At 41.2% G+C, this 61,177-nt stretch overlaps 3 protein-coding genes across 10 annotated transcripts; all 3 read left to right on the top strand.

The window, feature by feature from the left end:
• Positions 1-14,745: 14,745 nt before the first annotated feature.
• On the top strand, positions 14,746-15,255 carry LOC131323717 (uncharacterized). The gene has a single exon (XM_058355562.1). It carries the CDS (start codon positions 14,746-14,748, stop codon positions 15,253-15,255), a length of 510 nt encoding a protein of 169 aa, XP_058211545.1.
• A 16,390-nt stretch (positions 15,256-31,645) lies between these two features.
• LOC131322550 (uncharacterized) lies at positions 31,646-47,665 on the top strand. Of its 8 annotated transcripts, none has more exons than XR_009198883.1 (7): positions 31,647-32,090; positions 32,194-32,275; positions 32,430-32,497; positions 35,114-35,259; positions 37,614-37,760; positions 37,901-37,948; positions 39,193-39,720. XR_009198883.1 is itself a non-coding variant. In XM_058353909.1 (6 exons), the coding sequence occupies exons 2-6, from the start codon at positions 32,019-32,021 to the stop codon at positions 37,499-37,501; spliced, it is 519 nt and encodes a 172-aa protein (XP_058209892.1). In that variant the 5' UTR covers positions 31,652-31,796; positions 31,895-32,018; the 3' UTR covers positions 37,502-37,538. The 8 variants fall into 8 exon arrangements, 3 of the variants coding, with proteins under 3 accessions (XP_058209891.1, XP_058209894.1, XP_058209892.1); XR_009198882.1 differs by lacking the exon at positions 39,193-39,720 and adding an exon at positions 38,798-39,169; XR_009198884.1 differs by lacking the exon at positions 37,901-37,948.
• A 7,926-nt stretch (positions 47,666-55,591) lies between these two features.
• LOC131322693 (uncharacterized) lies at positions 55,592-56,219 on the top strand. The gene has a single exon (XM_058354108.1). The coding sequence runs from the start codon at positions 55,619-55,621 to the stop codon at positions 55,952-55,954; it is 336 nt and encodes a 111-aa protein (XP_058210091.1). The 5' UTR covers positions 55,592-55,618; the 3' UTR covers positions 55,955-56,219.
• The last annotated feature ends 4,958 nt before the right edge of the window (positions 56,220-61,177 follow it).

The following is a 61,177-nucleotide window of genomic DNA, read 5'->3' on the forward strand; positions in this document are numbered from 1 at the left end:
TAATGCCTTTCGGACTAAAGAACGCCGGATCCACCTATTAGCGAGCCACCACGACTTTGTTGCACGACATGATCCACAAGGAAGTGGAAGTCCACATTGATGACATGATCATTAAGGCCAAGGAACGAGAAGGGCACCTGCCGGCACTCAAGAAGTTCTTCGAAAGAATCAGGAAATACATAATGTGCCTTAATCCAGCTAAATGCACGTTCGGGGTGACAGCCAGAAAGATGCTTGGATTCATGATTACCACCTGTGGTATTGAAGTTGATCCCTCAAAAATCAAGGCTATTCTAGAAATGGAGCCACTGCAGTCCGAAAAGGATGTGAGGAGTTTTCTTGGCAAGGTGCAGTTTATTATTCGATTCATTGCCAAACTAACTTTGACCTATGAGCCAATCTTTCGCTTGCTCAAGAAAGGGGTGCCATTCAAATGGGACGACAAGTGCCAGAAGGCTTTTGAAGCAATTCGGGCTTATCTACAAAATCCACCGGTATTAACGCCTCCCATGTCAGGAAAACCTTTGATCGTATACCTATCAGTCACTCCATCCTCCATGGGATGTATGCTAGCACAGGAAGGAGACGATGGGGTTGAAAGAGCCATATACTACCTAAGCAAGAGGATGGTCGGATCTGAAGAACGTTATACTCTATTGGACAAGACATGCTGGGCACTCGTCTGGGCTTCCAAAAAATTGAGACATTACATGCTGAACTATCCAGTGAGGCTAATTTCTTGAATGGATCCCCTCAAGTATTTGCTCGAGAATCCATCTCTTATCGGAAGGATGGCACGATGATTATTGATGCTGTCAGAGTTTGAATTAAAGTATGTCACTAAGAAGTCTGTAAAAAGAAGAGTCGTTGCTGACTTCTTAGCCGATTGCCCAGTCAATGGGGGTAAAGATGCCGAATTTCAGTTTCCTGATGAAGACATAATGACTTTAACCGAGGATGTTTGGAAGCTATACTTTGATGGCGTAGTGAATCAAAAATGGTTTAGAATTGGCATGTTGTTAATAGCACCCGACGGGTCTCACATCTCGCTCGCCTTCAAGCTAAATTTTGAGGTCACCAACACTCAAGCGGAATATGAGGCTTGCATTGTGGGTATGGAAATAGCAATTGAGATCGGCATAGAGAAATTGGAAGTGGTGGGAGATTCCAATTTGGTAGTATCACAAGCCAATGGAGACTGGAAAGTCAAGGAGGAAAAACTAAAGCCATACCATTAGGATCTCGAAGACCTCATCTCCCATTTCAACAAGGTGACTTTCACTCGTGTACCGAGGATTGAAAATTGACTTGCAGATGCCTTGGCAACTTTGGCATCCATGGTCGAAATCCTTATAGGTGTGAAGTTGAGGCCGATTGTGATCGAACAAAGAGATACACCGGTATATCAACATATCATGACTGTTGACGAGCCCGATGATGGTCACCCTTGGTATTACGACATTTGGAGATTCGTGGAAAGAGAAGAATACCCCATTGAAGCAAGTAAGAAGGACAAAATCGCCCTCCAGAGGATGGCAGCTCAATACATCATCTGTGAAAGAAATTTGTATCGAAGGTCACACTATGGCATGCACAAATTATGCATCCATGGTGCAGAAGCAAGAAGGGTAATGGACGAAATTCACGAAGGTGTGTACGGCCCTCACATGAACGGCATGATGCTTGCCAAGAAGATCCTTACACAGGGGTATTTCTGGTCCACCATGGAGACAGAATGTGTGGAATACATGTGATGTTGCCATAAGTGCCAGATCCATGCCAACCTCACGCATGTCCCACCATCTGAACTACATCAAATGACCTCGCCATGGCCTTTCTCGGTATGGGGAATTGATGTCATTGGGAGAATTGTGCCAGCAGCATCCAATGGCCACAAATTCATCTTGGTGACCGTAGATTACTTCATGAAATGGGTAGAAGCTGCTTCTTACACCACATTGATCACAGTTCAAGTTGCACACTTTATCAAGCAAAATGTCATCTATCGGTATGGAGTTCCTCTGGCGTTTGTATTTGACAATGGGGTCCATTTCAAAGGACGAGCCGGGGAAGTCTTAGATGAGTTCCAGATTCAAGTACACAAGTCGACCACCTATCGGCCGCAGACCAACGGAGCCATGGAAGCTACCAATAAAACGATCAAGGCCATCCTGGAAAAAACCTTTCAATCCACAACAGATTGGCATGAGCAGTTACCGCTAGCTTTATGGGGATATCGCACATCCGTACATACACCAATAGGGGCAACTCCTTACTCTTTGGTCTATGGTATGGAGGCTGTACGTCCCATTGAGTTGGAAGTTCCATCTCTTCGGACTATGATCGAATGTGAGGTCCAGGAAGCAGAATGGTTAAGCAATTGATTTGAAGACCTCATGTTGTTTAACGAACGTCAATTAAGGGCTCTTTATCATATTCAAGGGTATCAGAGGAGAAGTGCTCACTCGTTCAACAAAAAGGTGAAGCCTAGGGACTTGTCAGAAGGGGATATGGTTTTGAAGGAAATCTGGGTGCCAGTCTACGATCCACGTGGAAAGTTTCGGCCCAAGTGGTCCGAGCCGTACATCATCAAGACCATCCTATCCGGAGGAGCTACGCAACTCATTGACTTGGATGGGAATGAATTTTCAACTTTGGTCAACCTGGATCAACTCAAGCACTATTATCCTTGAGAGAAGCTCGCTGGGCTGAAAACTGCAAGGGCAGGCAGACTCAGGCAAAAGTTAGAGCAAAAAGCCTGCTGGGATGAAAACCCTCGTGGGGCATCTTAGGCAAAGATTAAGGCATGTAATAAATGAGCTCGCCAGACCGAAAACCCAAAAGGGCGGTACTAGGCAAAATTCAAAGCGCAAAAGGAGAGTGTTAAAACCAGAGCGACCCTTAACCTGAACTATGTTATGACCTGATTCCTTTGCCACAAGGATACGTAGGCAACCTTATTCTGAGGCCCAATCATGCTCAGTCAAAAAGAAAATTCAAGTTGTGAGAATGCAAAGCACTGAATCAAAAGATGAAAACCCTCCACAACTCATTTTTATTACAATAATTGCTTCTGATACATAAGGCTGAGCATGATTTTCAAGAACAACATGATAAAGATTGGGTCCATAACTTATTCCAGGGTCAGGGTAGTAGGATTGAGTCAATTTCTTTGAGCTCCAACCCTAGCGACAATATCTCTCTTAAGCCACTTCCGGTAACTCCAGCGAACCATCACAGACGGATAGGGGTGTGCATCTGTCACTTCACAAGTCCTCTAGAGCTGCTGATAGTTACAAAGAACGGAATGGCGAAACAAAGGCAGAACGACATCGACCATAACCTCTGCAGGGGCCTCCTATCTAAGGTCGAGCCGACGCTAGATCCGGTATGGGATATAAAAAATAAAGGCCTCCAAACCAGCAAGGACGACCCATTGAGGGCCCATAAAGTGTACAGTCATAGGAGGAAGATCTAGCCACAAACGCCTCCACGAAACGGTCTTAGCTCGCAGACGCCTAAAGAAGTTGACCCACTCAGGAACTTGCCTATCCGTAAACTCAAAGCATCGGAGGGACAACAACCTAGCTTCATACGCCCAATTGCCAGGGGGGATGGTCAGCACATTCACCTTATCACAAAGCCAGATCTACAAAAGAGAGGAAAACAAGTAAGAAACCATAGAAAGCCAAACCAAGCGTTGAGGTAAAATGAGAACGCGGGAAAGGAGAGCTGAGTGAGAAGCCAACCTATAGGAGGAAAAGACTACCCCCGAAAGTCTCAGTCTCTCCTGAATAAACTTTATCCAGACCTATCAATGTCTTAGCCAAAACCATCGGAACTACATCCTTTCGAGCCTCGATTTGAATGGCAATACTAACCAGCGCTGAGCTAGCATGACTAGTGGAGGATACCAAAAGGAAAGCCGCGAGCAGGCACATGCAAAGGGCAGTCATGTGCTGAGTTTGATAAGCTATGACCACAAGATCACCCGGAGGAGAAAACATTTCGATAAGTCGCATCATGTTGAGATGACCGTCGCTAACCAAGTAACGGGCAGCACCACTACTCAATCCAAGGACTGTGGTTAGAACCTCATGGACGCTTTCACGAACAGGAGGGATAATGACTTCTCCCGAGCTGAAACCATCAAGATACGCGCGAAACTCCTCCACGGTGGGACAAAGTTCCTACTCGCCAAAACGGAACACGTGGACCTCAGAATCCCAAAAACTAGCAGCTGCCCTTAAAAGTTCAGGGCGAAGGCAAATGTTGCGAAGGTACCTCATGGAGTAGAGGCCATGAGCCCGAAAGTTGAGCCAATCGACACATTCCATTGAATATAGCCATGGGCGGAGCGAACCGGTGAGCGAAAGGGCCATTGGAAGGAAGAGTGAGCTTTAGAAGAATGAGAGTTGAATGGGATAGAAAGAATTTAATGGTCAGAATTTATAGGAAGGATGGAGGAGACAATTTCAACTTTCAAAGAGTCTCGGGTTTCAAAAAGTACAAATTTCCCATGGGTCTTGCATAGGAAAAGGCTTGATCATAGCATGGGAGCACAATGCAGACATGCACTGTAACAACTCCAATTTTTAGAAAATAAAAATCTCATTGTTTATTTTAAATTCCTTAATTTCTCTTGGATGGCTTTAGAATTTTCTTGTTAATCCGTCATAATTAGATTTGAGACTGCTAAATTATAGTTATTGGCTATAGATTTTACTTGGCACGTATAGTTAGATTCTAACTAATTAGTTGGAGAAATCTATCTACCAATCCATTTAATTACCTTTTAACCATTACCTATTGGACGATAAATGTTAGGGAAAATTTTATCCATTAGAAAATAGAAAACCTAGATTTTCTACCAAAAGTACGTACTAGATATTGTTAAAGTACCCATATATAGTTATATATAGTTATATATACACATGCCTAAAGGACATATGGTATTATTCTAGTATATATAGTACGTCACCCTTTTATCCATTGGTCAATAACCACTAGGGAAATTATTACCCATTGGATAATAGAGTTAGTCTTACCAACAAGTACTAGGGTTTATTAAATAAATCATTTCCTAGATTTTCCATGTGATGATATACTTATATATATATATATATATGTGTGTGTGTGTGTGTGTGTGTGTGTGTGTGTGTGTGTGTGCGTGTGTGTGTTTGTTTGTGTGTATGTACCTTATAGATTTAATACCCTAGATTTCCAAGGTACACTAGTACAATATTATAATAATAACATGTGCCAATTTGGACTATTTTAATAAGGAATTTTTTATTTGAAAATCTACCTAGATTGCATGGTACACACTTATATGTGTGTGTGTGTGTGTGTACTTCAACTTTCATATATATATATATATATATATACACACACACACACACACACTTATATTATTACAGAAGTACACATGTGATTATTAGAATAATTTAATAGAAAATCTTGGCTTTGAAATCCCATTAGATCACATAGTACCTTAAGTACATTTCTATATATATGTTTACTTGTACATAGAAGTATATATATATGTACTAGTGCTAGGAGAGGGAGAGAGAGAGAGAGAGAGAGAGAGAGAAAGAGAGAGAAGGAGAGTGGCCGAGAGAGAGGGAGGGAGAGAGAGAGTAGAGAAGAAGAGAGGGAGATTTGGTTGTACCTTGACTTGATCTCCCATGATCTTTTCCATATATAGTTGTATACTTTCCAAGCAAATCTATCTCCCATTGTCCTTATTTGTACATTTACCAATTTTAAACTTTGTACAACCCCTCCTTTCCTCCACCAATCTTTCCATAATCTAGCGTTGCATGCCTAAGAACTAGGTAGGAGTTGTACAAGCAACCATGACCTAACCTATCAAGCTTTCAATCAAGCTTGACAAAAGAAAAAAAAGTGAGATGTAGAGAGAGAGAGTTCGGATGAGAGAGAGGAAGGGAGGAGCCTTGGCCTATAAATAGCAAGCTTATTCAAAGCTCAAAATCACACATTCACTCTTTGCTCCAACTTCTCTCTAGAATTTCTAAGCTTTCCAAGTTCCAAAGTTCTAGTCTCTTGAGTTTTCTTGAAGTTCTTGAGAGCTACCACCAAACCACTCCAAAAACCATTCCTAGATCTTTAAAGTAGCCTAGTTTAGTTAGCAAAGTTGTTTCTAGAAAGAGAAAATCCATCTCTCTTCCTTTTGAAGCAAACCGGAGCCGTTACGCTGCCGATTCACAAAACCGACAACCAACTTTTAAAAACCGACCAACCGCCAAAAAGAAAGGTAGAGTCCCATATATGCTATCTCTAAGAAGGGTAGAATCCCTTGTCCCCTAACTCAATGTATAGCGTAGAACCGTATGTTGAAAAATAGGATGTCTTTACTCTTTAGTTCAAAGTATAACATGAAATATTTTTTAAGTAGATGAGGTTCTCTATCGCTTATAATGTTTAGAATGCATGATGGTTAACAAACTCGTTTTGCTAATGGTGGTATGAACGTGTTGAATAATGAACTTTTACTTCAATAAACATGTGTTGTTTTGAACTTTCTACATAAGAGGAAAGAATGGATTTTTGAAAGATAGAAACTTATCGCTTGTTTAGAAGTATTCGTATTTTCATCTTTAGGATGGTTATGAGCATGCATACATGAATTGCTTGTATTACTTGTGGTATAATATTGAGTTGGATGATCTTATTAGTTTAGTTTCAAGATTTCAATAAATGATTTATGATTTCATATGAAGTCATACCGCGGAGTCGATGCATGAAAACGAAACACGAAAATCGAGAAAGTAGAAACATGACACCTAGGGTATGGTTAATGAAAAGGCGTGTTTTGAAAAGGTGAAATGTTTTGGGAATCGCAATGTGGCCGGACGTGGTAGCCCATTGTGTGGTGTGTGTTTTTTGTGCCAATGGGAACCCGGGATGGCGGAACCATTGTGAGGATACTCGGGAGACCGGAACGGCGGAACTGAGGTTGGGTGTGTGGCTTGGTTATCCGCAGAAAAGAGCCAATGAAAAGTGTGCCAATAGGAACCCGGTGCGGCGGAACCATTGTGAGGATACTCGGGAGACCGGAACGGCGGAACCGAGGTTGAGTGTGTTAAAAACGATTTTGGAAATATTGATATGTTTATGAAAGGTGGAAAATAGTGACACGGTCTATGATGAGTCGCGTAGGAGAAACTCAGAAAATCATGGACACCAACATTAGTTTGGATAATGAATGTGGATGTGTCATTGTTAACTATTTTGTCAAATATGTTTGAACTATGTTGAAATCGTTGAATTTATGGTTTATTGTTTGTACGTTAAGGGTTAGAGGGTATGGGTTAATCTATTGAGCTTTTGTAGCTCACGGTGCTACCTTTGGTGACCCTGACATATTATGTTGGTGGCGACGTTGGTATAATATGTTAGATCTTATAGATGAACAGGGTGAACTCTACACCGTGGAAGCCTTAAGAGCCGAAGAGCTAGCCAGGATAGAGGAAGAAGCGGAGCAGTAGATAGGAACCCTAGTTCCCTCCCTTATTTGAATAAAAGTACTTTTGTAAGGTTTATGATATAGTATTGAGCCAGACTCTATTTAAATATTCAATAAAATTATTTATTTAACGTTCCCAAAATTAGGGGCGTTACAATTTGGTATCAAAGCTTTAGATTCAAAACCTCGGCCATGGGTAGAATGGGTAGACCATAAGATAGTTTGACCGTTGCACAAACGAAAATTGAGTTTAAGTTTACCGTCCCAAATTGGGTGGAATTCTGACAAAACAATCTTCGGATTGAAGCAAGGTGTAGGAAATTGGCAGTACTACCGAGCTGGGAATCTCCGATCAATTGGATGATGACTTAAATCAAGGATCGAATGGGGGACTTAGAAACTCGAAAGTTTCTTTAGAGTTAGTGAAACTCTGTTACTAATTGAGGTTTAAAACTCTTCCCTTGTAGATGAACCACTTGGATCACCTAGTCGACCTATTGGCGGGAGCTCGTCAACTCAAAATCGCCATAGAATCCATGACAACTCAACTAGTGGAGGACCCCGACTTCATTGCTGCTGTACTCGCAAAAAACGAGATCTCATGAGGGTGCAACAGAATACCCCTATTCCCGTGGAGGAGGACCCTTGGTTTTCTGAAATGTTTCCAATCCTGTATGCCTTCTATAGATTCTTTGGTGCCTTACCTCCGATGGAGAACTTTGAGGTTGGAGTTATGGAGGAAGAAGTCGAAGGTGATAAGGACGCCAATGAGGTGACCGAGGAGGAAAACCTGTTAGGTGAAGGGAACCTCGAAGAGGATGAGACCCCAAAAGCCGAGGACGCCAATTAGGCATACCTTTGGCCCACCTAGGAGCAATTGTAATCCTTCGGGATGTAGGATGTTAAAAAAAAAAAATTAGGATCACCGTTGTCTGTTTAAAAATTCCCTAAGTTGTACTCTCCCATTTGATAATAAAATGCTTCTTTCAGTTACTACTTATTTTTATGTCTCTTGATCACTATTCATGTATATGCTTATCCTTGTCCTTACTTGCCATTATAGTGGAACTCTATACTTATGATTGTATTTTTCTACTATTTATGAAAATCTTGCCTATTGAAAGAGTACTGTTGCATACTACTTGATAAACTACTTATACACCATTTGCAAAAAGAAAATTGTTTAAGTAGACTAAAACCCCCTTAAAATTCTACTCGTAGATGGTGAACCGACGCAACGGAGTAGGACACGATAACGGGGAACCCTCAAACGCAAACCCCGACCTAGCCCAAATCATGCAAGCGTTTATAACTGCCTTGAACGCCAACCGCCAAACCCAAAATCACAACGACGGACCCATGACCCGAACTCAAGCAATGAACGAGTTCTGCAAACACCGACCCCCTACCTTTCATGGAGACACCAATCCCGTCATGGCTGAAACATGGCTAAACGGAGTCAAAATGATCGTTAGAACCCTAAGGATAACCCAGGATGGAGACCGTGTGGCCTTGGCCACATACCAATTAAAAGGAGAAGCCTGCTATTGGTGGGTGCTTAACTCCAAACCTCACCTTCAAATAAGGTTGAAACACCCCAAGCGTAGGGCTAGGTCGTCGATAGCATAATAATCGAAAAGTCCGGGATCGTACCCACAGAGAATCGAAAATAGCTTAATCGGATTGTAGAAGTAAGGGTTTTCGGCGTTTAGACGGCCAACTTTTGGTTTTCCTTTGAAACGTGGAGAAACACTCTTATGGAAAAGACTAGAAATGAGTTTTAACTAAGAATTAAACGCGGCAAGACATAGAAGTTCATAACACCCGTAACTTAGGCCAATCAACTTTTCTCAAATGAAAACACGGTTGAATCGCACGGCATAAGTTATCAACCGGAAGATTTAGCTCTGAAAATGGTTAGACTTGAGTTTGAACAACAAGCTTAACACAAGGCGTGACATAGCTCCCGGAACCATGTGAGCGAGCACATGATCACCGGAGATTAACAACGCCAAGACTTACATTCAAACTAAATATCAAGGTCAAAAACAAGAAGCGTAGTTTGGAAAGCGAGCAAGTTCTTTGGTTCTTTTGACAAACACAAGGCGAGACATAGCTCACGGAACCATATGTGCAAGCATATGATCACCGGAGGTTAACATCAACAAGTTTTGTTACATAAAAGGCGAACCACGCACATTTACAAACCAAACCTCAAGTCTTAAGTTGAGAAGAGTAAAATTAACCCTAAGTCATGAGGCGTTAATCACCCCGATGCCAAGCCTAATCAACTACTCACACATAGCAAAAAGACTTGAAAAAGAGTTAAGCATAGAAAACATGATTCACCGATGAAAACGAAAATAAACTAGATTTAATAGAAGATCCAAGCCTTAGCTACAACATTAATACTTGAGAATTAAACATACAACCAATACCTTGAAAAGTTCTTGAAGGAAATGACAAGAAAAGCTTGGAACAAAGCTATGGAGAAACCTAGAGAAAAATTAGAAAACTTAGGCCTAAAAAACTAACTAATGGCCATCTCATAAATGGCATACAAGGCTATTTATAGGCCTTACAAATCAGCCATAAAATGGACCAAAAGGTCCCCAAAATATCCCAAAAACATACTAGAAGCAGAAACTTTTCATATATGGAAGGTTGAAATGTTCAGCACAAAAAGCTGGTCGAAGGGCATTGGTACCAATACCTAAAAAATGAGGTATTGGTACCAACTCAACTGTCTTCTAATTCGGCATGATGGTACCAATACCTAAAAAATGAGGTATTGGTACCAACTCAACTGTCTTCTAATTCGGCATGATGGTACCAATACCTAAAAAATGAGGTATTGGTACCAACTCAACTGTCTTCTAATTCGGCATGATGGTACCAATACCTAAAAAATGAGGTATTGGTACCTCTGTGTGAAAACTGTAGAACAGGGTCAGCTTGGGCCATCATGCCTTGTCGTGCCCCGACGGCCTTCCAATGCTTCATTACATGATCAACGGGACTTGGCAGAGGTATGCCTTATGGCCTTGTACTCTTGGATGCCCTCGAGGACTATCTTTGATGCATTAGGCTTGCTTGAACCACTTTGGCACATTCCTTGCCAACGTTGACCTCCGACCAATCTCCGAGGCTTCTTGTGGCACCGTTAGGCTTCGGTGACAATGAAATGAGTACCGGCGGGCATTTGGACACTTGGTTCATCCCGGAACATTGATTGGCATTCAAAACCGCCTTATTAGCAAGTTTTAACTAAAACACACACAAAAATACCTTACGTGCATTATGGGATAAAAACGACAACATATATGTACAAACACAACATGCTAGAGGACTTAAGCACCAAGAATATGCATTATTAGGTGCTTATCAGTGGGACCTGATGGAAGCAACTCATACCATTGCCACCATGACCTTTGTCGAGTTCGAAATCTTGTTTCTCGACAAGTACTTTCCCACGCCTCTTCGCCTAGCCAAGGAACAGGAGTTTGTAACGCCCCCAATTTTGGGTACATTAATAAGGCATTTTATTACATAAATAAAGAGAGTCTAGCTCATTATTACATCACAACCTCCATAAGAGTACTTTCATTACAAAAGGGAGGGAAATAACTACAGCTTTGCTTGCTCCTCCATCCTAGCCAGCTTCTTAGCAATAAAGGCCACCAAAGTGTACAACTCACCTTGATCATCTACAAAGTCTGACACATTATACCAGCATTGCCACCAGTATAATATGTCAGGGTCACCAAAAAGGTAACACCATGAGCTACGAGAGCTCAATAGAATAATCCATAACCATTAACCCTTAACTTACAAGCAGTAGATCGTAATACTAACGATTTCCACATAATACATGCATATTTAACAAAACAATTCACAATGACACATCCACATTCGCTAATCAACTATCGTTTGTGTCCATGATTTTCTGAGTTTCTCCTATGCGACTCATCGTGGACCGTGTCTCCATTTATTACTTACCAAATAAATATTTTCAAAATCATTTTTATCACACCCAACCTCGGTTCCACCGTTCTGGTCTCCCGAGTATCCTCACAATGGTTCCGCCGCACCGGGTTCCTATTGGCACACAAAACTTGTATTGGTTCCTCTCCGCGGATAGCCAAGCTACATTACCAATGAAGCTACCACGTCCGGCCCCATTGGCAATCTTCACAATGGGCTACCAAGTCCGGCCACATTATGGTTTTCACAATCCACGCAATGGGCTACCAAGTCCGGCCACATTGTGAGTTTTCATCCACACAATGGGCTACCAAGTCCGGCCACGTTGCGGTTTTCGCAATCCACACGATGGGCTATCAAGTCCAGCCACATCGCGGTTTCCACCCACACAATGGGCTACCAAGTCCGGCCACATTGCGGTTTCAAACATATTTGACCATTAACACACCCTAAGTGTCATGTTTTTACTTTCTTGATTTCTGTGTCTCGTTCTCATGCAACGTTTCCGCGGTAGGACTTTACACATATATAATCATAAATCATTCATTGAAATCTTGAGACTAAACTAACAAGATCATCCAACTCCAAATCATACCACAAGTAATACAAGCAATTCATGTAAGCAAACTCATAACCATCATAAAGATCAAAATACGAATACTTCTATCAATGATTAAGTTTCTATCTTTCGAAAACCGTACTTTCTTCTTTTGTGGAAAGTTCTAAACAACATATATTTATTGAAGTAAAAGTTCATTATTCAACACGTTCATACCACCATTAGCAAAAAGAGTTTGTTAATCATCATGCATTCTAAACATTATAAGCGATAGATAACCTTATCTACTTAAAAATGTTTCATGTTATACTTTGAACGTAAAAGTAAAGACATTCTACTTTCGAACATACAGTTCTATACGTAGAGTTAGGGGACAAGGGGTTCTACGTATACTTAGAGATAGCGTATATGGGATTCTACATATACTTAGGGATAGCGTATATGGGACTCTACCTTACTTCTTGGCGGTTGGTCGGTTTTGAGAATAGGTTGTCGGTTTTGCGAATCAGCGGCGTAACGGCTCCGGTTTGCTTCAAAAGGAAGAGAGATGGATTTTCTCTTCTGAGAAACAACTTTGTTAACTAAACTAGGCTACTTTAAAGATCTATGGGTGATTTTTGGAGGTGGTTTGGTGGTAGCTCTTAAGAACTTCAAGAAAACTTAAGAAACTTGAACTTTAGAACTTGGAAAGCTTAGAAATCCTAGAGAGAAGTTGGAGCAAAGAGTGAAGGTGTGAGTTTAAGCTTGGAATGGCTTGCTATTTATAGGCCAAGGCTCCTCCCTTTCTCTCTCCCACCTGAATCTCTCTCCCTCTCCATATCTCATTTTTATTGAACTTGTCATGCTTTCTTTGAAAGATCAAGACCTAGTTCTAGGCATGCATGGCTAGATTTAGTACTTTGGATTGGATTATGGAAAGATTGGTGGAGGAAAGGAGGATGGTACAAGGTTTTATATTGGTAGATGTACAAATAAGGACAATGTGAATGGATTTTGCTTGAACAAGTATATAACCCAAGATTGAAAGGATGTAAGAAGATCATAGAAGATCAAGTTACGGTACAACCAAATCTCCTTCTCTTTTTCTCTCCTTCTTTCTCTCTCCCTCCTCTCTCTCTCGGCCATCTCTCTTCGGCTCTCTCCCTCTCTCTTTCGGCTCTCTCTCTCTCTCTCTCTCTCTCTCTCTCTCTCTCTTGTACAATATATATATATATATATATATGAGTATGACCAAGTATATAAATAAAGGTACAAGGTACTAGGTGATCTTTAACTAGATTTCCAAATCAAAATTTCCTATTAAAATAACCTAATATGCACATGTGTACTTTGTAATATTTATATATATATATATATATATATATATGTATAAATAAGTACTATGCAATCTAGGTAGATTTCCAAATCTAATAAAAAATTATAAGATCAAAAGCCTTTATTAAAATAGTCCAAATTGACACATGTTCATATTATAAAATTAGATTATGTACTTAGGAAATCTAGGGTATTAAATCTACTAGGTACATACACACACACACACACACACATATATATATATATATAAGTATATCATCACATGGGAAATCTAGAAAATGATTTAATTAAATAACCTTAGTACTTGTTGGCAAGACTAATACTATTATCCAATGGGTAATAATTTCCCTAGCAGTTATTGACCAATGGATAAAAGGGTGAGGTACTATATACATTAGAATAATACCATAAGTCCTTTAGGTATGTGTATATATACCCATATATAACTATATATTTGTACTTAACAATCTAGCATAGATATCTTTTTAATGGAAAGTCTATTGTCCAATGGACAAAAGTTTCCCTAACTTTTATCGTCCAATGGGTAAAGATCCAAGATGACAAGTATGACTTGATTGACTAGTCATATATATATACATATATATATATATATATGTGTGTGTGTGTGTGTGTGTGTGTATGTATATGTATATAATAACCTAGATCCAAAAGGTTTCATTAGGGTTTGAAAGGTTCAAAAGGTTCAAGGAGGTACAAAAGGCTCATCTAGGGTTAGGAGAAGGTAACTAGATAAATTGGTAGTTAGGTTACTCTAACTAATTGGTTAGAATCTAACTATACTTGCCAAGTAGAATCTCTAGCTAAGAAATATAATTTTAAAAGACTAAAATCTAATTATGACGGATTATTTAGAATTAAAAGGGAATTTTTGGAAGCAAATCCAAGTATTAAAATAAAATTTTAAATTTTTAACAAAATTTTTACTTACTAAAAATCAGGGTTGTTACAAGTTCCTAAATCTGAAGCAGGGGACACTGACCGTCACCCAGTACGCAGCCAAATATGAGGAGCTGTCCCATTACGCTCTAAACTCCATACCTACCGAAGACAAGAAGGCAAGAAGATTCAAGTGGGGACTGATGACTGCTCGAAAGGCTGTGGTGGCTCAAGCTTTTACCACCTATGCCGAAGTTGTGAAGTGTGCACTCCGGCTAGAGAGTGAGGAGACTGACTTCAAAATCCGGTGGAGGAAGGCGAATAACAGCACTGGTGGACCAATTCGAACCAATCACCCAGCAACAACCGTGGACCTCACCCCACCAAACCCTTTAACATGCTTCAAAGCGACCAACTCTGGAAGACTACTACACCAGGACGTGGCGAACCACAGAGAAGTGGTGGGGACTTAACGACAGTTCGGTGCTATAACTGTTAGGCTATGGGCCACTACAGCCGCCAATGCCCGCAACCTCAGAAGGAGGGTAATGGGAGCTTCGGACAGACAGGTTTTGTGAAACAAAACTCTAGAGGCCCATCGCAGCAGCAGAATGGGCAAAATAAGGGAAAACAGCCCATGGGAACCCAGCAAGGCACTAGAGGGCGTATCTTCATGCTACAGACTGAGGAACAAGAGCAGGATCCCTCTGTGATCCAAGGTACGCTATTATTGTACAGTACCTGCGTACAAGCATTGTTTAACTCTAGAGCATCGCATTCGTTTATATCTTCTGCCTACGTAACTGCTCTAACACTACAAACAGAACCCCTAAGTACGAGTATGAAAGTCAAATCACCATTGGGGGGGAGTATAACTGTTAATCTAGTATGTAGAGGGTGCGAGATAAAAATAGCCAACCTGCGTCTGACATGCGACCTCAGGGTGATCGACATAGCAAATTTTGACGTAATCCTTGGAATGGACGGCTATCAGCTCACCGAGCGGTCATAGACTGCTATCAGAAGACGGTGACGGCTCATACCTCCGAAGGAACTCGTTTCTGATTTAAGAGGGATAGACAAACGGCAAGTTCAACGACGAAGAGATCCAGGTGGCAGAACCAACTGTTTGGATGGCTAGCTAGTCTCCAAATGGAAGAAACCGACCGGATGGAATTGGGATTACCGCACATCGTTTGCGAGTACGCCGATGTTTTCCATAAAGAACTTCTGGGTTTACCACCTCAAAGAGAGATAGACTTCCCTATAGAACTCCAACCGGGAACAGAACCAATCTCCATGGCACCGTACAGAATGGCCCCTGCAGAACTAAAGTAGCTTAAGACCCAATTGCAAGAGCTGTTAGACAAAGGATTCATCCGACCCAGTACATCACCATAGGGAGCACCGGCATTGTTCTTGAAGAAGAAAGAAGGAACACTTCGATTGTGTATTGACTATAGGAAGTTAAACCAAGTCACATTGAAGAACCGATATCCGTTCCCTAGGATCGATGACCTGTTTGATCAATTAAAAGGAGCAACTTGCTTTTCTAAAATCGATCTCCGATCAGGCTACCAGCAGTTAAGGATTCGGGACGAGGACATCGCCAAGACAGCCTTCTACACCCGATACAGACACTACGAGTTTGTAGTGATGCCGTTCGGACTGACCAACGCATTTGTAGTGGTGTTCATTGATGACATCTTGATATACTCCACCAATAAGGAGGAGCACTAGGAACACCTTCAGATAGTGCTACAAGTACTCTGAGATAGCCAACTTTATGCCAAGGCAAGTAAATGCGAGTTTTGGCTACAAGTGGTTAAGTTCTTGGGGCACGTAGTATCCAAGGAAGGAATAGCAGTGGACGAAAGTAAAGTTGAAGCAGTGCTAAATTGGAAACAGTCGACCTCGGTGTTGAAAATCAGAAGCTTCCTAGGATTGGCTAGATACTATCGAAGATTTATACCAGACTTCTCAATTCTTGCCAAACCTATGACAAGTTGACTCAGAAAGGAGTGAGGCTGGATTGGAATGAAGCCTGTGAGAAATCCTTTCAAGAGTTGAAGAAGAGACTGACTAGTGCATCGATACTCATCATTCCCGAGTGGGGTGTAGATTATACGGTTTACTCGACGCGTCAAGAGATGGCTTGGGATGCGTGGTGATGCAGAATGGAAAATTTGTAGCCTACGGATCACGACAACTCCGACCCCACGAGAGGAATTATCCCACGCATGACTTAGAATTGGCTGCAGTAGTATTCGCCCTCAAAACCTGGCGTTACTATCTGTGGGGAGAACAATTAGAAGTTTTCACCGACCACAAGAGCCTCAAATATCTGTTCACTCAGAAGGAGTTGAACCTGAGACAGTGCCGATGGATGGAATACTTGGAGGACTACAAATTTACGCTCCAATACCACCCCGGCAAAGCCAAAGCGGTAGCTGACACTCTAAGCCAAAAGGATAGGACACAAAAGGTCAAGACAACAATTAAGGAATTGGAGACGGTAGACACTCTCAACGAATTCAACCTACGATCATCATCAGAAAATGGGAACACACGACTATATGCCTTAGTTGCAGAGCCAGCACTTCATCGAGAAATCCTACTAGCTCAGACCTTTGAGCAAGATTGTGAGTTCATTCGGTACCGAATCCGAGAAGGAAAGGCATTACCAGGATGGACAATTGAGAAGGATAATAGCCTGATATTCAAGGGAAAGGTATTCGTACCTAATATTGGAACCCTTTGGGAAGCTGTACTCCGAGAAGCTCACCATTCGAACTTCGCAGTTCACCCTGGCAGTACAAAGATGTATCATGACCTGCGAAGAACGTACTGGTGGGAAGGAATGAAAAAGGACGTAGCCCAATTTATATCTACCTGCTTGGTGTGTCAACAAGTCAAAGCCGAACATCAGAAACCAGGAGGAGACCTTCAACCTTTACCAATTTTGACCTGGAAGTGGGAGCACATTTCGATGGACTTCGTAACTGGACTGCCAAGATCTGCCAAGTCCGACACAGCTATTTGGGTGATCGTGGATCAACTCACCAAATCTGCGCATTTTTTGCCTGTCAAGATGACAGAAAACGTGGAGCAACTGAGCCTGTTGTACATTCGAGAAATCGTATGACTACATGGAGTACCTGTCTCGATAGTATTTGACAGAGATCCACGTTTCATGTCACATTTTTGGAAAGGATTGCAGACGGCGTTAGGAATAGACGTGAGGCTTAGTACGGCGTTCCACCCGCAAACAGATGGACAAACAGAGAGGACTATTCAGACCTTGGAAGACATGCTAAGAGCCTGTGCCTTGGATTTTTTCGAAAATTGGGAGCAGCATCTACCGTTGGTAGAATTTGCCTACAACAACAGTTACCAAGCAAGTATCAAGATGGCACCATACGAAGCTCTATACGGTCGACCCTGTCGATCTCCAGTCTGCTGGACAGATGCTGGGGAGATGGGATTGATTGGGCCTGACATAGTATGAGAGACGGCAGAAAAGGTTAAGACCATCCGACAAAGGATCCAGACCGCCCAGAGCCGACAGAAGAGTTATGCGGATAAAAGAAGCCGACCATTAACCTTTGCAGTGGGAGACCATGTATTCCTGAAGATCAGACCGAAGAAGGGAGTTATCAGATTTGGGAAAAAGGGAAAGCTGTCCCCACACTACATCAGACCTTTCAACATCGTAGAGAAGATTGGGAAGGTTGCGTATCTTCTAGCCCTGCCGCCACAGCTAGATAGAGTGCATAACGTGTTTCACATTTCAATGCTCCGTAAATATCTCGCCTTACCCACCCATGTTCTCAATTGGGAAGACATCACCATCGAGGAAGATGCGACCAATGAGGAAGAACCCATAGAGATTCGGGACCGAAGTGAGAAGGTGATCCGAAACAAGACTATCAAATTGGTACGAGTTTTGTGGAAACACCGAGGAGCTGAAGAGACCACATGGGAAAGGGAGGAAACCATGAAGGCAAGTTATCCTCACCTGTTCGAATCCGAGCGTGCACCTAATTTCGAGGACGAAATTGTTTAAAGGGGATAGGTTGTAACAACTCTGATTTTTAGTAAATAAAAATCTCGTTTATTCTAAATTCCTTAATTTCTCTTGGATAGCTTTATAATTTTCTTGTTAATCTGTCATAATTAGATTTAAGACTGCTAAATTATAGTTATTGGCTATAAATTCTACTTGGCAAGTATAGTTCGATTCTAACCAATTAGTTGGAGAAACCTATCTACCAGTCCATTTAGTTACCTTTTAACCATTACCTATTGGACAATAAATGTTAGGAAAAACTTTATCCATTGGACAATAGAAAACCTAGATTTTCTACCAAAAGTACTTACTAGATATTGTTAAAGTACCCATATATAGTTATATATAGTTATATATAGTTATATATACACATTCCTAAAGGACATATGGTATTATTCTAGTATATATATAGTACCTCACCCTTTTATCCATTGGTCAATAACTACTAGGAAAATTATTACCCATTGGATAATAGAGTTAGTCTTACCAACAAGTACTAGGGTTTATTAAATAAATCATTTCCTAGATTTTCCATGTGATGATATACTTATATATTTATATGTGTGTGTGTGTACCTTATAGATTTAATACCCAAGATTTCCTAGGTACACTAGTACAATATTATAATAAGAACATGTGCCAATTTGGACTATCTTAATAAGGAATTTTGATTTGAAAATCTACCTAGATTGCATGGTACACACTTATATATATATATATATATATATATATATATATATATATATATATATATATATATATATATATTACAAAAGTACACATGTGATTATTAGAATAGTTTAATAGGAAATCTTGGCTTTGAAATCCCATTAGATCACATAGTACCTTAAGTACATTTCTATATATATGTTTACTTGTACATAGAAGTGTGTGTGTGTGTGTGTGTATATATATATATATATATATATATATATATATATATATATGTACTAGTGCTAGGAGAGAGAGAGAGAGAGAGAGGGGAGAGAGATTGCCGAGAGAAAGAGAGGGAGAGTGGCCGAGAGAGAGATGGAGGGAGAGAGAGAGAAGGAGAGAAAAAGAGAGGGAGATTTGGTTGTACCTTGACTTGATCTCCCATGATCTTTTCCATATATAGTTGTATACTTTCCAAGCAAATCTATCTCCCATTGTCCTTATTTGTACATTTACCAATTTTAAACTTTGTACAACCCCTCTTTTCCTCCACCAATCTTTCCATAATCCAATCCAAGGAACCAAATCTAGCCTTGCATGCCTAAGAACTAGGTAGGAGTTGTACAAGCAACCATGACCTAACCTATCAAGCTTTCAATCAAGCTTGACAAAAGAAAAAAAAGTGAGATGTAGAGAAAGAGAGAGTTCGGATGAGAGAGAGGGAGGAAGGAGCCTTGGCCTATAAATAGCAAGCTTATTCAAAGCTTAAAATCACACCTTCACTCTTTGCTCCAACTTCTCTCTAGAATTTCTAAGCTTTCCAAGTTCCAAAGTTATAGTTTCTTGAGTTTTCTTGAGAACTACCACCAAATCACTCCAAAAACCATTCTTAGATCTTTAAAGTAGCCTAGTTTAGTTAGCAAAGTTGTTTCTAGGAAGAGAAAATCCATCTCTCTTCCTTTCGAAGCAAACCGGAGCCATTACGCCTCCGATTCGCAAAACCGACAACCAACTTTTAAAAACCGACCAACTGCCAAGAAGGAAGGCAGAGTCCCATATACGCTATCTCTAAGTATACGCAGAGTCCCATATACGCTATCTCTAAGAAGGGTAGAATCCCTTGTCCACTAACTCAACGTATAGCGTAGAATCGTATGTTGAAAAATAGGATGTCTTTACTCTTTAGTTCAAAGTATGACATAAAATATTTTTAAGTAGATAAGGTTATCTATCGCTTATAATATTTAGAATGCATGATGGTTAACAAACTCATTTTGCTAATGGTGGTATGAACGTGTTGAATAATAAACTTTTACTTCAATAAACATGTATTATTTTGAACTTTCCACAAAAGAGGAAAGAATGGATTTTTGAAAGATGGAAACTTATCGCTTGTTTAGAAGTATTCGTATTTTGATATTTAGGTTGGTTATGAGCATGCATACATGAATTGCTTGTATTACTTGTGGTATAATATTGAGTTGGATGATCTTGTTAGTTTAATTTCAAGATTTCAATGAATGATTTATGAGTTCATATGAAGTTCTACCGCGGAGTCGATGCATGAAAACGAGACACGAAAATCGAGAAAGTAGAAACATGACACCTAGGGTGTGGTTAATGAAAAGGCATGTTTTGAAAAGGTGAAATGTTTTGGAAACCGCAATGTGGCCGGACGTGGTAGCTCATTATGTGGTGTGTGTTTTGTGTGCCAATGGGAACCCGGGACGGCGGAACCATTGTGAGGATACTCGGGAGACCGAAACGGCGGAACCGAGGTTGGGTGGTGGCTTGGTTATCCGCAGAGAGGAGCCAATGCAAAGTGTGCCAATGGAAACCCGGTGCGGCGGAACCATTGTGAGGATACTCGGGAGACCGGAACGGGGGAACCGAGGTTGGGTGTGTTAAAAACGATTTTGGAAATATTGATATGGTTATGAAAGGTTGAAAATAGTAACACGGTCTACGAGGAGTCGCATAGGAAAAACTCAGAAAATCATGGACACCAACGTTAGTTTGAATAATGAATGTGGATGTGTCATTGTTAACTATTTTGTCAAATATGTTTGAACTATGTGGAAATCGTTGAATTTATGGTTTATTGTTTGTAAGTTAAGGGTTAAAGGGTATGGGTTAATCTATTGAGCTTTTGTAGCTCACGATGTTACCATTGGTGACCCTGACATATTATATTGGTGGCAACGCTAGTATAATGTGTCAGATCTTATAGATGAACAGGGTGAACTCTACACCTTGGAAGCCTTTAGAGCCGAAGAGCTAGCCAGGATGGAGGAAGAAGCGGAGCAGTAGATAGGAACCCTAGTTTCCTCCCTTATTTGAATAAAAGTACTTTTGTAAGATTTATGATGTAATATTGAGCCAGACTCTATTTAAATATTCAATAAAATTATTTATTTAACGTTCCCAAAATTAGAGACGTTATATGCACTGACTCAGAAATGTCACTACACGGGTCAAACTGCAACCATCGTGCAGCTTGCCTTGTGAAACAACAAAATGCAGACTATCAGATATATAACGCCGCACGGCATAGTAGAGCCACGCATGGCGTATAAGATCCAGGAAGGTCAACACGGCACAGCTTTGATACCCCGCAAAGTCTTGAGGGAATGACGTACGGCGTTTTGAAGGAATGCACGGCATACTGTGTCTACATTTCTGCAGTTTTTGACAGCAGAGGAATGGAATGAATTTGAGGCCCCTCGAGGCACTGTTAACCACCAGAACACACTCCAACATATATTTAGGACTTCAGGGACCTTTCGCTTCGAGTCAACTCCCGAGATTCAAGGTCATAGTACAGAAAGACGACATAGTCCCGTTTCTAAGCCATGTCAAGGTGTCGAATCACATCTCGGTCGTTTCAAGCCACTTCTTTGAGTCTCACAGGTCACTATGGTCAAAAGTGACTTGGTTTGAGTTCCGGTTCGAGTCCCGAGTCAAAATTTTGTCACCTTTCAAGGTCAACCTTTTCTTAGTTTTCTAACATGTTCCGAGCATAAAAATGAATTTCTGAGTTACGTGGGCTGTCACAATCATATTTCAAGCCCATGGCAAGGGCATTTGTGTAAATCCTCAGGTGAAACGTCAATTTTTCCAAGATCAAGCAATTACTTCTTTGAATTCTACTTCTTTGTCAGCATATCTATCATTGCAAAATTGTGTACAGGATTCATTTTTTATCATTGGCTAGTTGCACATTACGGTAATAGTCTTGGTTGCTCAATTTCTTTGTACAAGCAACACAAAAAGAAATTGAATGACAAAGATATTGAAAGAACAAGTTTTTACGCATAAATATATAAATCTCCGAGCATCCATGAGTGGAAGTACAAAAGGGGCTTGCAAGCCTGATGCACAAAATCCTATCTACCAAGGGTAACCAAGCACCCTACAAAAAGAAGCACGCAGGCTTCATCAAAAGGCAAAAAGCAAAAGAGGAAGACTCAGTCCTGATCTTCATCTCTGTCCTCGTCTTCCTCCTCATCCTCCTCGGAGACCTCTTCCTTTACCTCGGAGCTAACGACCTCATGAGTACGAGTCACCTTGGGCACGGTGCTGCCAGAGGTATCATCTAGATCAATGTCTGTAGGCTCCTCGGTCTCGTCTGAAACGGCAATAGGCTCCTCCTCGGTGCCGCCAGAGTGCCGTTGTCTCTTTGACGAGCGCTACTCCCGAGAGCCAACAGAGGAAGCCTGTGGCACAAGCATGCAAACAGACTTCCTGCGTAACCCCCGAGCAGCTTCTCCTCTAGCCTGCGATAGCATTCATATAGCATTCGCATCATAATCATGAGTAGAGGTAATAGAGAGCAATTAAGAGTTAAGGGTTTACCATCGTCCCTCCAGCACGAGTCAGTACCAGTGGGGAGTGGCCTATGGCATACTGCCGCACCAGCTGCTCTAAGCCCATCATGGCCGCCGCCATCTCTCTAGTGTACTCTGGAGTCACCTGTGCATTGAAAGGAAAAATCAAAACGTGCAGTGACAATGACAAGACGTACGAAGGAAACAAAAATAGGATATACCTGAGCAATGAACTCTGGAGGTTCGACCGTAGGGCGTGGCACCTCCACAAGGCCAAGGACTCCTTGAGCAGTCACCACGTCCAGTGTCCAGGAGAGTGCAGGCAATCTAGCCTCGCTCTGACCCGCGTCGTCACCACGGCCTCCATCACTTCCTCATCCGTCTCCTCTTCTTCCCCCTCTACCTCTCCTACCGCCTCTACCACCTTGCGCCCGCCACTGCGCCTCCCAGGCAGCACGAATCGCAAAGCCCTGCATCAGGTATTGAGCCTGGTACTTCGCGTAGTCAGCGCCGACCTGAAACAATGGCTTGAGCTGAGGGTCCGGCTGTGTGAACCGCTCCACCTCCTCCAGCGTGTACTCACTCGTCCTCTAAACGAAGGGGGAAGTGGCCCAGGGACTCGAAAAATGTCCAGCCTTAACGACTGATGTGATACCCGGTCACCCAGGTACCACTCCCAGCCGTAAGGGGACTCAAGCAGCACCCACCCTCTCACCACCACCTTGCTCTAGGCCACATATGGAACATTGAAGCGATCCCAGATGCGCCAGTGTACCTGCAACAAGAAGCATACGTCAGGAAGTCATTCAATGGAAATGTGCTAGGAAGCCAAAGGAAACATAGATTCCCGATCGGGACGCAGCTCGTCCAAGTACAGCCGGTAGGCGTTCAGATCGCCTTTTCCTTTCTTTACTCCTCGATACTCCTTCGACCAACGGAGGGCCCGAGGGAGTATCATATCATTGGGGCATGACATCGTGAGAGGGTACATATCCAGTACCTCGTATGTCCAAAGCTGCAAATCAAAGCATTAAGAGTTAGCACAAAGGCATGCAATGAATGAATGGAAAGCTAACACTAAAAAGCAAGGTTTCGAGATATACCTCCCAGACTCGCCAATAGCCGCCCAGGCTCTTCCCTGCTGCTCGGGAAAGAGACCCCATGAAGGTGTAGCACGCCCCCAAAGCCGCACCACCCCAGTCAAGACGGGCAATCTCCCCGATATTCCTCAGGGCCGGCAAGAACGACAGGTGTACTCGATTGCGTCTGTTGGGAAACAGAGACGCACCGAGCACATACAACAGGAAGCACCTCGCCATCTGCTCCTCCTGAACTTTACCCTCCGGGGGCTCCGTCCAAAACTCCAACAGCTGGGCGTATGGCGCATCCCCCTTCTCTGCCTTCAGCCTGTACCCCTGGAGACGCCTCTGAAGCTCGGGGTCTCTCCCCACCACAGCATCGTAAGGGATAGGGTCACCTCCGACCCTCAAACCAGTGATCGCCGCAAAGTCCAATGGCATCACCGTCATCTCATCAAAAGAGAAGTGGAATGAGTTTGTTGTGTCCCACCACCTCTTGGCAAGTGCCCTCACTACCTGGCGATCATTACTCGCCCTCGTCAGCACACTGACGAACTCTCCAAAACAAGCCACCCTCACCATCTCCCTCGAGGCCTCCAGGAGTCTCTCCCAAAACTTTAGCACATCGGCCGCACCCCCATAGCACGAGATCGAGATTGTGATCGCCTGTTACAACAAATGGATAATATTTAGTAAACGGCATGATGCTCAAGATAAGCATGATATTCTAAAGTATGGAATTGGAGAGTATAGTACATTGTATTGAAATACGAGTATTAAAACATACCTCATCTCGTCGCAAGAACTGGTGCTGTCGGGGGTCCCTCAGAACCAAAGGCTAGTCATAGGCGGTCTTTTCCGACCTGTAGGCGTCCAGCAGCGCAGGCACCACCACGTGCTGAAGTGGCACGTAGGACTCCTCAGTAAAAAGCCAGTACTCCCCTAAGACCGCAGTCGCCTCGTCCACCATGGTCCTCCGTGGGACCAAAACCTCCTCCTCTACCTGTGGCCCCTCGGTCGCTCCAGTCTCGAGCTCGACCCAGAGATCCCTCTCACGGGACTCAAGCAAAGCCTCCGCCAACCCAGGAACTCCTCGAAGGGTCTCCACCAAGTCCTCAAGGGATGCCGTCTCTAAGTAGTCACCCATTCCTATATGGCGTGATGAACTTGCACCGGCACCAGTGCCCACAAACATGGCCGGTGTCTCATGTTCCCCGGCCTGCTCCCCCTCGACAACGAGGGCCTTCCCCAAGTTGGCCCAAGGCTCTCTCACGAGAGAGGCCTCCGTCTCCTCCTCTACCCTTTCCAAGCCACCACTACCGTGGGCCTCCTTGGTCCCCTCCTCTAAACCACACGCGGCCCTCGATTGGCCCGTAGCTCCTTCCTCGATCCTCGGATCCATTGCACCCAAGCCCTCCGTACTTTGGCCATAACCAGCCAGCACCATGCCATCACTGCTACCGGCCAGCACGGCAGCCGAGGCCGTGGTCTCCTAGGCCATGGCTGCCAAAATCGAGCTCCCCTTGGACTCCGAAACTTCCCCGATCACCGCGTCACCCTCCAGAGAGACCAGAGGTGGTGTAACCCCGACCCTTGGTGGTTGATCACCACCAGGTAGCTCACCGCTATCCATCACAATGTGAGAGAGAAAGAGAGAGAGAGAGAGAGAGAGAGAGGAGAGCAGAGAGTGAGATAGGAGAGAGGGAGACGATTGGGAAAGAGAGATGAGAGCAGAGAGGGAGTGAGGCGAGAGAGAGAGCTGAGAGAGAGGGAAATTTCGAATGGTGAGGCGTATCGTATACTCCTCACCTGTATATAACCCCGAGCCAGTTCATCTGGAATTAAAGTTGGATCGGGTTCTCAGTCAATAGTGCCGCACAGCATTTTGATCAAACCGCGCAGCGTAATGATCAGCGTACAAGGTATTTGTTTCATCATAACGTGAGTCTTTCCATGAGCTATGCACGGCGTTTTCGCTTATTTTGACAGTTCAAATTCTGGACAGTTTCTTGACGAGGAAACCTCATTTCCACCATCCGAGCGTTCATCCTAGCCATTCGGATTCCCCTCGGAATCCTCCACAGTATCGTCCGATCCACGCTCCAGAGCGTACCCTGGGTCGTGCTTGTCGTCCAGTTGGTCGAAGGCGAAGTCTTGCAAGTTCGACACGGCTCGATGAAGGGTGCGGATGGTAGTGATAAGCCTCACGATCTGTGTGTTGAGTTGCTCGATCTCTCCTTGGTAAAAGGCCATCTCGGCCTCGAGGGAAACCACCCATGCCGCCAAGTCATTGTCCATCATACTTGAACCTCGAGAACAACCTGTTTTGAGAAATGTAGAGGGAATGCAAAGAGATTTAAGAAATTTTTCTTGGTGGTGCCTCATTCCATGCACCACCATGCTTTTAAAGAGGCTACGACCATCGAAAGGGCACGCCTGCATTAATAGGCACCCTTAAACCAGGTGACTGTTCTTGGAAATCAAAGAGTTGCATGGGAAGTTGAAACACCGCGCGGTGTCATGCTCGGCCGCATGGCATTATGATTTTGCATGATTAAATCCTTTTTCTTTGAAATTGTTCAACCTAGCCACCAAAATCATCTTGGGTCTCGAATATCCCAACTGTCTTGCAGAAAAAAAATCCTTTAGAAAGATTGTGCTTTGACTATCCTCCGGGACTCATAGAATCTTTCGTCCCCCGGGGACCCGCCGTATTCGCGTTTTTCATTGTGTTCGTCCTCCAAGGGGGGTTGTCATAATAACCCTTGGATTTTACCATAATTTTGCCCCCCGAGGGCTCGTCTCGAATTTTTGCCTCCTAAGGGCTCGTCTCATCTTAATTTGCCTCCCGAAGGCTTGTCTTGAATTTTCACCCCCCAATGGCTCGTTTCGAATTTTTGCCTCCCGAGGGCTCGTCTCGAATTTTTGCCTTTTCAGGGCTCATCTTGCACACATAGTTATTTACATTTAATTCACAACACTCAGTACTACATGCACTCAATCTTCTCAAGTGTGCCTCATGATTTCAAATTTCATCCCCTGGGGCTTGTTTTACTTGCATTGTCCCGATTGAACTACGTTGCTCTGATCCCTACACACAGGGTACGTAGGTAGCTCCACGAGCGCGACCACCGTCGTCATTAGCTTGCATTATGGTTTTTCATTCATTTTTGTCTCCGTTTAAAGATCTTAGATCAATGGATTGGGATGCCTATTCTTTAAGCGTCACTCGCACGAATCAATGGTGTCCGAGTTACGTTAAAGAGGGACTACTGTAGACACCCCAATTCGGACCTTGAAGGGTCTTTGAACGTCCCAATGATGAAATAAAGGAAACAATACCTTCGAGAGCTTGGATAAAGGACTCCTTCAGCCCAAAACCCCAAAACCCCAAAGCCCAAAAACCCTGTACTGGATCTATAATACCGCACCGAACACTTCTACACCGCATGGCATAATAGAGTTCATTATGCCGCACGCAGTCATGAGGTTAACCGCACGGCATTTCAGGTAAAGTTCTGACTGGCTCAGCTAGCTGTCGGCCACACCCACTTGAGCCACAGCTACAAGTTGGCTAAGCTAAAAATGTACTTCTCGCCTGCCCAGAAAATACCACCACCATTTGAATTCAAAATCCTTGGCTTTTACCTATAAATACACCCCTCCACTCAAGGGAAAGGGGTCTTGAACTCTCTTTCTCTCTCATCATGCTTTCACACCCACTCCTCACTTCCAAGTCTTGAGAAAGTTTACTCTAAAAACATTCTCTGAGCTTCTCCTTTCTCAAAGTCCCCCATTTTTCTCCTCACCATTAAAAGTGAGTTCTTTTACTCACTATAAGATCCTAATATACCTATCTATAACACATATCTGTGGGCAGCATGCCCTTCGGAAATTTTTGAATGCGAGGGCCCCGGGATCGAGGGAGCGCGTGCGCGGATGGCGAGCACTGGCAAAATACAGAGACGCCACTCAGGTTTTGAAGGTTGGACACCCAAGGAACCGTATTTTGAAGCACCTGTCGCACTTTATTTGATTTGAAAAAGTTAAGAAACCAGTCCGTCATAACCATATCTGGGTTTGGGAGTCAGGTTACGAAAGGGAAAGGGTTTTAAAGCACCCCTCTCGCCCAATCTGGAGATCGGTCTCTACTTGAGCATTTTATGAAAAAGTTTGCGATTCTTCTTTTATTAACCAATTTTTAGCCAATTAAGGGCGGGAAACAGTTAATTGGGGATTAAAGCTGTAACACTTTGCAAGATGTGATAAAAAAAACAATATGAATGGAAGACGTGCTTGGAAAAATAAACGAGATAAAACCCGACGCTGTGACCGGATATGAAAACAGTGCATTGGTATGAATTTGGTACGAGCAGCGGCCAACTTGCATGCATAGGTTTGCCAGCATGCAAATCAACCGTGGCGCGATTAACCCATACCATTGCGCGATGGTCATATCCTTCCAACGGGTTCAATTTTACCTCCTTCTGGGCTCTGGAAAGACCAGTGCACACCCAGGTTCAAACCAGGCAGTTTATAAGAACTGAAAGTAAATAATTATTACAAGTAGAATAAGCAAAATTTGCATCAAAACCCCTAAACAGTGGGGGTATTAAAGCAAAGGCCTAAAGCCTAGTTGCCCATGTAAGGGCAGTTCCTGGAAATGAGGGAACCATCGCACGATGGTGTGAAACCCTCGCGCGTTGATCCTGACTGGACTTCCAGGAATTACTTTGCATGCCTGGGCTCTGAGACATATTCAGAAGCGACCCCGGGGCATTCCCAAACTAAATGACTAAGAGTTCTAAGTTAAGCCACAAAGTTTAGCATGCAAGAGGCACTTTACCATGCCTTGCTTGGAACCCTAATGCTGCTTCTCCAAAACTAGTATTCTCGTCCTCTCTTTTTGAAAGGGAAAGGTTTCCTAATTAATTAACATGTGGTGGTTTCGAAATTCATGTACTTGATTTGGAGCTCTTATGTTTTGAGTGATACTTGGAGCAGTGGCTTAAGACCTAGTGCTTTTATGGAGCAAAAAGGAAAATAGATTGCTTCGGTTTTTGGTAATTTTGTGTTGAGATTATAATGTCCTATTTTTGGAACAAAATGCGGTTCTTTTTCTGCAATTGAATTTCATCTTTCAACACCAAAAAAACACATAGGAAGGCAAGAGTTGTTATCTTGTTCTGGTTATGATTTCTTGTTCAACACAAAATGATTTCGTCTTAGTTATTTTTTTTCTTTTGTATAATTTCTTCTTATGTTTATGTTTTTTGTTCCCCGTGCCTTTTTGAAAGAGCATTCCACGTGTATCGTTTCTTTTTTAATTTTATTCCTAATGTATCCTTGTTTAATCTCAAGTCGAAAGTATAGATAGCAAAGTACCTTCACATGATTTTCATTGACTTGGAAAAAGCTTACGACAATGTGCCTGTAGACGTTCTATGGTGGGTCTTTGAGAGAAAGGATGTGACAAAAGAGTATATCGATATGGTTAAGGATGTTTGTGAAGGGGCTGTCAGGACTATTATTATATCTCCGATGGCGAAACAAATGAATTTCTTATAGCAATAGGATTACACCAAGGATCCGCTTTGAGGACTTAACTGTTTGCCCTAGTTATGGACAAATTGACTTGACATGTTTTAGATGCTAACCTGTGGTGCATATTATTGTCCTACGTATTGTCTTAGTAGATGAAACTGCAAGACGGTGTAAGTGCTAAATTAGAAACTTGGAGAGAAGCACTAGAGTCAAAAGGATTTATGATCAATTAGAGTTAACTGGAGTGCATGGGTTGTAAGATTAGTAATGTTTAAGTCTAGTGTTAACGGGATGACCCTCTAAAATCAGGAATTACCAAGAGGCAAGGGTTTTAAGTATCTTGGCTCAGTTGTTAATTGTTAGTAAGGATGGAGGGATTGCAAATGTGTGACCCACAGAGTATAAGTTGGATGGATCAGAGTGCTTCGGGAGTGTTGTGTGACTACAGGATACTCGAAGAATTGAAAGGAAAATTCTGCAGCAATGCTGTAAGGCCAGCCATGTTATACATTGGAATGGCATTCGGGGTGGATATGGGGATTTCTGTACCCGATCCTCGAAACTGAAAGGCTACCCAAATCCGCCCGAATACCCGAATGGGGAGGAGAAGAATGAACCATAACCGAACCAAACGGGGTTCGGGTAATCCCCGAACCGAATGGGTAACCGAAATCAATTAGAAACCAAAAAATAATAATAATTCAGAAAACAGATTATCAAGGCTGGGCCTGCACAAAACAGATTTTATCTATCTAATTTTTTTTTATCAGAAGAAGAGCCAAAACATGGCTAAAGAGTCACTCTTGCATCAGATTTTAACAAATGAAACAAAACAGAAGGGAAAGATCTTAACAATCGAAGTTTGAAACTTTAACGTAGGGAAAGTGTTACTGGTGTAGGAAATCAGCATGCAAGTCTTGCCGACGGCGCCGTCACCGGCCGTCACAAACTTTATGGCCCCACCGTTGTCATTAAATCAGGAAAGGGAAGTTTGCAAAATGGAGGAAGATGAGACCTGTTCGTGGCATCTTCAATTGCATGAATTGAACCGCTGGAGAATGAATTGAACTGACGCACTCATTTCCACCAGAACTTGACGATTGAAAACCAAAGGGGTTGTAAATTGGAACAGATTTGAGAGTGATCGTGACTTTGATCGTGGATAAAGAGAGTTGAATTGAGTTAGAAGCAGATAATGTGGGTCAATTGGAAAGAGAGAGAGAGAGGAGGAGGAGGGCGGCAGCCGATCTGATTTACGTAAAACCCTACACACCAAATGTTATACTTATATATACAAAGGGTATTTTTGTAATTTTGATATTTCGGTTCAGTTCGGGTATCGGTTCGGGTAATAGTTAAACCATAACCAAACCGATACCCGTTCGGTTATCCAAGGCCTCAACCATACCCATATCCACGGGGAAAAATTCGGTTATGATTCGGGGAAAAACTTTGGTTACGATTCGGGTACTCATCGGTTCGGTGCAAATTGCCATCCCTACTTATACAACAAATATGTTGGGCTACTACGAAACACGCAGTAAGATGAGTGTAGTTAGAATGATCATGTTCAGATGGATGAGTTGTAAGACATTGCAAGACAGAAATAAAGGAAAAATAGATTAAGGTGGTTTGGACATGTCTATTGTAGATTGGTCGAGGTGGTAGTTAGGCGGAGTGATATGGTTATGGTAGCACTAAGGAGAGGGGCACTAAGTAGAGGGGTAAATCAAAATTGACTTTAGAGGTGTTTATTTTAATGGATCTTGGTTTTTTTTTTTTTGGATATCACGGAACATAATGCCCTCGACATAGCTCAATGGAGGAGAGGGGCACTAAGTAGAGGGGTAAATCAAAATTGACTTTAGAGGTGTTTATTTTAATGGATCTTGGTTTTTTTTTTTTTGGATATCACGGAACATAATGCCCTCGACATAGCTCAATGGAGAAGACGGATTCACGTAGTCTATCCCAATTGATTGGTACTTGCAGTGGTTATTGAAATTTAATCTTAGTTGTTGGTTTGAAGTTATGGCTTTGATACAACTGTAATCATAGGTATGGTTGTAGAATTAGAGATCGACAAAGAGTAAGAAAATACCATTTTCTTTGTTAGTATCACATTCCTCACTCTTTGATATTGTTCTGCTTAGCAATGTGCGTGGATTGATGATCTCATCATAGGATATTATGGTCGGGTAAATAAATTTCTTTGCATCCGGAAGCTCGTTGCAGGAATGTTATGTCCTAGCATTTTCATTGCATGTAAAAGTAAACTTTAAGAATGAGTATCATAGTCTCTCACCTGATCCTCTGCAGGGATGTGACCGTATTAGTCAGTATGTGCCAGCAATTTGAGATCCTATGTTTAGATTCCTTTGTAATGACATCATAATTTCCTGGCTTCTTTTTCTGATTTTTGTACGAAGCCAGTGTTCAAATGTTGTATTGACTGTATTGTTTCCTTTTTGTTCTCAGATGCCTGGTCCATCCTTTCCATTAATTGGTTCTGTTGGTGCACAACCTGGGCCACATATATCTTCTTCAATGCAGCTTCAACAGAAACACCAAATCCGTTTAGACGGTAACATCATCTAACTACATGAAGCCTCTTACTTCTACTGGAGGGCAACCTTCACTCGTTTCCGCAAGTGATGCACCTAGCATTCAAAAGGCACGTTCTTTGATTTCATTTTCCTTGTTAACTTCTGTTTTTCATGCGGCATCCTTTTATGGTTCAAGATTTGGACTCTTTTGGTTCCTTGCTAAAAGTGCAGCCCCAGAGTTCAGCAAGTGTTTCTTCTGTGCTATCTTCCTTTATTGGTTTTACCCGTCCATCTCGAGCAATTACCTCAGCAAGTAATTTTCTGTTACCCCTTAACATGTATGAATTGTTTTGTTGTATCATTGTATGTGTGTCTGGTCACACTTGAATTTCTCTCTGCCAAGCTATTATGTCCAATATTGTACTTGTGCAGTTTTGTGAACATGCTTTAGAAATTCCTACGTACAGGATTTGGCTGTGCTTTAAACATTGAAGCCCTTGTTGCTGCTGCGGAGAGAAGAGAAACTCCCTTGGAGGTATTTGAGTCAAAACTTTGTTATTGCATAGGCACTTCTCATGTGGGATTCGTTGCAAGCATATTGCATCACGGTTTCTTATCAGGCTTCTCATTCTGCTGCTTCTGTAAGGACAACTTGTCTCAACTTGTTTTGCAGCCACTGTTGCAAAGCACATATGCTTTGAACCATATCAGTGAAGAAATTTGTTTCATTAGGCCAATACATTGTATTAATGTTTTGTCTGATTGTGACAATGATTTGTTGAGTTCGGACTTCAGATACCTCTCCGCCGATATAGTAGCATTAGACATAAAAGTAAGGAGGTAAAAATTCAGAAAATATTGATCGACTCAGTTTTGGGGCGTATTTGTGTTGGGGTTGTTGACTCATGTATCGAGGTATACATACATACATACATATGAATACATACATATATTCATGTCGGGACACTGGGCATTGTCTATTCTGGGTTACTTTCTTCATATATTGGGTAGGAGTGTTTTCTTGGGAGCCCCTGCGTTTTGACCTATCTTTTTGACATTATTTATGTTGGACAATTTTGTACGTCTGTCAATGTTTCTTCAGTTAGGTTTCATCTTCAAATATTTTTAGTAATATAAGAAGAAAGATGCAAAAGACAACAGGAGGACAGTTAATTCAGCATAAAAATGATGGAGAGCAAATTAAAAACCACAAACTCGTTCCTCTAGAAATCAAGAAGAAAGTATCCCTTAAGTGAGGATATGCCAAACCGAAGTGGATATCCACCAGGTTCTGACTACATCGGCCTGGGTTAATCATTTAAGTTGACCACTATAGTCTCTGTGTCACCATAGGGTTATAATGCTCCTCTCTTATTCCTCTTCCCGTAATTTTCACCTCTATATTACGCACAACGCAATGTATCCTGGTAAGTTGATAGCTCTTTATCATGCTCAATTAACTTGGTTTTAACTTGCCCTTCGCTGGGTATTTTGCTGGTACTAATTTTTTATAGTGTTCCTAGGTCAATTATCTCTGTCAAGGTGGTGGGTCTATTTCCATTTGATAGTCGTAAGTTCGTTGATTTGGTTGCTCATTTATCAAGGAGAAGAATCTTTCTCCTGTTGATAAATCACTCACAGGTTCCTTTCTTGTAAGGTGGTGCAAACAGATTTAAAAAAACACCCTCTATATCAGTGTTTCCATCCCGACTTGCAAAGTGAAGCTGTATCTCTACTCTCTGACTCGGCAATAGAGTGTAAAAATGGATTAAGCGGATCCAAGAGATTTTTTATATGGAATTCTCTTCTTTGTTTGTAGTTGTATTAGTGAGGCATTACTTTCAGACTATGTAGATGTTTATGTAATGCATTCTATTGGGGATGGAGAAATCCTTTTTGAGTCTTAGGAAGTGGAAGATATATTCGACAACAGATGATAGTAAATATGAAGCACTAAGGGTAAGCTTGGAGATGTAAGTTGTAAGTCTAGAAGAATATGTTGTTTCAGAGAATAGAGGTGGTTGGGTGGAACTGGAAGTAATCGCATCTCCAGTAATATAGCTGGGCCTGCTTCCCATTCATTCTTTTGGATGGATGTTCTTTCGCTGGTGTCCTAAAATGCCGGAGCAAAATGGAAAGGCAGAACGCAAACAAACAGATGGTTAATGGTTTCAACTGCTGAAGCCCCCCATATGGGAGATTGAGCTGTATTCTGCTGCTGCTTGGCTTGCAACTGTATGGGAAATTATGGGAAATTACTCGAAATTCCAACTCGTACTGACATAGTTTCTGATGGCTAAGGAAATCGTTTGATCTGTTTTATCACGTCCATATGATATTCGCGGTTGCATTGGGAAATACGACCTCCATGACTTAGCCATTGATTGTTAAACTAGTTAGGATTGTGGAAATTATAGCAATATCAGTATGAACTTCCTAGTTAGCTTGAATTTTTTATGTCCATATTATAGTCCAATGATTATTGAACCATTGGTTAAACGTGGACTTATCAACCATTTGGTCATGTACCCTTATTTGCAGCATCAATACTTGCCGTAGAAAGTGGTTGGTAAAGGGGAAAAACCAAAAGTCCCGCAGCGAACCTTTTCATGATTAATTTATATTCTTGAACACGTTATCATAAATAGTGCTGCTGCATTATTTTTGCTTCTTGTTTATATGTTTTCCAAGTAATGAATTTTTTTTTTTTGATCGGCAATAATGAAATTATATTGAGGTTCTGAACCCTGGAATGTTCACATGAAGTACTTATCTACTATGCACCCATTTAACTACGCTGTGTGGTCAAAGACTATGGCTAACTCATATGAGACATAGAAGCTGATGTTAATAATCTGTCTGAGCTTGACATTTAGCTAGCACATGACCTAAATGCAACAAGATCATGTTAGTTGTGAAAATTGCATAATGCCATATATGACAGTATAGGAAAGGATGATTTTGCAGGAGCTTGCCGGCAGATAGTGCTAATATGATGTGTCCTCTCATTTCCAATATGCTTTTTATCTCTTTGCCAAGTATGCTATTATCTTTGTTGTGAGTATACTAAGCAGTATGCTATTATCTTTGTTTGTCTGCTATATATTTTTAATGGTCACCTTACCCTAATATTTTCACAATCTTTCTGCAGGCTCCAGCATCAGAGATTCAGGACAAGATATCATTTATCATTAATAATCTATCTTCTACAAATTTTGAAGCTAAGGCCAAGGAATTTTCTGAAATTTTGACTGAGCAGTACTATTCATGGTTTGCACAGTACATGGTAATGAAAAGGTGAGTAAGATGAGATACCAATACAAATTCCCAAGTTTAAGTATCATAGTTAAACAAAGGATGTGTGCCAAAGAAGGGACTTATGCAACCATATCTCTATATAATAAGAAATTTATCTCCTCTTATCGCCTTCTGTTCTGCAATAGTTGAGATCACCGTCAATATTAGGTACGGGATAATTTTTTGTTCCATAGCCCTAGGGCTATTTGCAACTAGCCAATTGAGAATTCTCAGATGAACTTGTACTGGCAGTGCATCAAAAAATGTAGCCATGAGTTCCACGAACTGAGAGCATGAAAAAACTTGATGACTAACAAGAACTGGTTTGCCTTTCCCATTATCCAACAACATTGTCCACAAGATGGACTAAACTCTTGTTCCATCCAAAGTGATTGAGGGAGTGAAAACTCTGTGGGATTACTATATAAACTGCTGCTGAATTAATGGGCAGTTCATCCATGGGATTTGTACCTAAATCTCAATCAGTGTTGGATATGAACCTTTCTGCCTGACTAACCTAAGTTTGTCCTTTTTTGTAATGTGTGTTTGGGTGAATGTACCAATAAATGGTTGTGAGTAATTGTTGTCTTATATATTCTCATTATCAACTAAATTCCAAAATGTGGTAGAGTGACCTTGATAAAATATACGCTTTCCAGCTTGCCCATTTACTTTATGTCATTATTTGTCATCCCGGCTCCTGTGGCTATGAGATTAGAGAAAATACAAAGGTCTTTCTATGGAGTGGTGTAGGGGAAAAGTTCCAATACCATTCAGTTAAGTGGGACAGGGTTTCCGCTCCCATTAGAGAGGGCGGGTTGGGTGTGAGGAGGTTAAAGTTGTTCAATCAAGCCTTGTTGGGTAAATGGCTTTGGAGATTCGCATGTGAAAGAGAAAGATGGTGGAGAAAGATAATAGTGGCGAAGTATGGATGTGGGTGGGGTGATTGGGCTTCCCTTGATGTGAGGTTGCCTTATGGGGTGCCGCCTTGAGGGGCATTATGATTGGGTGGGAGGTTTTGGTAAGATTACTCGTTTTTCCGTTGGTGACGCGTGTAGAGTGAAGTTTTGGGAGCATGTGGTGTGGGGATGCATGTTTGAGGGAAGCTTTCTTGGATATCTATCATTTAGCTTGTGACAGAGATGCGAAAGTTTATGATTACCTCCATGCTCATAATGGGGTTACTATTTGGTATCCGCTTGCGAAGAGATGTGTGTGAACGGGAGGAGGCGGCTTTGATGTCGTTCTCTAGAGTGTATGGTGTGCGAGGGATAGGAGAAAGGGAGGATGAGATGCGGTGGAATTTATCTTTTTTGTGTGTGTGTGTGTGTGTGTGTGTGTGTGGGGGGGGGGGGGGGGGGGGGGGGGGGGGTCATCCTTCCTTTCCCAAGCTATTTGGAAAACGTCGGCTTTGCTTAAAGTGAGTTTCTTTGTTTGGTACGCAACTCAAGACAAGATTCTTACTATCAATAACTTGATTCGGAGATAGAGAATCATGGTAAATTGGTGTTGCATGTGCAAAAGGGATGCAGAGACAGTCGATCACCTCCTCCTTCATTGCCGGTGGCTTGGGATTTTTGAACTTTGGTCTTCTCTTGGTTTGGGATACAATGGGAGTGGGTTGTATCGGGAAGTGTCATGGAACTCTTAATTGCTTGGAAAGGTGCTAGAGTGGGAAAAAGAAGGAAGTGTGTTTGGGCTATGATCTCTCTTTGTGATGTGGGTGATTTGGCGTGAAAGGAATTCGAGATGCTTTGAAGGGGATGAAAAGCCTTTATTTAAAATCAAAAGTTCTTTTGTTAAATAGCTTGTATAGTTGGGACAAGAATGATTGTTTTCCATCTCTTGACCAATTTTTAAATTGGTTTGAGCTTTTTCAATTGCATAGGAGTGCAGGGGTATAGGGCTTTTTTGTCTTGTGACCTTTTATTGTATACGGGCGGCATTCCCTTAATGCCTTTTTGGTAACATAATCTTTTATTTATCAAAAAATAAAAAATATTATCAACTCTGTTCCTGCACCTTCACTTGCCTCCTTATCTCTTGGTACACTTAGTTTCGATTATAATTATGTGGAAAATTTCTGGACAGAGCAAGCGTTGAGTCAAATTTTCATGATCTGTACTTGAAATTCATAGACAAAGTTAACTCGAAGACGTTGAACAAAGAGATTGTACAAGCCACTTATGAAGGTACCTCTGATGGAGTTTCGGTCCTTTGTATTTTCATTTTTTATATCTAAATCAAGTTTATTTCTGGTCAAAAAATAAAAAAGGTACCTCTGATGTGAAAGTCTTTAAGTATCAAGACAGTTACTACTGAAAAATATATTTATTATCAACCTATCCTTTCAGGTGCCTATAGGGTTGGAGCTTATAAAATCAAGTTCAGAAGAGCGTTCCTTGCCTAAAGAACCTAGGAAGTTGGCTTGGGAAGATCCCAATTGGCAGAAATCAAGTGTTGAGGGCACGTGAGATTGATCCAAATCGTTGATCATAGAGGTAATTATTTCTTTATTTTGTAGGAGTATTGGAGTTTTTTTCTTTTTAAAACTAAAATTTGCATTGTTGTTTACATGCCCTTTCATATGTGGTTATTAAATATTAAATTCATGTATACTATTTGTCTATTTTTATGGCAGGCATATGAAAAGGGTTTGATGATTGCTGTAATCCCATTCACATCCAAGGTATCACCCTTCTTTATATTCAGCTCCGTGCTCTAGGATTTGGTTATGTGATGTTTGTAATCTAAAACTTGTTGCATATTTTGGAACCATGCCAAAGCAGTCTAGCATATCAACCTCCTAATCCTTGGACCATGGGTATTCTAGGATTACTGGCTGAAATTTATGCAATGCCAAATCTGAAAATTAACCTCAAGTTTGATATCGAGGTATATCTTAACTGTATCTTATCTTAGCTGTAAAGTAAAAGAACGTTAAAGCAAAATCGATGGCTTGCCAAAATTTTCCCGATTTTTCCAATTACGCCCCTTAATTGGAGAGGCTCCCTCTTTGACACAAGGGGTAATTTGGTCTATAACATCCACAATTTGCATATGGATCACAAAATGTCCGCGTATACACAAATTTCTTACAAAAATGCTACTGGTACAGCAGCTGCGTACAGATCCCCTTTGCGTCCGCCTCGGGTCCTGCAAAGATGATCGGAGGCAAATTTTGAAGCAAAGTTGGATGATTCGTAAACATCCTTCCCGATATCGGATTGAGGTAATTTTTTCCAGAGACCTTAAACGACGTATTTTGAACAAAATGAGCGGCTCCGATCATCTTTGCAGGACCCGAGGCGGGCGCAAAAGAGATCTGTACGCAGCTGCTGTACCAGTAGCACCAATTTCTTAACACGTCCTCTGTCCCTAGTGGTTTAGAGGCAGAACCTTGCTCTTGCTTGAACGGGGCCAGTCCTATTGTCTTTGTTTGTTCTGTGCGCCTGTGCCGGTTACATCATCTCTGACGGGAGATTCTCCCTTCGGTGCTCTCTCTCTCTCTCTCTCTCTCCCCCTCACACGCGTACAGACGATAGAGGATGCGAAATATCCAAAAGCTTCACCACGCCATGGCTGCCCACACTCATCTATCGGTTCGCCAGCGAACAAGCGGTTCGCGTGGGCTCCAAGCCAGTTGAGACAACTACTTCTCCGTCCCTCCCAGACCGATTCATGCTGCCCGATTTCTTGTTTTGATTTAGAAGCTCACCGATCAGAAGACCTGCTCCGGTAGATTTATTATTTACTGTGGAAATATTCAACTCTTTAATCATGCAATCTCATCGTTTTGTTTACTGTTTAATTTTCGATTGTGCGCATTTGAGTTTTTCTGCCGTTCTTTTGTTGGCCCGCTGTTGAAAATTCATACGAGTATGGCAGAACTCTGAAGAAGGGATCTAAAGAAGATATGCTTTGTTTTTGTAGGTTTCTTTCTTCAACAGATCTTGTCCTTGAAAGCCCTCCACCGCTGCCGCCAACAACCACCAGCTTACGCCACCTCCGGCGCCAAAAGCCAGTGTCGCCACCGCCAACCACCAAGTACTGCCACTGTTTGGAATTTGAGTTTAGGTTTGGGTTTGAATCAACATTAAATTTTGGTGATTTGATGTTGGATTTGAGTAGAACTCAAATTTGAGTTGAGTTTGAGTTTGAGTAAGGACTAGAACACCAAAAAGAGTGTTTTCACTCAAAAAAATTCTGGTTTTGAGTTTAATACGAAGGAAAAAAGGAATATTGAAAAGGTGTAAATAAAGCACTAGGCTTAATCTCTCAATTGGGTCCGGAAAAACTTGAACATTGTATGAAGCTCAATGAGTAGATGTAAGCTTTTATCTGTATCAAATATGTGGCTTTATTTTGTTGGGGAAAAGCCTGTATAGTTAGGTGGTTTACTATTGTGCTTTTTTTCTTTTTATATTTTATTTCAAAGCAATGATGAAACGAGATGGTGGCTTGCTTCATTCTTGGGTGAACATTAGTATATAAGGGTGTCGTATGTGTCCAATTTCCTGATTTAGACATCAAAATCAGTAAAAGAAATTTGGGTTAATTAATTAGACACCCCTCAAAGTATACCTCTTTTTCTTGGTCACCCCCTCTGTATTTCGCCTATGGCCAGATCCCCTCAATTAAGTCCTTGTCCTCTAAATTTCTTCCGTCAGGCTTTCGTCTAGAACCGTTAATATTTTCACCCAACTTCTGTCAGAAGTGGTCAAATTTTCCAATATTGCCCTACTTTTAATCTTTGCCCCTCTTTGGCAAAATAAAAATAAAAATAAAAATCAGGCACTGTGCTTTTTCGACCACTGTCTTGTGCCCTCTCTCCACCTTCTCTCCACCGGTATGGTGAGTCAATGCCGCTGGACCGATATGGAAAAACCTTATGACCCATAATTTTCTCATAGTGATGAGTGTACTCAGAATCCAATTCATAGCTCTTCAATTCAGCATCCCTCCGCTCTTCCATCAACTGGGTAATACCTCTTTGGGGGTCCGAACACAAATGAGAATTGGGATCTAGTCATGGTAATCGGTCGGGTAAACCTGGGATAGCAAACAATTCACAATCGGATTGAGTTCTTAGGTGGGCCGAGTCGAGGCTCCGGACCGCGACCTTTTGAGACGAGGCGAACATACACGTGCCTTGGAATACGAGGCAAACATAAACTTTGTTACAAAATGATATGCTTGTTTAAAGGTCTAATTTTCTTGTACCTACAAGTAGAATTGCGTTCATGCTCACTCTGGAAAGGAGTACCCGGGACGGATTTGATAGTATTATGGTGTTTTTGAGAATTGCAGATTTAGGGATGTAAAGTCTCTAAATTTTATTTATTATTTTATCAATTCTTGAATGCGGTTAAATGGTCTTTCAATATTAATTCACTTGCCATGTTGGCTGTCACTTGCGTTTACTTGCGCTTTTTTACATAATTTGCTACTGGATGTGAGTATGGGAGGGGTCATTGGTTAACATTTGTGGTACCGACAAGTATGGTGGAAAATTATTGGTGGTCTTGGTAGTGAAGAATACTTGTTTTATGATCTTGGGGATCAAATTGAACTGTTATTGGAGTTGTGTGGAGTTGGGAGCAAATGAAAATGAAATTAGAGGACCTAGAGTGAAATTTCCACAATATAATGAGGAGAGCGTCTACTTCTCTCTTCGATTTCATCAACTTCGAGTGAGATTTTGGAAAAGTTCTGAGTATTAAAGTTGTTCTACGCGGCAAGAGCTTCCTATCCATCCAAGAAAAATCATCCTCGGATCACTTTGGAGTTCGTACATTTTCGGGTTGCTTGATTAAGGTAGGGTTTCACTAACCTAGCTAATTATTGTCATGTATTATTTGATTTACATGAGTTGAATGCCTATCGGAGTGAGTCTATACAAGGGATTTTGGGAAAACTTTTACTTTTGACTTGTTTTGTTAGAATGGATACATTACCGTTTATAGTTATGTGAGGAAACTTTGAAGTTGTATGATGTGCTATTTGTGTTAGAAAGTTATCCAATAAAGAGTATGTGGAGGTTGTAATTTTGTGAATCTGAACTATATTAGTTTTTGTCAAAGATTAGATTAGATTAGTGATGTTTAAGAGTTATGACATGTTCCTAGAACGTTGAATAAAGGCAGGGGATGGTATTGTGGAAAACTTCAATATAATAGGATGTGTACGTGATGCCCACCAAGTGTTTGTAAGAATGTCGGAAAGGAAATGCCATGGTGACATAAATACTATTTTTTTATCCTTGAGTTTTGTAAAATTCATGCTAGTGATATTCTCGGTTCTTATGGTGCATAACTTCTTACATTGAAGAAAAATGACAAGTGGTTCTAGAGAAAAGGGCCTATATGACTCGGACGTATTTTGTTCATTAGTATGAACATGAACTTTAAGTGCTTGATGAAATACATGTGATAGAAAGAAAAAAAAAAACTCATTGATGTTAGGCATTTGGAATGACTTGAAGGATTAGAATACATGAAGTAAACATTTTTATTGAGGTTCCTTGTAAAAAATAAATAATAAACTGTCAGTATAGCGTACACTTGATCGTATAAGTTGTGCTTAATATGATGGACCTTATTTTAGAGAGAGAGAGAGAGAGAGAGAGAGACTTAACTTATGCTTATCCTTGTTATGAGTGTACGGGTTATGAGTTCACAGAGTTAGGTAGTTAAAACTAGTTAGTTAAGTTCTTGACTTAAACATGTTAAGTTACACTGAGAATAGAAGAAAAACACTATGGGTGCCTTTGTATTTCTAGATGATAAAGTCAGGCGTTTACTGATATAGGTGATGGCCTATGTTTTCAGATATAGTCTGGATTCTTGTTGGGTTTTTTTTTTCTTTCCTGTGATGCACTTACTTGCGATTGCAAAGTTTGTACTACTCCTCCTAGTTGGGATGAGACCAATATTGTTTGATTTGTGTCCTTGAGGGACAGATTTTGAGGTTAATGTTATGAGGTATGCGCCTCAAATTTTGGCATCAGTATATTATTAACTGCTCAAGATGATATGTAGAAAATGTTGAGGATTTGAATTTCTGAGTAGTTTGGTGTCTGAATCATGTTGTTGATTGTTGTTTTGAGCTAGGGTGAAATCTGCCATTATGTATATTTGCGCTGAAAATTTCCAAATTGGTACCGGTGCCTCCCTTTTTGAGCTACCGGTACCCTTTGATCACTACAGGTGGTATCGATACCACCTGTAGATATTCATGTAATTTCCTGTTTTCATATTCTAAGGTTGTGGTTCGCTCTATTGGATTCTTTTATGCATGTTCATGAGTTAGAGGACATTGCTATACCTTTGACACATGGTATATCGTTACCTTGACTTGAAAGACTTGTTGAACGTTTATTAATAGGGGCCTTCCAGGAATTGACCAAGCAGTAAATGTGAACTTATGACACGTTATGGATGGTTAATGATTGAAATGGAATTGGTGAACACGTAATACGAAATAAGGACAGATATAGGACCCACCAACGGGTGAGGTGCCTGGCAAGGGGTATCGGGATCCCTTAACAGGCCCGGCAAGAGCAATCACTCGTAACGTATTCAGAACCCACCAATGGGTGAGGTGCCTGGCAGGGGGTATCGGGATTTCTTAATTGGCCCGGCAGGAGCAATAGCTTGTATTATATATTTTCAAGACCCACCAACCGGAGGCATGGGGTATGAGGATCCCTTAATTGGCCTAGCAGGAGCATTTGCTCGAGACACTTTGATGTTGAAATAGAAATTACATATGGAAATGATTCAATGGTGGATATTGTGGAACTAAGAAAGTAATGTGTGTTCATCTGAGTATTCGATTCCCAAAGTTGTGGCTGTAACTTTTCATATGGAATTGGAGCAGGGTGGACCACACAAGGTCACATTTTTTCCAATGTGTTGAACACTAGATTTACATTCTCTTTGTATCTTTGGTATGGTATTGACACGAGAATACTTTCTTTGTTGAAGTGTTAGTTGTATAGATTATCCTAAAATAAAATTTTGGGTATTTTGGTTTCAAGAGTCTCACGACATTCGTAGAGATTTCGATAGTCACTTGGAGTTGAAATTTGTAGTGTTTATAATGGTTTTGCTTGGTATTCATGCTTTCTTGTCTTCTGTTTTTTCTAGAAAGATTAGAAAATCTACCAGGACATTAGTAATAAGAAGGGTAATGGGAATTTGCTTAAAAATTAGAGAATGTTATGTGATCGTGGTGGTATTTATTTTTCCTTGCTCCTTTTATATTTACAAGAAAGATACTTGCACATGCCACCATGTCATTTCTTAGCTTTGTTAGTGTTATCGCTACGGGCTTTTGTGCTCACCCTTCTGCCTACTGGTGCACGAATATTAGAGACTTTAGGAGGACACGCGGACTTGAGGTTACTTTGGTTTATTTGCCGATTCAATGTACTTTGCAGTTGAGGAGCAGAATGACTCCATACCTTTAAATAGTTGAGGAGGAAATGGTCATGGCTTGAAACATTTTGACACCCCCTTGTATCTCTTCCTTCAAACCACTAACAAAGCAGCTTATGAAAAAATCTTTTGTAAGGCCCGTAGTTTTGTTAGCCAATTCTTCGAATCTCTCTTGGTCTTCCTTAACAGTCCCCCATTGTCTAAGCTTAGTGCCCAACAGCATCTTCGAAAACATTATCCCCAAACCTAAGGAGTAAAACCCTAGAAAACTCTTTCCAAGTATGCACATTATGAGATTTCTCAAACCACCTAAACCAGTGCATTGCCTTATCCTCCATGTGAAGAGAAGCTAGGTGTAACTTCTGATTTTCTTCAATAACATTCAAATCGAAGTACTTTTCACATTTGTAAATCCAAGCCTCAGGATCTTGCCCACAAAATTTAGGAAAATCTAATTTGGGTTGGAAGACTCTCAAATGTCCTTGACACAGATGAGGGTGTGGTAGTAAGGGAGAGGAAGACGAATAATATACGTTTTCTTGAAGCTGCTCGTATTTGGAATTTAGGGTTGTGATCAGGTTCTTGATCCCTTCCATAGTATCCTGAAATCCTTCAATAGATGCCGCTTGATGATCAGTGACGTCGGTTAATCGTTGAATGGATTCATGGGTAGCATCTGTCAGCTTTCGAATGAATTCATCTAACGTTTGATATCACCCACCGTCATGATTGCAATCACCCACGGTCAGAGGAAAAGGGGCTCTAATACCACTGATAGATCTTATTAGTGAAAAGTAACCAAAAATTGGGACAATCGGACTTTTATTATTGATTTGGGAAAGAATTACAGAGGAAGAACGGAGATGAGAAGAGAAATTACAAGAGAGAGAGAGAGAGAGAGAGAGAGAGAGAGAGAGAGAGAAGCAACAACTCGCATACCCTCCTCCTATACACCTGTCCCCCTTATATCTTCCTAACAAAATAACCGACTGACACGACTACAATTACAATTAAGCCCCTATATCAGGTATGGGGTTAAATCTCCCTCATTCTCTCTCCCTTTTTTCCTCTTTTCTTGATTGGTCAATAAAGAATACGAGCACAGAAACCGGGATGAAAAAAGGAAGGATATTAGAGTAAGAACCGAGCCATTTGAAAGAGTAGTTGCCTAAAATGGCTATAAAAAAATGATTATTTGCTTCCCTCTCCTAATTGCATGGTGTTGTTATATTTTGTTAAACAGAGGTATGATGCTTAGCCCTAACCCATTGGTTAGAGAATTGGAAACATTAGATGATACTGCCTACTAGATGTTTGACTGAATGCCCAGCAATGGGTGATGAGGTAGTCGGGTAAAAGGGCATCCAAAATAGTTTAAAATCCATATGTTGGCTGATAGGGAAGGGCGACTGGTTGTTATTTACTTATGCTCACTTCGTGGTTGCTTTTGTGGATGATTTTCAACTTTGGTCTAACCTTTGAGAAGGTGAAGTTTGCTAGGAATCTGATTATATTTGGGCTTTGCAAAACATAAGCAAGATATTGGGTCCTACTTGCAATCCTTCTGTTATTGTATCAGATAGGGAATTGGCCTTGATGAATGCTATAAAAGTAGTTTTCCCATCAACTACAAATCTTTTGTGTGTGACATATTGAAAAAAATATTTTGGCAAATTGCAAGCCTTGCTTTGAAACTCAAGAAGATTGGACCTAATTTTTGTCTACTTGGAACGATGTTATTTCATCGTTTGTTCTTGCACTATAGTGATATTGTGCATGTGTAAGTCTTTTTATAATCTCAACTAATAAAATCACAACTTTTCACATTTTCTTTTTGCAGGACTTCGCAATGCTTTATATCGAACCAGCTTGGACTTTGCAATTCTTTTCCGAGTCTATGAAGTACCAGTTTGGATTTTGCAATGTTTTCTCAGATTCACTTGAATTTGGCAAGCGGAGTTATAAGCCCCATGCCATTTAGAATCCATACAAGTAAGAGAAAGGTCTGCTCGGATAACAAATCGGATGAATTGATGCATGTGTTTGTTTGGTGATTGAATAGGGGTGGGGTTTTATGTAGTCTGAGAATTCGGCTGTGGCCTACATGGCGTAATATGGGTGGCCTATATAACTTACTCTTATATAACTATAACTATAACCCACATAGGTCGCTTCACAAGAAAAATTCTAAATTTACACAGGCTACCTAGAAATATAGTTAGATAAGATTAAGTTGTTGCCAATGTCCTGCTAGGAGTTTGTACAGCTAGAGGAGTTGGAAATGTTGGTAATGGAGTTAGCATTATCTCTAGTAAGCTAAGGACATGGATTGTGATGTCTTGGCTAATTGTCATTAGTGAAAACCAAATACGTGGGCATATTGTAGAGATGGGATTCATCATTCATCCACATATGAGTGTGAGATTTGGTTGCTTTTATTTGAGGAATCAGGTCGTATCATATTCAGTTGAGATTTTGGGGTGGTTGTGATTGTGTTGTCGTGATCCTGGTGTGGTTGTGCGTACACTATAGCCTATCGATTTCAGTTGTGATTTTGGTGTGCTTGGGTGAATTTCGGGGCAAAATTCTTTAAACGGGAGGATAATTGTGAGACCCGACTACATTTAATTGTAATTACTCCAACCAGAGAAGTACTTTTATGATTAACTAAAAGTATGTACATAACAATGAGAAGAAAACTAAGAAAGAAAAAGGGTTTTGACATTGAGGTGGAATTGAGATGTTACGTTGGTGTGTGTGGGTGTTAGACATGTCTGAGGGATCAAGTTAAAAGACATAGGAGCCATGGATATACTTGCTCAAAACAACAGAGGACAAAAGAAAAGAAAACCGGTGGGACATAAGACAAAATAGGTAGACTAGTCTATCTTAAAAGAGTGCATGAATTTGCAAGGGTTAACAGAGAAGGAAGGGCCACGTGAGTGTGGTGTGATGGAAATATAAGAGAAAAGAGAAACAGTTTTTGGCTGGGAAGAGGTTCTTGTGGGGAAGGTTTCCTCCAGAGAACCGAAGAAAAATCTAGGGGAGAAATATTGGGAGGAGACAATCTGGATTGGGACAAGGAATTTAAAAGGAGGGAATGATAAAAAGGGTGTAAGGTAACTTGATGAGAGAAGGGTAAGTGCGAGGCGTATATGAGAAATTATGTAAATGTTTTAAGGATGTGGGATGTTTTCTTTCAATAATTGATACTTGTTGCTTATATTGCGGTTGCAGTGTAAAACAAGCGATTTTGGTAATGTCTTGGTCGTGGAGTTTGTGGTTCCGGGCTATTATAGTTGGTATCAGAGCCTAGAGAATAGGTCTTATATGGGACGAGCCGGTTCGATTGATGATGACTTGGATGTTAAGTTTTATAATCATGTGCAATGAAGTACGAGGAAGTACCAGGAACAATGGGTATTTGTTAAATGAAATTGTATTGGTTTGTTCTTCTTTTGAATCGTTTTAGATTAATACCGATGATTGTATTATTTAGCCTAACTCTCGTTTTGTTAGTAGCAAGTTTTCCATCCATGTAAACAGGTCCAAGTAAGGGTCGAGCCCTTGTTGACAGATTATGAAAAGAAGTAACTATTGAAGGGTGGCAAACAATAGCGGTTCGATGAGCATGTGCAAGTGGTGAACATATTTCTTCTTAGCATCACAAAGAAGAAAAGAGAAGATTCTCTGCGCTTTTAATTTTTATGTTTCAACGGTTTTGTTTTATTGCGGAATGTAATATGAGTTATTAAGGAACTGTGGTATGATTCCAGGATGGTTTGGGAGTTCGATGAGCATATGGGCACATGTGATGCTATAAATGTTGGCCTAAATGGCGTGGTACATAGCCTTTGTGGCGTGGCCTTTTATGGCATTGTGTATAGCTTTAGTGGCGTGGCCTTAGTAGCGTTATAAGTAACCCTTGCCTTAGTGGCGTGATTATGAATATTGCCTTACGAGTATTATTTTGGTTATAGCCAAGGCCCGAGGTGCCTAGATGTGAAGAGATTCCGGCCTAAGGTGCCGATGCCCACCAAATTTGCGGATGAGTGATGCCCAAGGTGCCTATATTTGTTTAATGCAAGGAGTCTAGCCTGGGGTGCCAATGGTTGGGCCCGAGGTGCCCTGTGCCTAATATATTGACCGAGTTGCATAATGAATTGATGCATGTGGATTTAGACAAAAGTGGAAGAAGCATTTTTTATGAGGAAGTGACTTTACTTTTTGATATCGTTATTATATGTCGACAATTTTTAAGCGTAATTTTCTTGAATGATGATTAATATATGCTCGTTATTGGAGGGCCAATTCCGTTTATGTGTTGGAGAGATTTTTTGATATTTTTGTTGGGACCACATGAAAAGAGAAGTTTTTTTCCTCTCAGGCTCCGTTTGTTTCGATGTAAAATGTTTTCCATGTAAAATGCTTTTTCAGAAAACAAACTTCAAATTTTTACTTTCCGGTGTTTGGTTGGTACGTGAAAATATTTTCGGAAATCAACAAAATAGTGTAGAGAGGGAGATGGAGAGTTTAAACGGTGGAGAGATATGAGATTATTGGAATTGAACGTGAGTCAAGACTGATGATCGAGGAAACTAAGCAGTGAGAATTGCAGTTGAAGGTAGCGGGTTCATTTCAGATAATAACTTACGGAAGATATAAGCGTAAGTCATTTTTATCCAATTGATGGAAAATGTTTTACATATAAAATATTTTTCTCATTTTTTACATAACTAAACACCCGAAAATAGGTAAAATACATCCAAACAAACGGAGCCTCAATTATAATTATTAGTAAATTTAAAATGGTGATTCTTGAACCATGTGTTTTTTTATTAGATGAAACAACCAAAAGAAAAAAAATTGAAGCTAGGGAAAATGGTTAGACTTTGTTAGGGTCAGCACCACAAATATAAAAAATCTAAATGAATTGTTGCATTTTTTTAAGTATTTCATTCCTATTCGTACAGTAAAGTTGAGTTTACTCACTATCCAATAAAGTTGGGATCCACTTGACTTTTACTGATATGGACTACGGGCGGATCTGGTTTTAAAAATCAAATAGTAACTTATTTTTTGTTTTTATCCAAAAAAATGTGTTTTTGTTAGTTTTGTATTAAACTTTTGTGACTTATTGATTCGTTTCGGCGAGAGAAATCGAAAAAGTATAAAATTTTGTTTGAAACTCATAATTTTTTTTTAAAATAATTATCTTTTTGATATATTTTTGTTTTTATTCAAAAAATTATGAGTTTCGATAAAAAAAAATTTACTTTTCCAATTCCTTTCGTTAACACGAATTAATAAATCACAAAAGCTCAAGGCAAAACAATCAAATGCAAAAAAATTTAAATGTAGACAAAAAATTAAGTTACATAACTTTTCAATTCAAACCCATCCTACATAAAATTGGACGCTTTCAAGCCTTTTAGAACTAAGGGTACTTTGGGAAACAAAATATATAAGGTGATAAGCCCACAATAGTATAAATTATGGGGTTTATCTCTCTCATTTTTGCCTCGCACTTGTGCATAACTCTATAGTTTTGAATGATATTGCACGAAAAGTGCGTTTTTGGTGTTTACAGGTTTTCTATAAAAATAAGGCGTATTTGACGCCATGGACTCGCTCCAACGTTGACCGAAGACTCGAGGAGTCTGAATGGAGCGATGGTTGAACCCGGGAAAGCATCATGGAAACCCCAAAGAGTTTGATCATAGCCTGGCATGAAGCTGAGTTAAGGACTGCCCAGCCCAGAACTCCTACTGGTAGGAGTGAAATTTCTACCGGTAAAAAATCAAATAAGACGTGCCATCCCTTTTCACCATTCAAGACCTACTAGTAGGAAGTCAGTTCCTACCGGTACAAAACCTGATCAGTCATGCCACCAAATTGCATCGACCTCGTCCTACCAGTAGGAGGTCAGTTCCTATCGGTAGAGATTCAAAGTTTCTGTAGATTTTTCTTTTTCTTTTGTAACTAAAAAGTGGTAGTATAAATACTCCCCTTTGCACGGTTTTAGATCATCTTATCTTTTTTCAGAACTAGCTCTCTCTCTCTCTCAATCTCTCTTCAATAGAACATTGATTATTGAGTTTTGAGGTAGTTATGTTTCATTAAAGTTGTAAGTACTCTTGAGATCCTTATTAATCCAGTTTTTATTTCCAATTTTTGTAATGTTTTTCATTTCTCTCTCCCTTTTTCCTTGCTCATTTCATGTCTTTAGAGCTGCAAACGAGCCGAGCCGAGCCGAGTTTTAGAGTGTTCGAGCTCGGCTCGAGCTCGTGACGAGCTGCAGGACTCGAGCTCGAGCTCGGCTCGAGATGTATTTACAAAGCTCAAGCTCGGCTCGCTCGGCTCGTTTATGAAACAAATATATATAAATATATATAATATAGTTGAGCTCGCGAGCCAATTCGAGCCGAGTTTCGACTAGCTCGAGCTCGGCTCGTTTATGAAACGAGCCCAGGACTCGAGCTCGAGCTCGTTCGTTTGTGTCTCGAACCGAGCCGAGCCGAGCCGTTGTCGAGCCGGGCTTCGAGCCGCTCACGAGCGGCTCGGATCGTTTGCAGCCCTACATGTCTTCCTTTGATATGTGTGAGTAGTGTAGCAATGTTAGGTTGTGGGATGATTAGCATCCCATAACCAAGTGTATTACTCGTTCTTCTCTAATAAATCTTCATTTTCTAGCCTAATCATGTGTTTGGGTTTATTTTTATGTATCAAAACTTGGAGATGTTAACCTCTTTAATTATATGTAGGCTAGGGTTAATGCACTTGTCACATATGATCCTTGGAGCTATGTCCTCTATGTGTTTGTCCAAATGTCTCCAAAAACCCTAGACATGTTTAGCACCCCTGTTAAGAAGAGAAGAACAAGTTTGTCTCGTGTTATAGGTGTTGGTTATTCCTAAATTTAGCCTTTAGTTTTAATCTCCAGTAAATAAAAGCCGTAGTTAGGTTAAGTAGTCATTTAACTAAATCTCTCTCAAGTTGGTCATCTCAACGCCAAACTCAAGGTTAGCGGTCCTAATGCTAAAAACTCTACTCAAAGCAAACTTCCAATCAAGTTATGGACACGATCCCTATGGATTCGACCCCGGACTTCCGAGTATTATGCTTTCAACCAACCTAGCCATATGCTTGGGGCATTCTTATTTTGGCACAGATTAAGGTCGAAGCATAAGGTGCCAGCTTTTGACCAACCTAACCCTACGCTTAGGGCATTTTTATTTTGGGACACATTAAGGTCACAAGCATAAGGTGCCAGCTTTTGACCAAAAAAAGACAAATGAGTCATGTTGCTTGGCAGAGCAATAAATGCTCGTGGCAAAAGAGAAAGTAATCATGACATTTTCGGTGTCCAAAAATTTATTGTTCTCAAAATTCAGTTTCTTTTATTTTTCTTCGGCTTTCTTTCTCAACCAAACAAGGAGAGAGATTTTTTTTTTTTCCTTTTCTTTCGTTTCTTTTTCATGTGTTCTGTAACGCCCCGAATTTTGGGTACGTTAAAAAAAATATTTTATTATAAAAACGGAATGAGTCCGGCTCATTATTACATCATAAACCTTACAAAAGTACTTTTATTCAAATAACGGAGGGAACGAGGGTTCCTATCTACTGCTCCGCTTCTTCCTCTATCCTGGCTAGCTCATCGGCTCCGAAGGCCTCCAAGGTGTACATCTCACCATGTTCATCTATGAGGTCTGACACATTATACCGGCGTCACCATCAATATAATATGTCAAGATCACCAAAAGGTAACACCTTGAGCTACAACGCTCAATAGGAAATCCTTACCCACCAATCTTACACAGTAAATCATTTACAACAACACTAGCAATCACACATCCACATTCGTTAATCAACTATCGTTGGTGTCTAAGATTTTCGTGTTTCTCCTACGCGACTCATCATAGACCGTGTCAACATTTTCACATACAAATCAACCTTTCAAAATCATTTATTTAACTCACCCAACCTCGGTTCCGCTGCGCCGGTTCCCGAGTATCCTCACAATGGTTCCGCCGCGCCGGGTTTCCATTGACACACAATTGCATTGGCTCCGTACCGCGGATAACCAAGCCATTCCTCACCATAGTTCCGCTGCTCCGGGATCCCATGGGAACGCACACAACCTCAAAATGGTTCCGTTGGTCCGGAATTCCATTGGAATACACATAACCTCACAATGGTTCCGCTTTTCCCGGATTCCCATTGGAACACACACAACCTCACAATGGTTTCGCTTTTTCCGAATTCTCATTGGAACACACACACCCCACTCACATTATGCCACCAAAACCGGTCATAATGTAGTTTCAAAATATTTCCTTCCTCGAAAAATATTTCTTTTCATTAATCACACCTTAGGTGCCATGTTTTTACTTTCTCGGTTCTCGTGTCTCGTTTACATGCAAAGACTCCGCGGTAGGACAAAAGTAAGCATGAAATATTCTAACAAGATAATCCAATTCTATAATATACCACAAGTAACACATTCGATTCATGTATGCAAGCTCATACTCCTTGGAATATCAAAATACGAATACTTCGATTCAAATAGTAACGTTTTAACTTTCGAAATCCGTTCTTTCTCAAAGATCAACAACATACGTTTTACTTGGAATAAGTAAGTAAGTAAGTAAGTAAGGATTTCCTTATCGTTCCTCTAGGCAGTAGTAACGGCTTACGGACGGTAATCGGCGGTCGGACGGAGTAACTTCCTACGGGAGCTTCCGGTAGCTTCGAAAGAGAAAGGTTTCTCTCGAAACTTGACCTTGGCTATTACTACTACTACTTTTGGATCGAGAGGATGGTCGAGTGGCGGCCTTTGATGAGTTTCTTGAAGAACATAACAAGAACTCAAGAATACCAAGAACAAGCAAGAACAAAGGAAGAACACAAGTTTTTCTAGAGAGAGAAGTTGCTAGGTTGGAAGGTGTGAGTTGAATGGCAAGAATGAGGTGCTATTTATAGCAAAAGTCTTCGTTATTACCCAAGGGATAAAATTTTCGCTAGCAATTATTATCCAATGGGTAAAGATTTTCCTAGAAAAAATATTAGGCCAAAAGGTACAAGGTACTAGATTTCTAAATCAAATATCTCATTAAAGAATTCTAATTAGGCACATGTTTTGATTAAACTAATAGATATTGTACTAAACAAATCTAGGGTTTTGATACATGTGTACAAATGCCCAATATTTAAATATAGAAGTGGTACCAAGTACCCTAATTAAATAATAGGTTAGGATTCTCTCCATTTAAATAACAATAAAGTACTTGCATTAGTTTAATCAATAAAGTACATTTAGAAATCTAGGGATTTGATTTACCCCAATATTTTAATGCATAAAAGTACATGGAAATCAATACTTGAATATAAAAACAAAGCCTTGTACCTAGTTGGAAGATAGGAGCTATTACCCAATAGGTAATAATTTTTCTAGCGGTTAATAACCAATGAATAATGGGGGGTGGAAGAATATCTAATAAACAATGTATGGGTGTCCTTTGCTCATATGCATATATGTAATATAATATTGGTACTAATCAACACATGTGAAATCTAGAAAATGATTTGTTTATAAAACCTTTGTACTAGTTGAAAGATTAACCCTATTACCAAATGGATAATAAATTTCCTAGTATTTATTGTCCAATGAACAAAAGTAATAAGAAAATTTTTATAGTTAAATAATCAAAAATGTCATTTTAAACAATTATAAAATTCTATTCTTTTATAGATATTAGTACTTAATCAAATCTTTCAATGAATACCTTTAATATAAAGAATAGGATTTCTATTATCTAATGGATAAAAGTTCTCTTAACTTTTATCGTCCAATGGATAAAGAAGAAAACCAAAATAAATAAACAATTTTCAAGTCTAGGGTTGAAAAGGTTCACAAGGTTCAAAGATAGGCAAAAAGGTCCATCTATGGTTAAGGAAATGTAACTAGGTGACTTCCTAGTTTGGTTTCTCTAACTGGTCGGTTAGAAATGAATTATACACGAATTTCAAGGGGCTAAAATATAATTACGACAAATTATAGGAATTTAAAAGCAATCCAAGTAATAAAATTCAAATATTTAATGAAATTTTTATTGACTGAAAATCAGGGCCGTTACATGTTCCAAATAAACTCTTTGTTCCAATTTGTGTAGTCAGTTTTGGAGATGGGCCGAGCTATTTGCAACCACAAATTCCCTAAACGTAACATGTTCTAAAATTAATTACTTTCGGATAAAAATGCCCTTAAAAAAATTGACAAAAACACCCCCAATGAAATGACTTCGTTTTAGGATGGATCCATCATCTTCCTCTCTACTCTTCTTCCCCAACATGGAATCGAGAATGTACAGTACAAATTCTTCCTATTTCTTTCCGATGGAATACTTTAAGTCTAATGGTAGAATTTAGACTTGTACAGAATTCTCCCTACTTTTCTTCTTGAAGATGCCTATCTTCTTTCTTTGAATCGAGAATGTACAGTACAATTTCTGGTGGTTCGATAAAACTCATTTTGTGTGTTTTTTTGTTTGTTTTGATTACAGATTGCCCGGGTCCCCAGTCGGAGTCTGCTGGGAAATCCGATGCCTATGAAGGATATGCCCGAATCAGGAAGTTTGTGCTACTACTCCCAAAGGCCCTAACCTCGATTCATTCGTATGGAACTCGCATTTCTTCGCTGATGAACCCAGTCCCATCACGCATTAGCAAGATGCGTGATATTAATCGTGCATTTCGTGAATGCGTTATATGAAGCATGACGCATTCGGAATTTGTGTTTTTAACAGTCACAATCTGCGTTTGTTTGTAAAAAAAAGACATGACACATCTTTAAGATGCGTTATAAAGGGTTCGGATATTAGAATATGAATTTTGTAAACATTTTCAAGTTCTAAAATTTGAAATTTTTAAAATTTTTCAGAAATGTGTATTCGAACATGTCAATTTTTTTTTTTGAAGGAAGTGGTGTTGGTGATGGTGGGACGCAACTGGTGGTAGTAGCAATGCGGCGATTATGGAGGTGGAGGTGGTGACCGTGGTGTAGCGTGGTTGGGTGTGGTGGTGATGGGCCGGTGGTGTGGCGTTGTTGGGTGTGGTGGTGATGGGCAGTTGGTGGTGTACATGTACTGATATTGTATGGTGGTGGTGGTGGTGGGTGGTCATGAAGAAGAGAGAACAGTGAAGACAGATAAGGGGGATGGGGAGGAGATGGCTGGTAGGAAGGAAAAGGTATTTTTGAAAATTTATGGATATTTGCTAGGTTGCATTTAAAAATTTGTTATAAAATTTGTGGGTTAAGTTTAGAACTGATTACGTATAAAAAATTTGTAGTTGCAAATAGCTCTGCCCTTAGGGATTTCAGCTTTATAAAGAAACATGATTAATTATTGCACGTATTTCATTGAATAATGCTCATTGGGTTTTGAAATGGGCCATTTTCTATGGGACTTCAAAAAGATGGTAACTGGCACTAACAAATGGGGGCAGATGTATTTTGAAAATTAATACCCATCAAAAATAAATTAAGAATATTTGTTAATGCTGAAAATGTCTTTAACGGGTATTAATTAATTATCAAAATATATCATTGGCCGTCGTTTTCCCTAATAAAAACGTTGCCGTGGTCCCATCGTTAGTAAAACGACACCGTGTGATCAGATTCAGATCCAACAATACCCAAATGGTCCGGCTAAATACAACTGCGAATTTATTACATGTAGTCAATTCATAAAAGGAATCATTGGGATTCCCTTTGAATTTACTGCATGTAGCCAATTCATAAAAGCGAATCCTTGATATTCCCTTTTATGAATTGACTACATGTAGTTAATTCGCAGTTGTATTTAGCATCACCCTGCCCAAAACTCTCCCTGTGTGTCTCTCAAGTCTCAACCCAAACAATGCCGTCGCCGAAGCCCTTCGCGACAGCCCTGGGTACCCTCCGCCTCCGCCTAACCTCCGACCTCCGCCTCCGCGGCGGCAGTGGAGACGGTCCCAGCCGCTGGGCCACCCCCGGCCACCAAGATCGCCCAAACGGCTACCTCTTCAACCGGCCGCCGGGGCAGGCGAGGAAGTGGGAGGACTGGGAGCTCCCTTGCTACGTCACGAGCTTCCTCACCATTGTCATACTCGGAGTGGGCCTCAACGCCAAGCCCGACCTCACCATCGAGACCTGGGCCCACCAGAAAGCCCTCCAGCGTCTCCAGGCCCAGCAATTGGCTGATAATTCTGAATGATTGTTGAATCTATTCGGTAATTTGATTTACCTTTCTGCCCTGTTTTGAGCGAACGTGTTGGAAAGAAGATCTTGGCTCTTGAGCATCTCAAACAGCTTCGGTTTATTATTTTTTTATTTTTTAAATCTTGAATTGTTATATACTGTATGTGGAGGAGTTTATGATGATTCTCTGAATTCGAGTTCCAGTTTTATGTCTTCGGTGATACTAATTGTTTAGCTGTCTGCTTGGGGCATCGACTAGGAATTAGTAGCTGAAAATACTAGGCGCACATCCAAGTTTACATCCATTCTTTTAAATCATCTCTTACAAGTGATGGTGGGAGTCAGTCACATAATCCTTCAAAATATCCCGCGCTCCCGCTCTCAATCCTCGCACAACACTCGCGCTCTCAATCAGTGCTCTTGTGCATTTTAGTAGGTTGAGATGTGTTTGAAAGACACTTTCACGCTTACGCTCTCACACGCGAATTATGTGACTTAGGGTAGGACCCTCTAAATAGCTTTATGGGTCCACATTCATTTGTGAGAGAGGATGTAAGAACAGATGTAAACTTAGAGGTGTCCCTAGCAATGATCATTGGTATTTGTTGCCTGTTTGATTGAATGTCTTCTAAATGGTTATCTGATCTTCTTGCAACCCTTTTTTTCCTGCATAACAGAAATACTGGTGCAAGTGGCTACGGTACTGTTGGTGGTGGGTGGTGGCACCTTGGCCGGGTGGTGGTTGTGCTTGAATGTTAGAGATTGTGGTGGAGTAGTAGTAGTACTAGTGCTGATCCGAAAATGGTTTCTACCTTTAAAAAGTGGAAACAGATTGCTTTGTTTCGCCTTTACTTTTATTTTACATTGCATCGGTGCATCCAACTCCATAAAATTCAGATGTTCTCCTGTGTGTGTGTGTGTGTGTTTTTTTTATGCTGAAACAAATTGGGCGTTAATCCTGCAGTTAAATTTAGAGCAAGGAAAGCTTGGCTCTCTACCAGTTGTGTGTAAGTGGTGCTTGGAGAGAAATGAATGAGAGTTCATCAGTATAGTATTTCTATTAACCCCTAGTTGTTGGTGCACTGGTAGTCACATGGCAACCAAGGCCGTCAGAAAGCCGTTGGTCTTGGTTCGACTCCTACCCACGTGTTATCAATTCTTATGTTGAGCCAATCCATATGAGGCTTTGGTCCAGCTTTTATTAAGCTCCTCTAGGGGACATTGGGACTGGTTCCCTAATTAGTTTGTCCATTGGGCGGGATACTGGATTATCAAAAAGGAAGTATAGAGTTTTCTATTGCATTCATTGAAGGGATTGCTCCTAATCTCCTCCCCAGCAGCATGTCTTTCTCTTCCTTTGCTTTTTGTTTTTCATTTTTTTTTCCTTGCAGTATAGGGTACTTTGTTGTCCTCTGGAGATATATGGATTTGTAGGGTATTTCACTTAAAGGAGTTTTGCCCCATTTTTTGTACTTCTTTAGGATTCTTGGGTTTTACTCTCATGTGATTGTGTATAAGAGAGCAGAGAAAGACTGGATTTAGTCTGATGACGATGAGACTGAATTTACGATGATGAAATGGCTTTGGATTAGAGATGTGTCGTTATTGTTTGAGAAAACATTGATGTTGAATTGTAAAATATGCCATGGTTGGGACACGGTTATTTACAAGTTGGGCGTCTCTCACTTATGAAGTGCAATATATGGGTAGTGCACGTGACTGGGTCTTAGATATCATGCATCCTGTAGGGAGGTATTCCCGAGCAGATACATTTAGTTACCAAACACGTGATGTTTGGGAACACGTGGTAAATACGACTGGACTTATCGCCGAGCAGTACGGTGAACAGCGATATGGAACAGTGATATGAGAAGTCATGGCTATAAATAGACTGTTCGGTTATGATATAGCCGAACAGATGATGTAAAGAACCTAGCACGTGATACGAGTGATCACGGGTTGAAAGCAATGCAATCGATATCCGAATAAATGGTACGTGGGACCATAGTTTGAATATAGACAGGACAGTCATCATGCTAAACAAGTGTTCGGCAATATGGACCAGTAACATGAGAAGTCAATGGTCCAGGAAGGTTGTACGGGCTCAAGGACCAGTTACATGTGAGGTAACTGGTCCAAGCCGTCTGTTCGGCTACGAGACAGCCGAACAAGGAAGGAGCTCTAAATCGAGAGTAGGAGCAAAGGGAATACTCTGGAAGATTCCAGAATAGTCATGTCCCATAAAGGGATAAAGATCCCAAGAATATAGGATCTGAGAGAGATACCCAACGAATATGGGATGTTCGGCTCTTAAAGGAAAAGAATCCTAAAAGGACTCTTTTCCATAAACTGATAAAGGAAACGAGACTCCTTGATATCCTGGGTTTCCTATACGAGTTAGGAATCCTATAGTAACATGGATGCTTGGACAGTAAGCATCCATAAATCTATAAATATGAAGAGAACCTAGAGGAAAAAGGTACGCAATATTGCATTATTATTGCTTTCCTATTGATGATTAGGGCTGAGTTTTTTAGTACGTGATACTAACAAAAGCATCGGAGGGCCTTTGCCACGAGAGGCAAAGGTGCACTCACCCCCTGTCTATTTTGCAGATTAGGGTTCAGACGTCGAGCTAGGGTTCCGGTGAAGAGGCACGAATAAGCCGTTGCAATCCAGTTGATCCGAAGCATCAATTGTTTTCATCCCTCTACAATTGGCGCCGTCTGTGGGAAACGAAAGAATTCCCTTTTGAAATACGACCATGGTGGAAGTAACTCCAGCAACACCGCATGAACCACAAGATGTGTTAGATGAGGGAAGGAACAAATCCCCGCCTGGAGCTCCGAGAAAGCCCCAGGGGGGGCACAAGAGGAACACGAGTAAGGACCGGCCCCTTACCGTGCATCATAACTCCAGAAATAGAGGAGATGGAGAGACGGCTTCGAGATCCACGAGAAGGAGTAAATCCCATCAAAGGGATGAATCGATCGCGCACTCCAGGAGTGTGCACCATAGTGACGACGTTCTTGATAGGAAGAGGCAAAAAGTCGAGGAGTATGCTCGTCTGATTAAAAAACGAGAGCATGAGATCAGAGAATTGGAAAGAATTAAGGAGCATCCGGAGGATTCTGGCCTGTCTCGAAGAAATTCTAGAGGCAGTAGATATGTTGTGGTACAATACAGAAAAGCTCCTTCACGAGGAAGAAGGAGCAGAAGTAAGAGCAAAAGTCCTGTTATAGGGCATCATGAGGCTTCTCCACGAAAAAGGGGAAGAAAAAGTAGAAGCCGAACACCAGAGAGAAGGACTTCTTCACGAAAAAGGAGGGGCAGAGACCGAAGTTCTACCCCCGAGGAAGAGGATACGAGAAAGCATCATCGAGACAGGTACGAGAGACCTGGTGCTGATTGGGTCAAGGCTTCGGCCCACAATTCAAAGGAGCAAGAGGATGGGACAGTGACTGCACGAGAAGCAGCACGCAAGGCCCTGAGTAATATTGCGGCCTCTCCCTTTACAAAGAGGCTACAAGAAGCAAGGTTGCCGAGCAGAGTGAAGCACGGTGCATTCGTACTTTACGAGACAAATACGGATCCCGTAGCTCACATACAGCATTATCAACAGGCCATGTTTATGCATGAGGGGGATGATTCCATCTTGTGTAAGATGTTTCCCTCCAGTCTTGGCAAGGTGGCTTTATCCTGGTTTCATAAGTTGGCCCCACGATCCATACGAGGATGGAGGCAGTTGGCGGAGGAATTCACTGCTCGGTTTTTAACAAGCAGAAAGGCCCCAAAAACTTTTGAGAGTCTTTCCACCATGAAGCAGGAGGAGAACGAGCAGATCAGGGATTATGCAAAGAAGTACTGGGAAACTTTTAACGAGATTGAAAGTTGCAGTGAAGAGTATGCAATTGCTACGTTCAAAACTGGTTTGCCTGTTCGGGGAGAGCTGCGCCGTTCATTAAATAAACATCCAGTAGCCACCTTGGCTAAATTGATGGAACGGATAGAGCAACATGCCAGAATGGAGGATGACATACTCCGTGAGGATGGCAGGACGGTTGCCGAACAGCAGAAGGCACCTGCCAAAAAGGTGGATAAGCCTGAACCCAAGTCTTACAGAGACAGAAGGGAGTACGGGCAGGCTAAGAAAGAGCCATACAAGGACAAGCAAGCTCCTGACCCCAAGTCCTTCTTCTCTATCACTACGGTTTGGAAGGAGCCAATATACAGGATTCTTTATCGAATAAAGAATCAGCCATATTTCAAATGGCCCCCAAGTCTAGGCGGAGACAAAGATGCAAAGCGTGCTACGAATCAGCACTGCAGTTATCACAAAGATTGGGGCCATATGACCGAGGATTGTGAGGTATACAAGAGGCACCTTGATGATTTGGTCTCGCGGGGCTATCTCAAGGAGTTTATCCAGGAGGACCCTAAAGAGAAAGGGAAGGCCATGGAACTGGGTTACGAGCAACACCCTAAAGGCGTGATCCATATGATACATGGGTTGGCTGCACCTTATACGAGGAGTGAGGTGAGGCTGTTGCAAAGACAGGTCAAGCATGATCAGCATGTGATGCGGTTGGGAAACAAGAGAGGGCGAGAGACTAATGCATGCAACGAGAGCATGGCATTCAGTGACGATGATTTGGCGGAGGTCCAAGTACCCCACAATGATGCATTGGTCGTAACCCTACGAGTTGGGGAATACGACATCGAAAGAATTCTAGTGGACTCGGGGAGCTGTACAGAGGTGTTGTACTATGATGCATTCAAGAAGCTGGGCCTGGCCCAATCAGACTTAGAACAGTCTACAACGCCTCTTATTGGGTTCGGTGCAGGAGCAGTCTGGCCCCTCGGAAAGGTAACGTTACCTGTTCGGGCCGGATCAGTAGTGCTGAGAACAGGTTTTTTGGTGGTCGATGTCCCATCTTCCTATAACGCGATTATAGGAAGGACTTGGTTGCACAAAATGAGAGCAGTTTCCTCGACTTATCACCAGATGGTGAAGTTCCCAGGATCAAATGGGATTGAAGTCCTTAAAGGAAACCAGAAGGTGGCACAGCAATGCTTGATTTCCATCATCAGAACAGCCCCAAAGGTCCACCATGTTCACACACTGGAAGTACCAGATCAACCAACCATCGAGGATGTTGGGAGAAGCCCGGCTGAAAAAGTGGTTGAGGGCCTGGAGAAGATTCAGATCAACGAGATTGATCCTGAAAGATATTTTTTG

Source organism: Rhododendron vialii, chromosome 4a, assembly GCF_030253575.1.
Source record: "Rhododendron vialii isolate Sample 1 chromosome 4a, ASM3025357v1".
NCBI lineage: Eukaryota > Viridiplantae > Streptophyta > Magnoliopsida > Ericales > Ericaceae > Rhododendron > Rhododendron vialii.

What these genes read in the sequence shown, in the direction of transcription:
- LOC131323717 (XM_058355562.1), top strand. Translation starts at nt 14,746, where the DNA reads ATGGGCCACTACAGCCGCCAATGCCCGCAACCTCAGAAGGAGGGTAAT.
- LOC131322550 (XM_058353908.1), top strand. Translation starts at nt 32,019, where the DNA reads ATGAAGCCTCTTACTTCTACTGGAGGGCAACCTTCACTCGTTTCCGCA. An exon ending in ATGCACCTAGCATTCAAAAG is followed by an intron (nt 32,091 to 32,193) that starts GCACGTTCTTTG and finishes CTAAAAGTGCAG; the next exon opens with CCCCAGAGTTCAGCAAGTGT. An exon ending in GAAGAGAAACTCCCTTGGAG is followed by an intron (nt 32,498 to 35,113) that starts GTATTTGAGTCA and finishes ATCTTTCTGCAG; the next exon opens with GCTCCAGCATCAGAGATTCA.
- LOC131322693 (XM_058354108.1), top strand. Translation starts at nt 55,619, where the DNA reads ATGCCGTCGCCGAAGCCCTTCGCGACAGCCCTGGGTACCCTCCGCCTC.